We start from the raw sequence: 72,089 nt of genomic DNA on the forward strand, positions 1-72,089 counted from the left end.
TACTGTTTAAATCCATCTCCCAGACTGTTGTAATAGTACAGGAGGTTTGGGTCAATTTCTGAAACAGTTATGAGAGGCAATATCCTAATTGTTTCTCAGGCCCAGGGGTTACTGACCACCAGCCCAGCTGGTCCATAGGGATGACCTCACAGAGGTCCAGAGGTCCACCAAAGAGGGCAATGCACCCATGACCTCATAGTGTCCCTAGGATAAATAAGTTGTCCCCACCAAATAGTTGCACAGTGAAAGGGAAGGGGCGAGTCCCCATTTGCACTGAGAACTGAAGAGACCGAGCAAGTCTGGAGGAATCTGGGAGTGAATCAACACACAGGTGGTTGGTGAGTGCAGCACCAAACAAGGGTCGTTCAAGAGCTGTTTCCCATTTTTGTACTTACAGAGAGGAAATCTGTCCCAATTTTTTTTATCATATCAGAAGCGACTTGAGAACATATTGCAAGTTGCTTCTGGTGCGAGAGAATTAGCTGTCTACAGAGAAGTTGCCCAGGGGATGCTTGGATGTGTTACCATCCTGCTGGGAGGCTTCTCTCATGTCCCCACATGCTAGAGCTGACAGACAGGAGTTCATTACATCTCACGGATTCGAACCGGCAACCTTCAGGTCATCAACCCAACCTTCAGGTCAGCAGTCCAGCCAGCACAAGGGTTTAATGGGGCCGGGCTGTGGTGCAGGCTGGTGAGCAGCCTGCTGCAATAAATCACTCTGACCATGAGGTCATGAGTTTGAGGCCAGCCCATGGCGGGGTGAGCACCCATCAATTAAAAAATAAAAAATAGCCCCTGCTCGTTGCTGACCTAGCAACCTGAAAGATAATTGCATCTATCAAGTAGGAAATAAGGTACTACTTATAAAGTGGGGAGCCAAATTTTAACTAATATATGAGGTTGGAATGAGGAAGTGCCATCACAGTGGATGATGAAGCAGGTGCTCCCCCCTGTGGCCAGAATCAAGCATCCCCTCAGGAGAAGGTTAAATTGCCTCTACGTCTGTCTCGGTTCTATGTGTATATGGGCATTGAATGTTTGCCCTATATGTACATAATGTGATCCGCACTGAGTCCCCTTTGGGGTGAGAAGGGCGGAATATAAATACTGTAAATAATTAACCCATTGTGCCACTTCTACATCTGTCCCAATGAAATAATAATAATAATAATAATAATAATAATAATAATAATAATAATAAGAGGGGCACAAAAGACCAGTTATTGATTGACAAAATGATCCTGGAGAACTGTAAGAGCCGAAAAGCTAATCTTCACATGACGTGGATTGACTACAAAAAGGCCTTTGACTCACTCCCACACAGCTGGATCATCAAGTGCCTGGACACCATCGGGATTTGTAAAAACGTTGGCACCTTCATTGAAAACATGATGGAGCACTGGAAAACTGAACTGTTTGTTGGAAATGAAAGCTATGGACTTGTCAACATCAGGAGAGGAATTTTCCAGGGAGATTCATTGTCCCCTCTGCTTTTCATTATTGCCATGATCCCTCTGTCAACAATCTTACAAAAAACAAATCTCGGCTACCAAACATCTAAGAATTCTCACAAAATTTCACATTTGATGTACATGGATGACCTGAAGCTATATGGGAAAACAGAAACTGAAATTCAGTCTCTGACCAACACTGTCCGAATTTTTAGCACTGATATCAACATGGAGTTTGGTTTGGACAAATGTTCGACAGTGGCATTGAAGAAGGGAAAAATCATTGAAAGTGAGGGCATAAATATGCCCAATGGCCAAACAATAAAGTGTCACCAGCCAGAGGCCTATAAATATCTGGGCATATTAAAGCTGGACAACATCAAGCATGAACATGTGAAAACTGTGGTCAGCAAAGAATACACACAAAGGGTTAGAAAAATTCTCAAAAGCAAGCTCAATGGAGGCAACACCATCAAGGCCATAAACACCTGGGCCATACCTGTCATAAGATATACTGCTGGCATCATAAACTGGACACAGATGGAACTGGACAATTTGGACAGAAAAACAAGAAAACTCATGACCATTCATCATTCACTGCATCCTCGCAGTGATGTTGACCGGCTATATCTGCCTAGAAGATCAGGGGGCAGAGGACTCCTACAAGTAAAACAAGCAGTCAAAGAAGAAGAACATGCCCTGGCAGAATATGTAAAGCAAAGTGAAGAACCTGCTTTGATTGAAGTCAAAAATCAGAAACTCCTCAAAGCACAGCAGACAAAAAACCAGTACAAGAAAACCACACTACAAACTAGAGCTGACAACTGGCACAACAAAACATTGCATGGAAAGTTCCTTGACAAAATTGAAGGAAAAGCTGATAAGGAGAAGACCTGGCTCTGGCTCACGAATGGGACCCTGAAGAAGGAGACAGAAGGCCTGATCCTTGCAGCCCAGGAGCAAGACATCAGGACAAAGGCAATTAAGGCCAAGATCGAAAAATCAGCTGATGACCCAAAATGCAGACTGTGCAAGGAAACAGATGAAACCATTGATCATATCCTCAGCTGCTGTAAGAAAATTGCACAGACAGACTACAAACAGAGGCACAACTATGTGGCCCAAATGATTCATTGGAACTTATGCCTCAAGTACCACCTGCCAGTAGTAAAGAACTGGTGGGATCACAAACCTGCAAAAGTATTGGAAAATGAGCACGCAAAGATACTGTGGGACTTCCGAATCCAGACTGACAAAGTTCTGGAACACAATACACCAGACATCACAGTTGTGGAAAAGAACAAGGTTTGGATCATTGATGTTGCCATCCCAGGTGACAGTCGCATTGACGAAAAACAACAGGAAAAACTCAGCCGCTATCAGGACCTCAAGATTGAACTGCAAAGACTCTGGCAGAAACCAGTGCAGGTGGTCCCGGTGGTGATGGGCACACTGGGTGCCATGCCGAAAGATCTCAGCCGGCATTTGGAAACAATAGACATTGACAAAATCACGATTTGCCAACTGCAAAAAGCCACCCTGCTGGGATCTGCACGCATCATCAGAAAATACATCACACAGTCCTAGACACTTGGGAAGTGTTCGACTTGTGATTTTGTGAAACGAAACCCAGCATATCTATCTTGTTTGCTGTGTCATACAACGTCGTTGTGTCAATAATAATAATAATAATAATAATAATAATAATAATAATAATAATAATAACTTTATTTGTATTCCGCCCTATCTCCCTGAGGGGACTTAGGGCAGATTCCAACATAAAATGGCAAACATTCAATGCCTCCATAAACAAACAAATACTGAACATAAAAATCCCAGAGAAACCCCACATATAAAAATAACATTAAAACCTCACATCAATTTAAAGTCTAACATCAATAAATTAAACCTAACATCAATAAATTAAACTACGTGTAGTCAAACAAAATTATATAAAATTATATAAAAATCCAAACAAGCTTTTGAGGAATGTGTGGCCCTTTCTGGACTACATCTCCCAGCAGCCTTTGTTGACACAGCCAGCAATTTGAAATTCTTGAAATTGCAGACCAACAATCTCTGAAAGATCCAAACTCATACTAGTGATAGGAATAGGAAAATAAAGTACAATGAAGAAAGTACCAGTCCTGGATGGAGATATCTTGTTGAAAGTAGTAAATGTGAAAAATATAAGAATTTTAGTAGACCACAAGCTAAACATGAGTGAATAGTATGATGTGGCAGTCAAGAAAGCTAATACAATTCTAGGCTGCCTCAACAGAGTTTCCAGATTAAGGGATGTAGTAGTGCTACTCCATTCATCTCTGGACAGAACCTCACCTGGAATACTGTGTCCAGCTCCGGGCATCACAATTCATGAAGGATATGGACAAGATAGAACATATCCAAGGAAAGGCAAGCATGGTTAACAAGGGGCTGGGAACTGAACTGAAACTTATGTGGGATTAATTACTTAGGGAACTGGGTATGTTTAGCTTTGAGAAGAGAAAGCTGAGAGGTGAGATGATAGCCATCTTTAAATACCTTTAGGGTGGCAATGTAGAAGGTGGGTCAAGCTTGTTTTTTTGCTCCAGAACATCAAATTATAGGTTATTATTGCCTGGAAATCTGGAATCTGAAATGCTCCAAAATCTGAAATTGTCCCCACACATAGATAAGATAGTGACCCGATTTTTGTTTTCTGATGGCACAGTGTACATAAACTTTGTTTTCTGATGGAACAATCTACATAAACCTCACAACCTTTGAGGATGCCTGCCATAGATGTGGGTGAAACTTCAGGAGAGAATGCTTCTGGAACATGGCCATACAGCCCGGAAAACTCACAGCAACTCATCCATAAACTTTTGTTTCACAAAATTATGGGAAAATACTGTACATAAGATTACCTTCAGGCTATGTGTATAAGGTGTATGTATGTACCATAAGTGATTTTTGTGTTTAGACTCTCATTATTCAAGTACAATAGAGTCTCACTTATCCAACATTCGCTTATCCAATGTTCTGGATTATCCAACGCATTTTTGTAGTCAATGTTTTCAATGCATCGTGATATTTTGGTGCTAAATTCGTAAATACAGTAATTACTACATAGCATTACTGCGTATTGAACTACTTTTTCTGTCAAATGTGTTGTGTAACATGATGTTTTGGTGCTTAATTTGTAAAATCATAACCTAATTTGATGTTTAATACGCTTTTCCTTAATCTCTCCTTATTATCCAACATATTCACTTATCCAACATTCTGCCGGCCCGTTTACATTGGATAAGCAAGACTCTACTGTATTCCAAAATCCAATAAATAAATACAAAATCCAAAACACTAGTCCCAAGCATTAGACACTCGATTTGTACAAGAAAACAGGTTCTACCTAAACATTATGAAAAGCCTCTTTGTTACAAAAGTTATTCAGCAGTGGAATAGACAGCCTTGGAAGATGATGGAAGGCCATTTTTGGAGGGCATCTTTCAGGAAAACTTTATTATATATTCCTGGCAATAGACTGGATGGCCTTGTTTCATCTTATGGGTATTTTAACACAATGGCCAATTTACCGTATATATGTGAATATAAGCTGAGGCACCTAATTTTACCACAAAGTATAAGCTGAGGGTGGGAAATGAAGCAGCTACTGGTAAATTTCAAAATAAAAATAGAAACTAATAAAATTATATTAATCGAGGCATCACCAGGTTAAATAATGTACATATATGGATACAGATATATAAGTACATGGATCTATATGTATATAGGATTTTCAAATACCTGCAAACATATGAGGGGAAAATTCATATATAAAATTAATGTATATAGATAGATAGATACAGGTACATAGAGATTGCAAATGCATGCAGGGGGTTAATGCCTATCTATCTGTAGATTAACAAATATTTCAGGGGAAAATGCTTTTATAAGATTAATGGATATTTTTTCTTCTTCCTGACTTGCACGGGTGTCTCTCTCTTTTCAAAACATTCCCTTGGTTAAGGGCGAGGGAGACTTTGGAAAACACACTGATAAGGGAGGGTAAGAGAAAAATATATCATATATTGCAAGCCTTCAAGTTCTTGACTCCGAGGGAGGCTTTTTCAGCTCAAAAAAAGGGCTGATAACTCGGCTTATCTTTGAGTATATATGATAATTTTTGATCTCATATTCTATTGTGATTTGCTTTCAATGTCGTGTTGCAATTCGTCATCTATTTATGGAGACTCTATGAATGAGATCCCTCCAACAAGAAGTCTGGTGAAGTCTTATAGACTCAAGGCTGAGTTTTTACTTTGTTGGAAGCTCTCTTCAGGAGAGTTAGGATTTAAAAAAATAAAATAAATAAATACACAAGCCTATCTCAGCTATTTCTCTTGCTAGTTTTTCTGGGAATCCCATCTCTCATGTTCTGCAGAGACTTTATTCGCATTTTATTCCCAGCGAGCTGTGCCTGCCCAGTGTTTTGCATTCCTCACAAGTAAGTCCCCAAACTACAGTAATAACTCTTCGATTAGAAGTCCCTTTATGTTGGTGCAATGTCACAGGGGAAATGCAAACTGCCCTGCTAAGAGAGAGCCGTGACAAGAGAAGGGGGGAAAATACAAATAAGGACTTGTTTACGAGTTTGTCTCTCTGCTCTTCCTCCCTTGCTCTCATTCCCGTATAGACCACCATGATCAACAACAGGCTGCAGAGCTGTGTAATTATCGCTGGCTATTTTGCTTACCTTGTGCTGGGTGCTCTCGTCTTCCAGGCTTTGGAGAAAGATGCTAAGGCAAAGCAAGAAAACATCATTTTAAGGATAAAAGAAAGCTTCTTGAAGAACATCACCTCCTTCAGCCCAGCGAAGGTAGAGCTCTTTGTGGAGGTAGGTTATGACTTTGGTGAGGATGGGGCAAGGAGAGCTACCTTTCAGATGGGAATTTCTAGGAATTTAAAAAAACTTTTCCAAGTTCACAGATGCACTCTTAAGTTGCATCTGCAATGTAGAGTTAATGCAATTTGGCACCACTTTAACTACCGTGGTTCAATATTATGGAATTGTGAGAGATGTAGTTTTACAAGATAATTAGTTCTTGTCTGACAAAATGTGCTGGTGCCTCACCAAACTACAAATCCTAGGATTCAATAGGACTGAACCGTGGTAGTTCAAGTGGAGACAAATGGCATTATTTATTTTATTTATTTATTTACAGTATTTATATTCCGCCCTTCTCACCCCGAAGGGGATTCAGGGCGGATCACATTGTACACATATAAGGCAAACATTCAATGCCATATAACATAGAATAGAGACAGAGACAGACGCAGAGGCAATTTAAACCTTCTCCAGCTTCCAGCTTCCTGAGGGTATGCTTGATTCCGGCCACAGGGGGAGCAACTACTTCATCATCCACTGCGATGGCAACTTCCTCATTCCAACGGCGGCTGGGTGATTTTTATGGTGTCATAAATTAGCCTCCCCACATATAAGTGGTACCTAAATTTCCTACTTGATAGATGCAACTATCTTTTGGGTTGCTTAGGTCAACAATGAGCAGGGGCTATTTTTTATTTTAATTGTAGGGTGCTCACCCTGACATGGGCCGGCCTTGAACTCATGACCTCTTGGTCAAAGTGATTTATTGCAGCTGGCTGCTAACTAGCCTGCACCACAGCCCGGCAGTGTAGATGCCCGGTTAGGTTAGTCATATTATTTTAACAACAGTCTTAGTAAAATCTCTCAATTTCTCTCTCTCTTCAGAGCACTACATCACTATTAGTATTATTTATTTATTATTATTTACAGCATTTATATTCCGCCCTTCTCACCCCGAAGGGGACTCAGGGCGGATCACATTACACATATAGGCAAACATTCAAGGCCTTTTAACATAGAACAAAGACAAGACAAACATGGCTCCGAGCGGGCCTCGAACTCATGACCTCCTGGTCAGAGTGATTCATTGCAGTGATTCATTGCAGCTGCTCTCCAGCCTGCGCCACAGCCCGAGCCAATAATACATTGAACATCTGCTGTTTTAATGCCTTTTCCTTAGCATCTGGCTAATTTTCCCAAATCGTAGTGCCTATAAGGACTAATCCTAAGGGATAAAATGTTAACAACATTTTAAATGAGTTGAAGTAGCATCAAACTGCATTCATTCTATAGTGTAAATGTACTCTGGACCATGGCTTGTGGGAAGGGATAATGTTTGCTGTTGTGTTTCAAGTTGCAAAATGTCTTGAGTCCCTGTTTGGGTAAGGCTTGCAAGCAATGACCTAGAACTCAAGGTCCTAATTCATGTATTTCCTGCAGGGTTGGGAATTGGCTGGCTCCCCTGATGCTGATACAGTTCCCCACTGTTGGCTATGCTAGATTACATTGGTAAAAGTTGCAGCCCAACAACTTTTTTGTGGGGAGCTGCACAATTTCCCATATAATAACAGGTGAAGCTGAGTATATAATAACCAATGATTGGCTGTTTTGTTCTTGAATTGCAGAATTTGATGGACGCTGTAGGAAAGGAGCTTCGCTATAAGCAAAACAACTGGGATTTCAGCAACTCCTTTTTTTTCGTTGGATCTATGTTGGCCACAATAGGTAAGTGAGTTGTTGTTGTTGCTGATGATATTGTTGTGTACCTTCAAGTCACTTCTGACTTATGGCAACCCTAAGGCAAAATTATCACAAACTTTCTGAGACTTGTCCTATATTACCAAGTGTTTTATGGCCAACTGGGGAATCAAACTCTGGTTTCAACAGTTGTAGTCCAATGCTCAAATTACTACACCATGCTGGTTGTTTTTTTCCCCCCTTAAGATGATATTACATTTTGTGACCCTGATCAAAGAAGCTCTGGATGCATCTACACTGTAGAATTAACAAAGTTTGACACCACTTTAGCTGTCTTGGTTCAATGCTGTGGAAGCACAGGAGTTGTAGTTTTGCATAATATTTAGCCTTCTCTACCCAATAGTGCTATGGAATCCCGGAATTACAATTCCTAGGATTTCATAGCATTGAGTCTTGACAGTTACAGTAGTTTCAAACTGCATTAATTCTACAGTGTAGATGTGAGTTGTATCAACAGGTTGCATTTTTGTTCACAATTTAACTGCCTTCCTTCATGCCTCAAACCCCTGATCCTAGAAAGATACTTCAAATTGCTGGTTATGTGTGAAAGCAGATTTGATTTATCCTCTTTTTCTTCCCTAGGTCAAACAAGCTATAAATAATTCTCAAAACTCCTTTAAAAGTAATATAAAATGGGACAGAATATATGGGGGAGGAAATCTCACTAGTAGAAAGTAATTACAAGGATGTTTCTCTTACTTCTTATGTCATATGTTTCATGAAGTAGGACGTGACAAAGAGGATAAAATGGAAAGATATTGTTCATATTTACTTTCATAACAGGATTAAAACCCTAAGACATTTATTCTCATATGGCTGAAGTCTCCTGGAGTCTATCTCTGTCTGAAAATTAAAAAAAATAGTCTGGGAATCTAAATTTGTACACAGTGCAAGATTGAAGGAAGATTGGTAGATTCTTTCCCACAAAGAATGCCAGATCCTTATGTTCAGAAATCATCAGAATATATTTTACAGTGAAAATGTGATGGTTGTTTCAAGAATAATAATGAATTCAATGTAAATTAAGGATATACAGTAGAACCTCGCTGTCACCACAGAATCCATTGAATATATCCAGTTGGTACAAAGGAAAAGTACGAGGTTACAATTCTGAAAGAGAACTATTCTGTGCTCTGAGTTTGAGGAAGCATCAAAAACTGCAGTTACAAGGTCAAATAATAATAATAATTTCATTCTCATACATACTAAAACAGCCTCAGCTGATGCGTTCCAGATTGCTCCTTTTCTTGGCTCTGTCTAGTTGTGTATTTCCAACTGTAGATAACATTAATTTTTGAACTGGTCTTCTGATTATTCCGGGGCGCCAAGTATAAGTCTTCATGGGATTTCAGCCCAAAACAACAACACTACAGAGCAGTGTTGCTGAATTCAGTTGAATACTTCATGCGAAGAGAATGTATGCGAAGGCATCTTAAATCTTCCACTATGGAAATCTTCCAGGATGAGGAAACCTTATTGACATGGATATGAGAGAAGAACAGCTCTCTGTATGGATATTCAATCTGTCTAATAAATAGATGGAGACCCAGTTCAATGCAAGGAGCAGGATGGAGAGGATTTTATGCAATTATGCTCCAGGGATGCATAATTACACGAAAGGGATGGGCATCTGTTAAATGCAAACACTGCAACAAAGACAGGCAAGATAGGAAAAACACATAGATTTTAGATTTCTGGTCATGGATAGAACCTTCCTCTGCATTTCACCAGTGGATTTTAACTTGTGTTTTAATTTTGTGTATCTTGTTGAACGTCTTAGTAATATTATATCTCTTGTTTTAATGATGTTGTATCCCACCTTGAGCTGCAGGGAGAGGTGGTTAATAAATTCATCGTCATCATGATTATATTCAAAATGCTGGTTATGACTCATAAAGTCCTTTATGATTCTGGACCATGCTGTCTGAAGGACCGTATCTTCCCATAAAAGCCGGGTTGAATTCTTAAGATTTTTGGAGAATTGTTTCTCTCACAGGCATGTTTAATGGGACTGGACTTACCATGGGGCTGCTCCTAGACTCTACAGCTCCCTCCTTAGACTGCATCAATAGAATCATAGAATCATAGAATAGTAGAGTTGGAAGAGACCTCATGGGCCATCTAGTCCAACCCCCTCTAAGAAGCAGGAAATTGCATTCAAAGCACCCCCGACAGATGGCCATCCAGCCTCTGCTTAAAAGCCTCCAAAGAAGGAGCCTCCAGCACAGTCCGGGGGAGAGAGTTCCTCTGTCGAACAGCCCTCACAGTGAGGAAGTTCTTCCTGATGTTCAGGTGGAATCTCCTTTCCTGTAGTTTGAAGCCATTGTTCCGTGTCCTAGTCTCCAGGGCAGCAGAAAACAAGCTTGCTCCCTCCTCCCTAGACTTCCCTTCACGTATTTGTACATGGCTATCATGTCTCCTCTCAGCCTTCTCTTCTGCAGGCTAAACATGCCCAGCTCTTTAAGCCGCTCCTCATAGGGCTTGTTCTCCAGACCCTTAATCATTTTAGTTGCCCTCCTCTGGACGCTTTCCAGCTTGTAACATCTCCCTTCAACTGTGGTGCCCAAAATTGGACACAGTATTCCAGGTGTGGTCTGACCAAGGCAGAATAGAGGGGGAGCAGGACTTCCCTGGATCTAGACGCTATTCCTCTATTGATGCAGGCCAGAATCCCATTGGCTTTTTTAGCAGCCGCATCACATTGTAGGCTCATGTTTAACTTGTTGACCACGAGGACTCCAAGGTCTTTTTCGCACACACTGCTGTCAATACAAGCACCCCCCATTCTGTATCTTTGATTTCCATTTTTTTCTGCCGAAGTGAAGTATTTTGCATTTATCCCTGTTGAACTTCATTTTGTTAGTTTCGGCCCATCTCTCTGGTCCAGGGGTCCCCAAACTAAGGCCCGGGGGCCGGATGCGGCCCTCCAAGGTCATTTACCTGGCCCCCGACCTCAGTTTTATAATATAATATTTTTATATCAGTTTTAATAATATAATATATTGTAAATACATATAATATTGATAATAATCTTATGTTATACAATATAATACTAATAGTAATACCATATAATAATATTAATTGTATGTTATATATTACATATTATATAGTAGTATAGTGGTATAGTCCCAGTTTGGTGTCATCTGCAAACTTGATGATCGTGCTTTCTAACCCTTCGTCTAAGTCGTTAATAAAGATGTTGAACAGAACCGGGCCCAGGACGGAGCCCTGTGTCTGGTGTCTAGACTGAGGAAAGTAATATGTTCCTTCTACTCAGCATTGGTCAGAGCTCACCTGGAATAACCCTTTGTTCAGTTCTGGGCAACATTATTCAAGAAGAAGATGGACAAGTTGGAAGTTGTCCAGAGAAGGGCGACCCAAATGGTCAAATGTTTGGAAGCCAAGCCCTATCGGGAATGGCTGAGGGAGCTGTTTATCATGGAGAAGGTTGAGAGGGGACATTATAGTCATGTTTAAACAACCCCTATTTATGAAATGGGAAGTGGGGAGGGGGAATAACGGATGAAAACAGGGGGTGGGAATTGTACCTCAGCGCTGGTTCACCTTGCTCTTAACACACACTCCACCACAACAAACTTGGTTTTTACAGTTTATTGATAAAAGATAGCAAAGTCTTAATAAAAAGCAGTAAAAAAGCAGTAATCCAATTGTAAAGGCAATCTGCAGGATATAGTTCAAAGTCTTTGTAGAATATAGCAACTCAGTCCTGAAAAACAAGGCAGCGTGAACTCCAAAATACAATCCAAAACCCAGGAACTAAGCATGAACAAAAACAAAAACAAAAAACTTTTTCCATGAGCAGAGACAAGGCAGGAGTTAAGCTTCCGAAACCAATGTTGCTTCATCTGAAATCTTTCTCTGTTTCTCTCTATTTAACCATGCCTACAGGCTAAGAAAGCATTTCTTTGTCCTTGAGTTCCCACACGTTTCCCAGCTATTCTCAGAGAACACCTGGGACGATGAACCCTTAACCTTAACCTTGTATCTCGATCTAAGGAAGACTCCTCTGGCTCGCTGCCAGAGCCACCTGGACTTTGTTGATGTTCAAAATCCTGTGAAAGGTCACCCTTCTCACTAATCCACCTTCCCTGCTAGCCTGCGGAGTATGGAACCCTGCACGTTGCTTAAGTTGCATTGACCGACCGTCTGTGCAGGATTCCATACTTCACACTTTAACAACACAACTTTTCAATGCTAAGGCTTCCCGCCAAATGGAACTCTAGAGGAGAGTCTACTGAACAAGCCAGTACCTGCCGCATATCAGAACTGCCATCTGTTGAGGAGTTACGAAGGTGGACGCATTACTTTTCATTCAACCCTCGTATAAGCGGCACTGTTTTCTTATGGCATTGCATATCAAGGGACTTGAGCCTCCCTGGATTTTGTTATCCTTGGGGAAGAGGTCCTGGAACCAAATCCCAGGAGATGTAGAGAGCAGGTGGTAATTACATAGCATAGATAGTTTATTTATTTATTATTTATTCATTTACAGCATTTCTACCCTGCCTTTCTCACATGAGAGGACTCAAGGCAGCTTACAAAATCTGGCAAAATTCAATGCCAATAACACAGTACAATAAAACAGAACATAGCACATTTAAAACAATTGGGCATTAGTCAATATAATATATTTATTTAATATAAAACTAACCTTATTTTTGTATGTTTGTATGTGGTTTTACTTTAATTTCTTTTCAATCTGTAAGCAACCTTGAGTCTCACTCTTGGGGGAAAGGATTGCTATAAATAAAGTCTTTTAATGGATTGAGATGTTCCCAAAGATATTATTGGTTTGATTCTGAAGAAAGAAAAGCTAAATGGCGGTGTTTTAGAGGAAACGCAGTAAACTTTAAAGTAGGAGTGGGAATTGTTGCTTCCCTTCAGATGTTGCAGAACTACAATGCCCAGTATCCCTAGCAGTAGCCATGCTGGATGATGGGAGATGCAGTCCAACAAGAATTGGAGAGCTCTGGGAGTCCTGCCCTAGAGGATTGAATTCCAGCCTTGATCTGGCTTTGCTCCATTGAATATTTATTATTAAACCGCACATTTCTCAGTTTGATTCTCTTTCTGAAGTTGAATTGTATTTGTGATATTGTTTTGCATTGTGCAGTTGTGTCATGCACCCTTCTGTCTCCAGTTGGGCTTTTGGCACTGCTCGGTTTCTTTTGAAAACACACATTCATTTTGTGTTTCAATAATGCATGGCTCTCTTCTGATCCAATTGCCCAACATCCCTTTGGCATTGTAGCTGTGAATTAGTAATAAATATTATAAGTGATTTTTGTATATGAAATAGAGCTGAATGTTTATTTTATGCAAGCCACATGCTTTTATAAATAAGAGTGTCATTTCCCTTTGATAACTCTTGGCCTCGTGTTGCGTTGTTGCTTAAATGGTAAACTGCCTTGAGCCACTTGGAAGAAATGTAGTTCATAAATTCAGCAAATAAGATAAATATTTAGCTGAGATCCAGTATAACTGAGTGAATCCATTTGCTGGTGCGCGTGCAAAAGGGATGCGTACCAAGATATTTTATGCAAATCTTTTCTCTTTGTATAGGCTATGGAAACATTTCTCCCAAAACGGCGGGCGGCCAACTCTTCTGTGTGTTTTTTGCTCTTTTTGGGATCCCTTTGAATATTGTCTTCCTGAACCATATCGGCAACATGATCGCGATGCTCTGTGAAAGGCTGGCAAAATGGCTCTATGAGAAGGGAGTGCAGAAGGTAGTTCAATTTATTCTATGCCGAGATTTGTCTCAAAACCACTAGTAGCGAGGGAAGGGACCCTCTCTAGGTTCCTGTTATCTGAATTGCAGAACTGCTCTCTGAGATGCTGGGTGTTGTTGTTATGGGCCTCCAAGGGTTCATCTGGAATGAGAAAATCTCTGGAAGAATAACAAGTTTCTATTTCTTTTTTATTTGATTTTATTGCATATTGCCAGAAATCACATATGATACACAAATCATAGCTCTAGTCTCATGAGAGCCCCTCTTGGCCACTCCATCACTTCTCCTTCTGATTCCCAGCCAGCATCACACTAAATCCCGGTAATGCCTTCCACCATTTCTCTAATTATCCACTCACCTCGGCTTTAGGGAATCTCTTCCCTCCTGCCTTTGTACCTCAATGATCATAGTAAAAATTGAACTTTGCATCATGGAATCTGTTGTACCTCAGGGCTGGTTCACCTTGCTCCCACACACATACCACCACAGCAAGCTTGGTTTTAATAGTTTATTGATTAAAGATAACAAAGTCTGGATAAAAAGCAGTAAAGAAAGCAATAATCCAAATGTAAAGTCAGTCAGTATAAACAATAATCCAAATGCAAGGCAGTCAGTAAAAGGCAATAATCCAGTGCAAAGGCAGTCTGCAGAATAGAGTTCAAAGTCTCAAATATAACAAATCAGTCTTGGAAACAAGGCAGCATGAGCTTCAAAACACCATCCAAAATGCAAGATCCAGGCATGAACAAAAGCAAGAATACTTTTCCAAGAGCATAGACAAGACAGGAACTCTGTTTCCAAAATCAACGTTGCTTCATCTGAAATCTTTCCCTGTTTCTCCCTTATTTAACCATGCTGACAATCCAAGAAAGCATTCCTTTGTCCTTGAGTTCCCATACATTTACCAGCTATCCTAAGAGAACATCTGGGTCAATGAACTTTTAGCTTTAATCTTGTATCCCTATCTAAGGAAGACTCCTCTGACTCACTGCCAGAGACACCTGGGACTTGTTGATGTTCTAAACTCTTGATGTTCTGAATCTTGTGAAAGGTCACCCTTATCACTGGCTTCTGCTTCACTGCTAGTCTGTTTATCACAGGCTTCTGTTTCACTGTTAGTCTGTAGCCTCTCTAACAATTCAGAGCCTTCGACATTTCCCTCATCAACATTTCCACGGTCAGCCTGCATAGACCCAAATCCCCCTTCATCATCAAACTGAACCACAACAGAATCACAAAGCTGAAAGAGACTACAAGGGCCATCCAATCCAGCTTCCTGCCATGTACATTCCCAGGCAGCAGATTTCAATAATAATAATAAAGTCATGACAGTTCAAATGGTGGCAAACTGTATTAGTAAGGCTACAGTGTAGATGCTCCCACAGTCTATGAAATCTCATGCTCCCCATTTCGTTTTCTTTGTCTCTAAGGTGTAACAAAGCCCACTTTGCATACTCTAAAACACAAAGATAACAGCATGTCACACATGCAGGGGGACCTATGACACTTTCATGCTTTACGATTATAGTGTAATGATTCCACTTCAAATGTCGCAACAGCATCCTATGGAATGCTAGGATTTGCAGTTTAGAGTTGGGTACTGGGATTCTGTACTAGAAAGCTCTAGTGCCCCATAAGCCCCAGAATGCTATAGGTTGCAGCTATGGCAGTTGAAGTGGAATCACAGTACTATAATGAAGTACCGTGAAAGGGCTCATATTCATAGCAATTATTCCAAAAACCCTCAAGGTTTCCAAGCTATTTCTGTATCCTGCACATTGTTCATAAGACACTTGCTGATAACTACTTCTCCTGATAGGGTCTGATGAGTATGAAGTCAAGTTACACTAGAAATAACACATAGAACTATAGTGCAGCCCTAAAATATGAACATGTATTTGTGTGTAATACAAGGGGAGGAAAGACCCAATTTTCTGCTTTTGTGCTGTCTTACAGAAAACAACCAGGTGTTTGACTCTTCTGTTCTTCCTGGTGATGGGAATCCTTATGTTTCTTTGTCTGCCTTCAGCTGTCTTTCGGGAGATGGAGGGTTGGACCTACGGTGAAGCAATTTACTTTGCATTTATTACCCTCAGCACCATTGGCTTTGGGGATTATATTATAGGTAAGGCTTCTTATAACCATTATAACCATTTCCAAAGCATGATGTGCATCGTTTTCTGGTAGTATTTCCTTTTGAAGTCCCAGCGTCTAATGAGAAATTAAGAAACTTGCCTCTGGACTTAGAAAGGACTTCACAATGTTAATTGTAAATGCTTGGTTGTTGTTGTTGTTGTTGTGTATCTGATTATGTATCGCAGTTGGATGTATTTATATGAATTTTATATGTTGTACATGCTTTGTATCACACCCACGGGAGAAAAGCAGAATAGAAGTAAATACAGTAGAGTCTCACTTATCCAACATTCACTTATCCAACGTTCTGGATTATCCAACACATTTTTGTAGTCAATGTTTTCAATACATCGGGAGGGCCTTCGCACAACTCAAACTTGTGCGCCAACTGCGACCATACCTCGTGAAGTCTGACTTGACCACGGTGGTCCATGCCTTAATTACCTCTAGACTGGACTACTGTAATGCGCTCTACGTGGGGCTTCCCTTGAAGACGGCCTGAAAATTACAATTGGTCCAGCGCTCGGCTGCCAGATTAATAACAGGGGCGAGTTACAGGGAAAGATCTACTCCCTTGTTCAAGGAGCTCCACTGGCTGCCGTTCATTTTCCGGTCCCAATTCAAGGTGCAGACCATCACCTATAAAGCCCTAAACCGTTTGGAACCCACCTACCTTCGTGACCGTATCTCCTACCATAAACCTGCCCGATCTCGTCGATCATCCGGGGAGGCCCCTGCCTATATCTCAGGCCCACCTTGTGGGAACAAGAGAGAGGGCCTTTTCTGCTGTGGCCCCCCGATTGTGGAATTCACTGCCCATTGAGATTAGGCAAGCCCCCACTTTATTAGCTTTCAAGAAAGAATTAAAAACATGGCTCTTCCGTTGCGCTTTTGGAGAGTAACTGTCATATACTTCTTTTGTTACTCCCCTTTAACATCTATCCTCTAGACTGTTCCACTACCTTATGTCCCTGTTCCCCGTAGTTTTTATACTTATTCCTTTCTCACCCCGAGTTTTAACTTAGTGTTCATGCGGCCCGCCCTTGTTTTTATTGCTTTTTTGACTTTGTAATGTATATTATTATTTATTGTATTGTTTAATTGTGTTATGATATGTTGTTTTAATATTTTGTTATTTTGTATTGTTCTGGGCATGGCCCCATGTAAGCCGCCCCGAGTCCCCGTTGGGGAGATGGTGGCGGGGTATAAATAAAGTTTTATTATTATTATTATTGTGATATTTTGGTGCTAAATTTGTAAATACAGTAATTACAACATAACATTACTACATATTGAACTACTTTTTCTGTCTAATTTGTTGTATAACATGATGTTTTGGTGCTTAATTTGTAAAATCATAACCTAATTTGATGTTTAATAGGCTTCTCCTTAATCTCTCCTTATTATCCAACATATTCACTTATCCAACGTTCTGCCGGCCCATTTATGTTGGATAAGTGAGACTCTGCTGTAATAATAATAATAATAATAATAATAATAATACACTTGTCATTTCTGACGCCTGGCAATTCTGTGGTGAAACTATCACAGGGTTTTCTTGGCAAGATTGGTTTAGAGAGGAATTGCCCTCCTTTGTGGCTGAGAGAGTGTGACTTGCTCAAAATCACACAGTGGGTCTCAATGGCTGAATAGGGATTTGAACCCAGGTCTCCAGAGCTGAAGTCCAATGCTCAAACTTCTATGTCTTGTCTGGAAGTTGTAGTTTTCTGAGGCAAACTTTGGTCAAGACCCTGTAAAGCCATAGCTTCAATATTCTTTGCCATTGTGTCATGGCAGTTAAACCGGTGTCAAACTATATTAATTCATGGTGTATATCCTCCCCGTATAAATAGGGAAGATTTTGCCCCTTTCTTTTCTTCCTGCAGTGTTAATTGAGTACAAATTATTTTTGCACAATGAACTGAGTTTGCAGCATTTGAAGCAAATAGAGGACAAAATAGGAATAGGAGACAAACTGAGACATTTTAAAAGCAGTTGAAAAGTGGGACGATGAGGGGCTGGGCTATGGTGCAGACTGGTTAGTAGCCAGCTGCAATAAATCACTATGACGAAGAGGTCATGAGTTCGAGGTCAGTCCCTGTCAGAGTGACCACCTGAAAATCAAAATTAAAAATAGCCCTGCTCATTGTTGAACAAAGCAACCCGAAAGATAGTTGCATCTATCAAGTAGGAAATGTAGGTACCACTTATGTGGGGAGGCTAATTTAACTAATTACGACACCATAAAAAATCATCCAGCAGTGTTTGGAATGAGGAAGTATCCAAGGACTTGGCCTCACAGTGGAAAATCAAGCAGCTGCTCCGCCTGTGGCCGGAATCGAGCATAACCTCAGGAAGCTGGAAGCTGGAGACTGTCTTTGTCTCTGTCTCTATGTTCATATGGCATTGAATATTTGCCATGTATGTGTACATTGTGATCCGCTCTGAGTCTCCTTCCGGGTGAGAAGGGCAGAATATAAATACTGTAAATAAATAAATAAATTGGGACTATCCCTGCCAAATTAGGACAAGTATTGTAAGAAGGTCCCTACAGACTTAAGGACTGCATATATATAGGCAATATATAGGCAATCTTCAAACCAGCCATTGTTCAATATCAGCTCTTCCAATATTTAACTAGCACATCTTGGCCCCGTTGTGCACTGAAGAACATCAGATAAAACTGCACTTGCTATTGCGATCTCTCCTCATTTGCAAGAATCATATTTCTTTCCCCTATGTCCCCAGGTAAACAGCATGACAGAGACTATTTCCCCGGCTACCGGATTTTGGTAGCCATTTGGATTATCTTTGGACTCGCCTGGATCGCTCTCCTGTTCAATCTACTGACCACACTGTTGGAAGATTCCGATGCAAACCCTACGGAGGAATATCTTCAAGTCACTGTAGTTTCCAGAAAAAGCCGCTCAAAAAATGATTTCTTATAGCACGCTGATGAAAGTGGATAGAAAAATCAGTTATAATAGAAAGAGGACTGGTATTCTGTTCTTTATTTACAGCTGGTTTTCTCAAAATGGACCAGCTAACCTTTGCAAATAAAATATGAAGTAATCATGAATGCTGCAAAGAAATGTAATGTTGCTTGTTTTGTTGTATGTCTTTCGGGCTGTGTGGCCATGTTCCAGAAGTATTCTCTCCTGACGTTTCGTCCACATCTATGGCAGGCATCCTCAGAGGTTGTGAGGTATGGTTCCATACTTCAGAACCTCTGAGGATGCCTGCCATAGATGTGGGCGAAACGTCAGGAGAGAATACTTCTGGAACATGGCCACACAGCCCGAAAGACATACAACAACCCTGTGATCCCGGCCATGAAAGCCTTCGACAACACGTTGCTTATTTTGCAAAGCACATATTGTTCAGTCCTGCAGAGAATGAAAAACAATAAACATTGTTCAAATGTTATATTTGCAATGTTCACATTCCCTCCAGAACTCTGCCTGCCCTGTTTCTTTGGATGTACAGTAGAGTCTCACTTATCCAACATAAATGGGCCGGCAGAACGTTGGATAAGCAAAAATGTTGAATAATAAGGAGTGGTTAAGGAAAAGTCTATTAAACATCAAATTAGGTTATGATTTTCCAAATTAAGCACGAAAACATCATGTTTTACAACAAATCAACAGAAAAAGCAGTTCAATACATGGTAAAGTTATGTAGTAAATACTGTATTTATGAATTTAGCACCAAAACATCACAATGTATTGAAAACATTGACTACTAAAAGGCAGACTGGACATATACCCAGGAAACCAGTCATAATCGATCATATTGTATTGACCACAATATCTCCGGGACCCACAACTGACTATATTATCTCTGGTACTCACCAGTGAATTCGTTTCACCATTAAGGAAGAGTGATTGACTATACAATCCCTGGAATCTACCAGTTTACTCCATCAAGGAGTAAATCCATTTTGTTATCATTTATATGAGGAATTTATACTGTATTTTATTTACTCTGAATGATTTCACCTTGAACAATACTACTACAGATCTTGAGAATATTATCAAAACAACGATTGGATTGTTTCTGTAATAAACAAATATATGAGTTATACTGGATTTAAGACTAAAGACTGAATTAGCTTTAATCCGAATTCAAACCCGATGTGATGTTAACACTATTCCTTGTTACTATATTGTATATATATAGACTGAGGGTTGAATAAATCCACCTGGACACTATATATACAAGTTACCTATACTGTGTTATACTTTGCTTGTATCAATACTATAATTAAGTTTAAGATTATTACTTGGATTAACGACAGGAATGGAGTTACGGTCAATTACCGGGTTAATTTAAACCCAATTCAGACCCGAGATGGTTTAAAACAGTAGTTATTCATCTATACAGTATTTTATATATAAGTTGATGTTACAATTGCAACATACAAGTGATTACAATAGAAGTGTATAACAATAACATTACTTACTTTGTATGGTATTATATACCATACTTTCCCTTTTTTTGCTGTGTATAATAGACATCTGTGCGCTTAGCTAGCTGTATTGGATAAGCGAAGGTTGGATAAGCAAGACTCTATTGTATTGACAAATGCCCACATGATGTTTTTATGCATTGCACTGCGAGAAATTTGGGGATTAAAGGAACATTTCAAGCCAAATTCTTATTTGGAGTGCAATGTCTACATCTGGTCCTCATTCACCTACACTTCTGGTCCTTCAGCATTATGTTTGCCTTTGAGATGTTGCAAGATTTTTTCAGGTACAGTAAAACCATCATCTCCGCCGTATGTGATATTTCATGTATTAATGCCTGTCTGCGATTTTACATGGAGTTTATAGAGAATTTTGGTGTTGTACGCACAATTTTCACAGATGAGTTCATTTTCAGGGTTTTGACTGTTCCCCAGAGAAGGACACTTCAGATTTGGTTGTTTCTTAGTGTTGCCGCTAGATGACAGTATAAGCCCAGTCAACACATGGAGATTGTATGAGAGCTGGTTCATGTTTCAGAATATGCATATTAAAGGTTCGTAATAAAATCAATTGCTTTTTGTTAACATCCAAGCAGCTGCTTTTCTCCACTGTTCCATCGGTTTATCTCAGCTCAGCTTCATTGAGGGTGAATCATTCTACACTGTAGAATTAATAGTTTGACACTGTGCCTCAATGCTATGGAATTCTGGGAGTTGTAGTTTGTAGAAGCCCCAGCACTCTGGCAGAGAAAACTAAAGACCGTGGAAAACTACAACTCCCAGGATTCCCTAGTAATAAGCCAGGACGGTTCAAGTGGCATCCAAACTGCATTAATTCTTCAATGTAGATGCACCCTAATTCCTCCTGCACTATAGTACCGATGCAACTCACAATCACACACACACACACACACAATAAATATATAAAGTCCTGAAAACATGGCTATGTGCCCAGGCTTTCGAAGATTAAATAATAAAGACAACCTGGACTGATTTACGACTACAGCACGAGGATTTTGGATGAACGGATTTTTAACCATATATAAATCTATATATATAAAAGGGTAATGAAATTTCGGCCTAGGACAAAGCAACAAAACTACACATCCCAGAAACACTAAACTTGGCAGCACAACCCCTCATCTATGCCTCTACGTTCATACAACAAAAAGAAAAGAAAAATTAAGTCCTAATTAGAGGGAGGGGAATAATTGTTTTTATCCAATTGCTGCCAGTTAGAAGGCTAAGCTCCGCCCACTTGGTCTCCTATCAACCCACTCAGCCCAGGGGACAGGCAGAGTTAGGCCTCACTTAGGCTTCTTCCACACTGCCTATAAAATACAGATTATCTGATTTTAACTGGATTATATGGCAGTGTTGACTCAAGGCCCTTCCACACAGCTATATAACCCATTTATAATGGACTTAATGTCAGGGGAAAACCTTTACCCTTTACCTTAACAACCACCAATACCTCAATACTTTATTTCCCATACCACCATACTTCGCCACAGCAACGCGTGGCCGGGCACAGCTAGTGGAATATAAATACTGTAAATGAAATGAAATGAAAATATGTTTTATATTTTTATATTGTTTTAATTGGATTTTCATTGCTATGTTTTAATTATGTGTAGGCATCGAATTTTTGCCAATTGTGTACGCCACCCTGAGTTCCTTTGGGTGAGAAGGGCGGGATATAAATGTTGTGTGTGTGTGTGTGTGTGTGTGTATATATATATATATATGTGTGTTTGTGTGTGTGTGTGTGTCAAAGTATGTATGTATGTACCACTAAGGCTGTTGCTAGGTGAAGTGGCCCTCTGTGATATCACTGGGAAGAAAAGGTGACATGAGCTCGACTTATATACAAAAGATGACATTATACATGAGCTCAACTTAAACATGAATATGAGATGTATACGGCATATGTACTGTTTGATGCCAGCGCTGTGTCTCCAATCCACCCTATGGTGAAAAGCTTGAAATTATTTCCTGTTTACTCTTAATAGTTACTGTGCTGCTACTCAAAGAGGCGGTCAATAGGCCGTTGCTGGTCCATGAGCCAAACCACGGAGAGTTTGCAGGAAAGAAAGAAACCCTTGTACCCGATAGTTCCTGGCATATTAGAAAAACATGTATGCCTCCGAAAACACGAGGCAGCTCTCATAGAACCTGCATTTGTCATTATGAAATACTTACGTTAATCCATTCAAGCACTGCATAACCAAACCACAGTGAAATATAATATAGAAACTTACAAGTGACAGCAACATGACACAAGTCGAGAGCAAAATAAACATTCAGGGGGAGCTTGTTGAAACAAGCCTTAAATAAGCGTCAAAAGCACTCTATGCAGCCAAAGGGTTGGGTTCTATATAATTCATATGAGGAATTGCACAGAGAGAACCACCAGGATACTAAGCCTTTTAGACTTTACGTATCTATCACAACTAGTTTCCCAAAGAACCTCCAAAAAGAGTGGGTCTACATTGTAGAATTAATGTAGTTTTACCCTACTTTAACTGCCTTGGCTCAGTGCTATGGGATTGTGGGAGTTGTAGTTTGGTAAACCATCAGGACCCTTTGGCAGAGAATGCTAAAGACCTTGTAGAACTACAACTCCTACGATTCCATAGCATTGAGCCATGGCCGGGCTGTGGCGCAGCTGGCTAGTAACCAGCTACAATAAATCACTACTGACCGAGAGGTCATGAGTTCGAAGCCCAGGTCGGGTTAAGCCCCCGACCATTAAATAGCTCGACTTGCTGTTGACCTATGCAGCCCCGAAAGACAGTTGCATCTGTCAAGTAGGGAAATTTAGTTATGCTTTATGCGGGAGGCTAATTTAACTAATTTACAACACCATAAAACTGCCAGCAAAACACGAGAAAAGGAATGAGGAAGTACAGCCACTAGTGGACAGTGAAGCAACAGTTCCCCCTGTGGCTGGAATCGTGAAGCTGGAAAAATGTTAAATGCCTCTGTGTCTGTCTATACTGTATGTTGTTTGTCTGTTGGCATTGAATGTTTGCCATATATGTGTTCATTGTAATCCGCCCTGAGTCCCCTTCTGGGTGAGAAGGGCGGAATATAAATACTGTAAATAAAATAAATAAATGGCAGTTCAAGTGGTGACAAACTGCATTAATTCTACAGTGTAGACGCACCCTATGATTCATTCTAACTGGTTTCCTGTGCCTTTAAAGAAGGAATTTCAGCACATGTTGCCAACATTGCAGATACGGATTACATTTTGCAGGTCTGCTGTGTGATTTTTGGTGACAGCTGTAGCCGAAAGAGCTTCTGTGAAGCAAAATCTGAAATTTTTAAAACTACATTGATTGGAATGTGTTTTTTTTTTCCGGAATCACAGTGGTTTTTTGTTTCCATTTCAGATTGAATGGCTGTTGCTTTCCTAAGTTGGTTTGGATAACTCTTGGCTTCCATTAAGTAACAAAAGGACTTGGCCTTAGGGAACTGGCCATTCTGGAAAACAGATTGGCAAAAAGTATGAGATGAAAAATAAAAGGAGGGGGGGTGTCCTCTTGGGAAGGCTTTGAAAACAAAAGCTCGGATTCCAGGGCAAGGAGAAGGTCCTTCAGGCTTGGTGGTGAAAGCATCCGACTCGTATTATTCCCACCGGCAGGATATAGCCGGCATTTCACCTCCTCTTAAATGCATTAGGAAGCGTGTTGGCTTTCGCATGAAGTATTTCCACCAGTGCTTCTGTTTGCACCATTATGAAATAAGGTATATCCTTTCTGTTCATTTCCACTGCACTTGTACGTAGCCATCACTACTTCTGAATAGTGATCACTTCCATACCTCCTGGAAACAGGACTTAAAATATTACTATTTCCCTGTGGCAACCCTTTGCTGGGATGGGAAGGTATTATATGTCTAAAGAGCCTTCACAGATGCGCATATTAAGCCTTCTGAAAATTTCCAGATATAGAAAAACACCAGCAATATTCAATGCTATGGGATCAAGGAGTTTGAAGTTTCACAAAGTCTGAAGTTTTCTCTGCCAAAGAGTGCTCGTGTCTCAGCAAACTACAAATCTCAGGATTTCATAGTATTAAGCCATGGCAGTTAAAATGAAAAACATATGGAAGATGCTTTACATCTTGCAGAATCAAATATTCAGCCAAGATTTAATTCTCTGTGGAATAATAAACATCCACTTCATTAGTATGCCAAATAGCTTTCATCTTTAAGAAATTATATGTATACAAAATAATTGTTTTAATGACTTATTTTTCAACAAATGCTTGATTTGTATATCTATTTTATATATCTATATATCTAAGTTGGTGCTGATGTGTACCAATGGGGTTTTATATATATATATATATATATATATATATATATATATATATATATATGAACGATAGCTACTCTGGGAATCTAAGCTGAGCCTGGGAGAGGAATGCTTCCATATTACATCTGATGTGTGGAAATGGGTTTTAATAATAATAATAATAATAATAATAATAACAACAACAACAACAACAACAACAACACTCTGGGGAAGATCCAAATGTTTTAAAAGTTGGTGGGCTAAAAGGGGTCAAAATGCCCTCCATGTGTGGCGATTTTCCCCCTTCTAGCCCAAAAACCGAGCCTCGGAAGCCCTTCCATTGCTGCCAATGGCACGAAAATTTTCGTGTTTTTCATTAGCCAGACAAAAATTCGTATCATATAGGTGGCCCATTTTTGTTAGTGGGAACCAAATACGAAAATGAGACAACACGAATGAAACTACACAAAACGAACAGCAATTCCATACAAAAGCACAATACTATTTCAAACTGCATTCATTCTACAGTATAGATGTCCCTTTTGGCCAAAGAGGAGCTTTTCACTCTTAATTTATTCCAGACACCTGGACCATTGGAACTACTTTGCAAGGTAGATCTGGACCTTTAATTCTCTGGCAGGTGGAAGGGAGCAGTCCTTACCACAAGCCATTTACCACATGCGCAGTAATGCCATCCAAAATAATTAAAAACCAGATCTGTCAAGGTTTCTTTGCCAACATATTAATCAGACATTTTCAATTATTGTATGATTCATTGCTTCCCTTACAGCAGGTGACGGTGATCCTCATATATAGAATTCTGTATTACAATCCATAGAACCAACAAGAAGAATTTAGCACCAGGTGAGATAAATTAAAACCACAGTGACCATTGGGGAGCACGGCCCCTGAAATAGTCAAACTGCACCAGCAGATTCATTCCAAACATCTTTTAATAATACAAATGTTAACTGTTTTCTAGTCCTGGCAGCCTTAGAGAAAAACTTGGCAACAGTCAAGGGCATATTGGAATTCTTCCACTGAAAATGGGAAGTTCTAGAATTAGGTTGTTCATGGAAGACTTCCCAAGAATGGACGGATCAGATGATGAGTCCATTATTGACTAGCCTTCCAGGACAACCAATTGCAAAAGTTAGGAATCGTGTTTCAGTTGTTTTAAACAGTTTTTACTAATGTTTTAATGTGATTTTAACTTACTTGTTTTAATAACTTTATGTTTAATTCTATTATAATATTTATACTTTTTAGGCTTTAAGGTTGTATTGTTTTTAAGGTTGTGATCAGGGCTGTAGCAAGGGGGGGGGGGTTAGGGGTTGAACCTCCCCCCCCCAGCCAAAATTTTTCTTTCTTTTTTTAAAAAAAATCTGGTTTACTCATGAATTTTAACTGATTAACCATATCTCCATGGGTGTCCACTGAAGTTTATCTGTCTTGAGTGTCCACTGAAGTTTATCAATGGAGCCTAATTTCTAAATTATTTTGCATTGTGGAACTACTCTTCATGATTTGCTGGAAAAAAAAATTCAACCCCCTCCAACACCCCCCCCCCCGCCGAAAGTTTTTCTGCCTATGGTTCTGGTTGTGATCCACTTTGGTACAAACTAATAATGCTAATCTCTCTCTAAAATCACAGTATGTATGTATGTACTTAGGTTGGTTGGTTGGTTTGTACCACAAAGGCTCCAACAAGGCTTGATTGATCTGGACCAATATTGGCACACCCACCTTTCATGAAAAAATAAAGGTAAAGGTTTTCCCCTGACATTAAGTCTAGTCATGTCCGACTCTGGAGGTTGATGCTCATCTCCATTTTTAAGCCAAAGAGCCGGCATTGTCTGTAGACACCTCCAAGGTCATAGGGCTGGCATGAACGCATGGAGTGCTGATACCTGCGCTGATACCTGGGGCCGGCCTGTGGCGCAGGCTTTTTGAGCAGCTGCAATAAATCACTCTGACCATGAGGTCATGAGTTCGAGGCCAGCCCGTGGCGGGGTGAGCACCTGTCAATTAAAAATTAAAAATAGCCCCTGCTCATTGCTGATCTAGCAACCCGAAAGATAGTTGCATCTATCAAGTAGGAAATAAGGTACCACTTATAAAAAAAAATGGGGAGGCAAGTTTAACTAATTTACAACCTGGAATGAGGAAGTGCCATCAGAGTGGATGATGAAGCAGCTGCTCCCCCTTGTGGCCAGAATCGAACATCCCCTCAGAAGTTTAAATTGCCTCTGCGTCTGTCTCTGTCTTGGTCTCTGTTTGATGTGTTTATGGGCATTGATTGTTTGCCCTATGTGTGTATAATGTGATCTGCCCTGAGTCCCCTTCGGGGTGAGAAGGGCGGAATATAAATACTGTAAATAAATAAATACCTTCCCACTGGAGCAGTACCTATTGATCTACTCACATTTGCATGTTTTCCAACTGCTAGGTTGGCAGAAGCTGGGGCTATCAGTGGGCACTCATTTCACTCCCTGGGTCTGAACCGCCGAGCTTTCAGTCAGCAAGTTCAGCAACTCAGTGGTTTAACCCACTGTGCCACCGAGGACCTTTCATTATCCAACTTAAAATAATTGAGAGATTTGAATTAAAGTCCACTCCTTTCAGTCCTAGAGAGAGGAAAAGGAACAAAGTGAATTGGCTGTGGCTAGGTGAAGTGGCCTTCTATCGTGTGACTGGGAAAGAAAGGGAATGAAGCAGATTGACCATCGCTGGTGTATAATGGAAATGGAAGAAGTATGGGAAAAGCCACAGAGAGAGCCTGTCCACGGTTGCCAGAGCATTGCAGTGAAGACATTGTGAGGTAGGCATCTCAGAGCTGGAGAAGGAAGAAAGCAGGTGGGCAGTGGCCCTTCCAACACCCAAGCATCACTTGGTATATGTGTGCTTCATGCATTCTCCTTTCAGGTCATTATAGGAACACAGTCTGTGCAGTGATGATGGTGGTGATGATGATAACAACAATAACTTTTCATGTAAGATGCCAAATTTTGGCTTAACCTTTTTTGTGGAACCCATATCTGCAGTTTCACTTATGTCTGGGAGCAAAATAGTTTCTCTTGGAATTTGCAAGGTTCTCCATACAATTCTATAGTATACTAGCTGTGCCTGGCCACGCGTTGCTGTGACGAAGTGGTGGTGGTATTGGTTAAAAATTGTTGTGGAATTTTTATTTGACGTTATTTGTATTTTGAAATTATTTTTATTGTAAGTTATCTTTTTATTTATTATATTTTATTATTTTCTTGTATTATTTTTAGTTATTTTCTGTTATTATAGTATTTTATTGTATTAATTTTTTAGTGTTTTTAATTATTTTTAGTGTTTTTTATTATTTTTTTATTGGGTTGCTAGGAGACCAAGTTGGAGGAGCTTAGCCTTCTAACTGGCAGCAATTGGATAAAAGCAATCATTCCTCTCCCTCTAATTAGGACTTTATTTTTCTATTCTTTTTGTTGTATCAACCTAGAGGCGTGGATGATGGGTTGTGTTGTCAAATTTTGAGGTTGGGGGGCCTGTAGTTTTGTTGTTTTGTGGGTCGCCGTGATGCCATCACTCTTTTATATATATAGATATAACACATTCTGCATGGTTATGGGGGTCTTTTTGTTTGGTCAAAATCCACCAATTACTGGCAAATAATGAAAGAAATGCTCACACGGCTAGTTGATGCTTTGTGTATTGCTTGAATTGACTATCACCAAGCTACATGGTGTCCTTGACGTAACCATGGTTTCTTAAACAGCGTTGCCTTACCTTCCGTTTCTTCAAAGGCTTTCCTGTCATCTTTACAATCATGAGATGAGACTTATTTTGAAGAAAGGGGTTTTTTTTATTGTTATGGGATTTATAGCTATGTTGTTCATTAAACTGAATGCCCTTTTTGTCTTCACAGAACTCACAGCTGCTATATTCATTAGGCTTGAGCAAATTTTTCGTTAGTTCGTTAAATTCGTTTAAAATTCGTTTCATAATTACTTTTGAATTGATATGAACCATCTGCTCACTGCCTTACAAATATTACGAATTTGAATAATAAAAGTACCTTTTTTTCGTTTGTTTCTGATGTCTTCGGATGTAGCTGTAGCCCCTCTGAGAGGAGAAGCCATGTTGGCATGCCTCTCAGCCAATCAGAGCGGAAGAGGGAGGGAGGGAGAGGCATGGCCATCGATCTGCTAGCATTTTAAAAATGCCATTGAGACGCGCCCCTCCCCCACCACCGGCTCAGTAGAAGCCTTCCGCATTGCTCTCTCTTCCCTTCTCTCTCTCCCCTCCCTGCTTCTCTCTCTCTCTCTCTCTCTCTCTGAGGGAGAGAGAGAGAGAGAGAGAGAGAGAGAGAGAGAGAGAGAGAAGCAGGGAGGGAGGGAAGAGAAGAGAGAAGAGACATGCCTGCCTGCGCTTGGCCTTCTCCTCTGGAGCCGCGTGTTTGGTTTTGCTTCTTTCCAGACTTTCCAGCCACTGGCTTAAAGGGGAATACCAGAGCCAGGCAAGCCTTCCTAAACGGAATCCTTAGAGCCAGAGGATATCCCTTTAAGAGATATCTCCACTGAGGAGATCTCCCGGAAAGGATTATGGCACCAGCTCAATTGCAACAGATTCAGTGCCATGTAATCATGTGAGCTGTAGTTTTACAAAGTCCCTAGCCTTCCCTGCAGAAGAGAGCCAGTACCATGCCAAACTACAACTCCCAGTTTTCTGTCAAATTGTTTTGGATTTCAACTCCTACAATTCCTAACTCCAGACATGGGCAAAGTTTGCCCTTGCCTGGTATAGAAGCATTCTATTCTTCTTCTCCAGACATGCCAACAGTATTAAGTGATAAAATCTTGGGCATTTTTTCCTTTAATGCTAAAAGTTCATAGGTTGTTCAGCAACAGCCTACTGGCTGGGTTGCTATGAGTTTTCCGGGCTCTATGGCCATGTGCCAGAAGCATTCTCTCCTGACGTTTCACCCACATCTGTGGCAGACATACTCAGAGGTTTTGACGTCTGTGCGAAGCTAGGCAAGTGGGGTTTATATATCTGTGGAAGGTCCAGGGTGGGAGAAAGAACTCTTGTCTGTGGGAGGCAAGTGTGAATGTTGCAATTGGTCACCTTGATTAGCATTGAATAGCCTTGCAGCTTCAAAGCCTGGCTGTTTCCTACCTGGGGGAATCCTTTGTTGGGAGGTATTAGCTGGCCCTGATTGTTTCCTGTCTGGAATTCCCATTTTCTGGGTGTTGTTCTTTTACTGTCCTGATTTTAGCTTTTCTGTAGCTAAAAATGCATATAAAATTGATTCTATAGGGAGGATAAATGATTGGATTTCAACTCCTACAGCTTAGCTTTCTCTGCCAATAATGGTACCATACCAAACTAAAGCTCCCAAGATTCTGTAGCAGTGAGCCATCTTGGATATTGTAAGGGATTTATTATTATTATTGTTATTATTATTATTATTGTTGTTGTTGTTGTTGTTGTTGTTGTTATTATTATTATTATTATTATTATTATTATTATTATTATTATTATTAGACCTTGCTCCCAGGAAGGTGCCTTCGCTGTGGCTCCCAACTTACCTATCTACCTTTCCACATATTCTCCACATTGTGTGTATGTGTATGTATATTATATATACATGAGCCCCGATGGCGAAGTGTGTTAAAGCACTGAGCTGCTGAACTTGCAGACCGAAAGGTCCCAGGTTCAAATCCCGGGAGCAGAGTGAGTGCCAGCTGTTAGCTCCAGCTTCTGCCAACCTAGCAGCTTGAAAACATGCCAATGTGAATAGATCAATAGGGCGGGAAGGTAATGGCACTCTGGCGGGAAGGTAATGGCACTCCATGTAGTCATGCCGGCCACATGACCTTGGAGGTGTCTATGGACAACACTGGCTCTTGGGCTTAGAAATGGAGATGAGCACCAACCCCCAGAGTCAGACATGACTGAACTTAACGTCAAGGGATACCTTTACCTTTACCTATACACACACGCACACACACACACACACACACATATGCAGGGACTATATATATATATATATATATATATATATATATATATATATATATACACAGTATATATCACACACACACCAATTTAACAAAGTTTCAGCCACAAAAACAAAGTTTCTGAAGTAGAACAATGACTTTCACAGTAAAGACAACCCAATTTAACAGGAAATAAGACTTTCAAAGCAGGAACAGATTTCTGCAATTATTAAAAAATGGTTTATTATAAAAGCTATGAAAATTCACCAAAAATCAGAGGATAAGGGAAACGTTCCAAATTTTGGTGAGCTATCAGTGTTAAATGTGTTCTACCACTGTACCAAGTTTGAAGAAGATCACTCAAAAAATGAGGGCGGGAGAGTCCTGTAAAATCTCCCCTTGTGCTGTTTTTTTGGCCACTGCGCATGCGTGTCCGCCATTAACGAATTACTTTTGAAACTAACGAATTTTCGTTAATTTCGAATTTTTTGGGGGGCAAAATTCGGAAATGACATCAGAAACGAAACGCTGGTGCCCCCTACTTTTGAAACAAGTTTAGAATCAATTTTTTCATGGATCGCTCAAGCCTAATATTCATGGTTTAAGGAACTCCAGCTTTAGAAATATTTTCATTATATGGTCAGTGCTGCATTATATGGTCAGTTTGAAGCTGCATTATATGGTGGTGCAGATGGGGTCTGAGTTGCCTTTAGTCAAGTGGTAGGTTTTTAAAGGTTGAACAATAAAAGCAGAGTTGTGTTCAGCATTTAACAACCTGTTGTTCATTTTGTCATTGCTAATTTCAATTAATTGTTCTCTTAGTATTCTTATACAAACCAAGGGGATTGTTTTGTGGGTTTCTGATTTTACTGAATTTCATATTTTCCCTTGCTATCTTTTATTTGCTGCGGTGTTCTTATTAAGCTTCTAATCAGGTGATAATCTTTCATGGACATGATCCCTGGACATTCTGCAGATATATAAACCGCACTTGACTAGTTTCCAACAGACCTCACAACCTCTGAGGATGCCTGCCATAGATGTGGGCAGAACGTCAGGAAAGAATGCTTCTGGAACATGGCCATATAGCCCGGAAAACTCACAGCAACCCAGTGATCTCAGGACTTTGCAATGTGAAAGAAGAAGAAGAGAGAATCCTTTCAAAGTGTCAATCCAGAGGACAAGATCCTCAACATAATCTGAAGGATTGTTTTACTTCTAACGACTTAATTTTATTTGATTTTGTTTGTTGTATTGTAGCAGCAATGTGTCATTAGTTTGAGCACTGGACTATGACTCTAGAGACCAGGGTTCAAATCCCTGTTTGGCCATGAAAGTCTGCGTCATGAAGGCAGGTCTGCTCTGGACAGATCTTCCCAAGAAAAGAGACATGAAGAACAAGAAGCAATAGATTGTATCAATGAATTACTAAAAAGGGTTAACTGGGGTCATGGACTTAACAGTAATTGCATCATGCAATGCTAACTGTACTCTATGGCCCAAGCAGGGCTAATGGATAATTCTGTGAAAAAATTAGAGGCATCTGGATGCAACTCTTGATTTTCCTCCTTAACCATCTGAGCAAAAATCTATCACCATTTTGCTTTAAATAGCTTTCAGTGAATCTAGCCTCATTAAGAACTAACAACCTGTCACAAATTGTTTTGCATCTGTCAAATCCAGCTTTTAAAAATCAACAGAACCATCAACAGGATCTTCAAAGTCATTGGTGTTAAATCTTAAGAATAGCACTAAACACTTTTATGCAAAATTGCACTAGTTTCATCTGTTGTAACACAAAGTTTGGACTGGTTGGAAAATATTTTCAAAATAACCTATTTTCTCTTGGGAAAAAATGTGTTTGCCAATTAACGTGCCTGTTTGCTTTGAATACCAAGAAGTGCCAATGTGCCAAGAAGTGCCATTTTTCTTTTGTAAGATTTATTCATATGTTGGGTCCAACACTGAATGGTTATGTTTCATCAAACTGTATTGTTCTTCTGTGCTTTCAAGTTGATTTTAAACTATGGTCATCCCAAGTGATCCCATCCTTAGGGTGCATCTACACCACTTGAATTGCTACAGCTCAATGCTATGGATTCCTGGGAGATGTAGTTTGGTGAGGCACCAGTATTCTTTTGTATTGAACCTACAGATCTTGTGAAACTACAGCTTTCATGATTCCACAACATTCATCCATGGTAGTAAAAGTGGTGTCAAACTGAATTAATTTCATAGTGTACATGCACATAGAGTTTTCTTACCATTATTGGTTCAGGAGGGGATTAAAAAGACAGATGCCTCATTTTGTTATTTTATCCAAGACCTTAAGGTTACTAGGCCTCAATGGGTGCATCTCTATTGTAGAATGAACACACTTTGAAAATACTTTAACTGCCATGGCTCAATGCTATAGAATTCTGGTTGTTACATTTTTACAATGTCTTTAGTCTTCTCTGCCAAATAGTACTGGTGTTTCATCTAAACGACTACTCCCACAATTACATAGCATTGAGTTGTGGCAGTCAAAGAGATGTCAAACTGCATTCATTCTACAGCGTAGACACAACCTAAATTAATTTTAGCTCATTGGACTGAAGCTTGTATTTCATATGCATTGGGTCTGGTAAGAGATAATACGACATAGAACGAGAACCATGGCAATGTCATGGCAACAATGTTTTACGAATGCTTCGCAGCGAGAAATTTATAGGCCAGCTGCTCAGAGTATTCTTCCAACATTTATAAGGCACTGCAAAACAGACCAATATAAATCAGCCAAAACTGTTTTGCAAAATGTTGTTCAGCTGATGTTGGAGCCACTCCCACCCATATGTATGTGACGCCATAAAGATCATGCAGCTGGGTTGCATCAGGTCAACAAAAATACTTGTTAAAATTTGTCAGGATTGCTGAACCAATGCTTGTTGGTAGAGAGAAAAATGTTCAGAAATTGAGCTTGCTAAATATTAGAGCACAGGTGAAATTAAAATAACAATATATTACTTACTTACCATATATACTCGAAGATAAGCCAAGTTTTTTAGCCCTTTTTTTTTTTTGAGCTGAAAAAGCCTCTCTCGGCTTATAATCGGGTCAAGGCCAAGGCTGAGCAACAGAATCTGGAGGCCATTGCTTGCAATATATGATGGATTTCTCTCTTACCATCCCTTATCAATGTGTTTTCCAAAGCCTCCCTCACTCTTAACCAAGGGAATCTGAAAAGGGAAAGATGCCCTTGCAAGTCAGGAAGAAGGGGAAAAAATATCAATTAATCTTATAAAAGCATTTTCCCCTGAAATATTTGTTAAACTCTCCTACAGATATATAGGCATTAACCGGCTGCATACATTTGCAGTCCCTATGTACTTATATATCCGTATCTATATACATAAATTTTATATATGAATTTTCCCCTCACATGTTTGCAGGTCTTTGCAAATCCTATATACATATAGATCCATGTACCTGTATATCTGTATCCATATATATATATATATATATATATATATATATATATATATATATATACACATACATACATACACACATACACACACACACACACACACACACACACACACACACATTTTTTAACATACTGATGCCTCGATTAATGTAATTTTATTGGTATCTATTTTTATTTTGAAATTTACCAGTAGCTACTTCATTTTCCACCTTCGGCTTATACTCAAGTCAATAAGTTATCCCAGTTTTTTGTGGTAAAATTAGGTGTCTTGGCTTATATTCGGGTTGGCTTATACTTGAGTATATACAGTACTTACCGTGTTTCCCCGAAAATAAGACAGTGTCTTATATTAATTTTTGCTCCCAAAGATGCGCTAGGTCTTATTTTCGGGTGATGTCTTATTTTTCCATGAAGAATTCACATTTATTGTTGAACAAAAAATGAACATTTATTATATATTGTACAGTAGTTGTTATCACAAAGCAGCATAACCAGGCAAACTGAATCCTATCAAGAATTTCTTGTTACTACCAATATTTCCATGTACAACACCCTATGGTACATACATTTACCGATCCTGCATGCTCTGGTGTTCTGTTCGTTGGGCATGCTTCCAAACAAAAACTTTGCTAGGTCTTACTTTTGGGGGAGGCCTTATATTTAGCAATTCAGCAAAACCTCTACTAGGTCTTATTTTCTGGGGATGTCTTATTTTAGGGGAAATAAGGTACTTACTGAGGTGATTCCTCATTGCCTGAATATGATGGTCCTCCAAGTGTAGTGTTTTGGTGGTGGGTAGGTGACTGTAGAGCCCTCTTCTTGACCTGAATGTTTTCCTTAGTGAGGGCATCGGTTTCCAGACTGAAGATGGCCCCTGTCAGGGTTGTCTTGACATGCCTTCCTCTTGGCACATTTCTTCCTTTCACCCTCCATTCATGCCTCAGCATTTACTATAGAGGTCATCTGCAGGATTCATTGAAGACCTGGGGTGCATCATTCTGTATGGTTCAGTTAATGCCGTTTGATGGAGAAGATAAAAGAACATGTAAAACTATAACTTTCTCCAGGATTACTTTCCAGTGTTGTCGAAGGCTTTCATGGCCGGGATCACAGGGTTGTTGTATGTCTTTCGGGCTGTGTGGCCATGTTCCAGAAGTATTCTCTCCTGGCATTTCGCCCACATCTATGGCAGGCATCCTCAGAGGTTGTGAGGTATGGATAAACTAAGTACTTTCCAGTCTTTGTTATTTTCAGCTAGTCGTGTGGTTCCATTCAGGCTATGCCTATATAGTGTATTTGAAATATAAATTGATTTCGTGTTTAGACTTAGATCCTCATATACAAGATATATTGAAGAAGGCTGATATTTGAAAAGTGAATTTTACAAGAAGGAAATTTGAAGAATAGGTTAAAGAGAGAGGAGGAGGGAATGAGAAGAGTGAAGGAATTTGGAAAGAAATAATGTTGCTAAGCACCAGGGAAAGAGATGTGGGTAAAGGTGAAGAGAAATCAAAATGACCTGACAGAGATGGGAGGAAGGATTATTGTGCAGGGTATGCTTTTCAAAATAGAATTGTTTAGGAACAAGTTTAAGAACAGAGAGACACAGAGATGCTGAATTGGAGGATGGACTTGAGAGAGAAAAAATGCAGACAGGAAAGAAAAGGGAAATGAGGTTTGATTGCATGTGTGCAGGTTTGTGTCAATCATACACTATAAAAGCCATGGTGCAGGAACAGTCAAACATGGCACTTTCTTGGCTTGATTGTAACCACCCCTTAGTTATTCTGTAGACTGAACTATTGTATTCCTAATCTCCTTGTTTCTAGTTTCTGATTGGGAATAGAGACTAGAAATATTTGGGCACTGGGCCTCAACAATTTGGATAAGGGTGCCCAACCTGTATCACCAATCTGCTGAAAAACATGTCCAGAAGTCATGCAATTTGGACTGAACACTGAACTCTGTAAAGATTCGATGGAGAGATATTTGTTTCGGCTGGAAATAATATCCAGCATGGATGAGAGTGTGTTTTTTAAAAAGGATCATGCACAACATGCAATGTGATTTGACAAACCAAATTGCCACCCCCTCGAGCTATAATCTCTAATGCAAACCATTCCTTCTTGTTGAGGAATGCTGTTTGTTTCCAGCAGCATCAGATCGCTTAACTCCCCTTGTGGCCTTGTTGATGCAGCAATAGCCCTTGACCACACAGTCTGCCTTGTGTACTTAAAGATGAATTTTATTTGTATTTTTTTTCCAAAATTAATTCTTTGCATGCAGCTCTGTTCAGCATTCAGTTTGAGGCAGAATAGTCAGGATGAAAGGGATTGCCAAAGAGCAGATGTAGAAATGATCAAAATTTCCTTCTGGTCTGGGAAGAGAGACGCAGATTCCCCGGAGGTTTGGTTATACTGGCTCTCCCACATATATGCTCCAAACAACAACAACAATAATAACGACAAGGCTAGGCTGTCTCATGGGGAGCATTTTAAAGGATGGGAGCAGAAATGCAAAATATCAGAAGTGGAGAAGAGTGCAACAATCCTTTGCACAGTTTCACTGTGAAGCTACAAGGGAAGAAGTGGGAGAAACAAGATAGGACCACGTAATGTGTTTCTCCCTTCTCTCATGCCTTCTGTTTCTGCAGTACCTATGGGGGGATATTTTTTGTTGATGGCTTTGTGATATCATGGACTTTAGATGGAAAATGTTGTGCTTATGTATTATATATGGAAGTCATGTGGACCACTGTATCCATGGGAATGCATTCCCAGATGTTGCATGGATATATGAAACCATGGATTATAGCAAACACTTTTGAAATGAAGGGATTTTGGCCCAAGAGTACAATAGAGTTGTGCTGGAGGACCTAGAAAAATCCTAAAGAGAACATGAATCACTGTGGCCACCTGACTTGGTATTATTATTATTATTATTATTATTATTATTATTATTATTATTATCTTTTAACTTGGATTGCCCCACATACAAAAATGCAACTGCGGATGTTGGTCCTGCAGATACTGGGTCATATTGTAGAGCAGGACTGCACAATTTGGCAGTAGTAAGGGGCCAAAATTGAAACAGGCAGGACTTCTTTGGGCCACAAAAGTTAGTGCCTTGCTCAGGGTTTGCAAGAAGGCGCCATTCCCTTTGCAAGAAGGCGCCTGGTGGAGAGTTGCAGTTCTTTTCTGAGCATAAAAAGAAGTGCCCAAGTTCTTGCTTCCACTACTATTTCTTTCTCTTTGCCTCTGGATTGCTTCTGTCATAGCTACCCTATGAAGACTCCACAAAAACCTCACTATGTCTTGTTGAGCCATGACACTCCCCTCCCCAAACGTTTAAGAACAATAAGAGGACTTCAAGCAAGAAGTATGATTTTTTCTTGATTTTTAAAAACATATTCTGCGGTTTCAAAGTTGCAAAATGTCAAAGTTGCTAGAGGCTCTGGAAGAATCTAGCAGCAACTGCACTCCGACCTCTATCAAATCTAAACCCTTTAATGAATGTATAAAACTGATACTTTTTGTGTAAATTGCATTGCTTATATACAGTATCAATTTTTAAATGTACAAACTTGTATAAAATGTATCCTGAAGGCATCCATGGTTCCCATACCCCGTTTTCATACGTTCCTGAGAACAGAGATCACTATACAATATTAAAAAATCTTTCTAGCGATCTCCAAAGCCAGATAAAGTCAAACCCTTCATGTACAGATGTGAACCAGATGATTCTTTCTGTCACCAAGATGACCTTAATATTTTTTCCTGTTTAGACATGGTTAGACCTGTTGGTTCCACTGAAGAGAAGGCGAAACAAATGTGAATACATTAGTCTTCTGAATAGGCAACTGAGCCCCTGATTGTTTAGTATTGTTACCCTTTGTCTTTTGGGTCTTGTACCTTTGTCTTTGCAGAACTAGACACATAAGTTAATCAAGAAGATCATCTGCATACCCATGTCAACACTTCCCTTTGTTTCATGCCCTCCACATGGATGTCTCTGCAATGGACTGGGTCTTTGAACTGACCAGCCATCAGCTGCTGTTCTTCCTGCCACAGGGATCTCCTCCTCCTTCTGGCTGTGACATCAGGGGAATCCCCAGCCAATTCCTGCACAGACACGCTTTTCAGCCAATCAGGTGTCCTGTTTTGTCTTTCAAGAACAGCCTTAAAACACGATGGTAAGTAAATGAAAACTGCTTTACTTCAGCAAAACATAAAGTACAGTACACTCAGTGGAATAATACAAAATGAAGTAAGGAAGTCTTAGGGCAAGCACAGTTCTTAGTCTCTGATAGCAGTCTTACTTCAGACAAAGAAACAGCAATAAATCCTTAGGAGCAGTTTCCCAGATGCAGACTTGAAGCAGGCACAAGGGGAGCAAAGAGTCAGTTTGTTACCAGCAAGAGCTGGCTGCACCTGCTTCTGCTTTTTAGCCCTGAGTCCCCTCACAGCTGCTAGGGCAGTTCCCAATTACTCAGCTGCATTTCTGGAAGCTCTTCTAGCTGAACGACGTCTCTGCTCTGTTTCCTTTTGCCTCTCCTGAAAAGTGGGTACTTGCAAAATCTCCTCCTCAGATTCCAACTGCCCCTCTGATTCATGAACACTTTTCTGCTGTCCTTCCTCTTCTGAAGAAGAGGAATCCCAGGCCCAGTTCTTCATGGACGCTGCTGAAGCCCCCGCCTCTGGCGCAGTGCCTTCCTGGGCGCACCCGAAGCGGCGGTGGCAGGTGGCGGCAACCACTGGGTTGCTCGCCATGGAACCAGGAAGTATTTTGTATTCTCATGATATTTCTCATGATCTCGTAAGAATACAAGCTACTTCCTGGTTCCGCGGCGAGCAACCCAATGGTCGCCGCTGCCACCGCCGGTAACTTAGGGATGGGGGGTGCAATTTTGGGTGGGGGGCGCGCGGCCCTAGGTTGGCTTACCACCTGGAAAAACCTAGGGCCGCTCCTGGGAATCCCTAACATCAGGAGAGGAAGCAGGATGTCTGAATAGCTGTCAGAAATGCATAAAATGTCTTGTGTTTTACTATAAATTTATGCTTGTACTTTTTGAAGTGTGCTGCTTGTACTTGCATCCTTTTTACCAAATATTAATAAACTTCTGTAGCTTTGCTTTCGACCCTGAGTGTTTGTTCTCAATCCTTGCTGATTTGGATTAGTGGAGCCTTGCCAGGCACGGACCTCCTTGTCCACCGTCCTAGCTGATATCTCTACAAGGAGATGGCAAAGGCAACTTAGAAGCAAAGAGAAAAGAAGAGCAGCAGAAGGACGAATTGAACCCTTCTTTACTGCTTCCTTCTCTTTCCAAAACAGCCAATTTAATGATAAATTTGAACATAGCTGGGAGCCCAAGATTCCAACCCCCCTGAATAAAGGTCTGATACCCTTAAAATTTCATCCCTGCTCCACACTGCCCCAACCTAACAACCTCCTCTAAGGCTTAGGCTCAGAGCCTTTGAGAGCCACACCAAATCTTTGTGATGGACACATCCGGCCCCTGGATCGCATGTTGTGCAGGCATGTCAAGAGAGGAGTTAGAGGGAGAGGGTGAGCGAATGTTGGGAATGAGTGATGATTGCTAGAATGTTTGAAGGGATTTGAATAAATCTGGCAGATGACAGCTGAAGGATTGTTGGATGGAAGTGGGCAAGGAATTCATTAGGATTGATTTCGAGATTCAGCCAGGTTTAGGAATTAGAGAGTAGGATTTAAGAATCTGAGTTAACGAGGTGAAAATGTTTTTAACTGTATTCAATTATTAAGATGCTTTGTTCCACTTTTGTTAGTAAAGTATTGTTCTTGGATCATATGCACTTAGCTTCTGGGAATGCTATATGAAAACATATTTATGTTGTTGTATCCCTTTAAGTCATTCTTTACCTATGGCAAACCTCAGGTGAAACTATTCCGTGTTTTTCTTGGCAAGATTTGTTTAGAGAAGATTTGCTTTTGATTCTCTCTGAGTCGAAAAGAGTGTGACTCATCCAGTGTAATTCCATGACTGCGTGGAGATTGAAAACTTGGTCTCCAGAGTCATAGTTTGTTGAAACTAATACACCACGTTGGTTCCCATATCTATATCTTTATCCTTGTCTAAATCTCCACATCAAATCACACAGAGAGATTGGGTTCAGGCACAGTATCTATCAGAGTATTTGCAGCCAGCAGTAGTTGGATGGAAGCAGTGGAACGCAGAATGAAGAGACACTCAGAGACGTTGGTAAAACTATTTACAAAGTTTTACTGTATGCAGCAGTAATCAACACAAACAGACTTGCAGACGACATACGAACACAGGACTGCTCTGTTCTCCAACAGAACTTGACTCGAACTCTAGGCAGACAGAACTCAACTGAACTGAACTGAACTGATGCAATCACAATGCACAAACACTTGTGTCTAGATACTCCCCAGTTCCAGCCACACATCAAGGTCATCATAGCTTCTTGGCAATTAACTCTTTCCACATTATGGTACATTCTGGATGATGCAATCAGTTGGAATACAAGCATGGCACAAATTGCATTTAAACACTATCAATACACAAATCCCACATTAACTGTATCTGTTGGGTAGCAGTGAATTGAGAGGAACCTATATTTGGTGGGGATACCCAGGAATTTTGAGGGCATCTAGTAAGTCCCCACTGTTGGTGGTCATGGTAGTTAGATAGGAGGCGATCCTTACATTGGTGACAGAGATAGGGATAAGGGAAAGCCCTCCATCTGATTGGCAACTGAGATTTATTGTAGTTTTCACATTTAGTAGCAGCAAAGATTTAGGCAACAACTCATCCCTGTTGAAGAAAGTGGTGGAATAAAGGAGCATAAAAATTCTTACAGATCTCACCACCTTTCCCCTCCGTCTCCTCACAATCCAAAATTATCTTTTTATCTCTAAGGATGAGTCTACACATGCAAGAAAATCTGGAACGACTCCTGGCTGTCCTCACAACCTTTGAATACTTCCAGTGAAGTTGTCCTTGGTTAAGCTGGCTCTCTTCCACTTCAGGCAAAGTTGAGGGATGCTCCCGAGTTTGCTGAACACAAAATGGAGTCCTGAGTCTGAACATGCTCAGTACAATCATATGTCTATAACCCCTCCCACACCAAAGAGGTACAATTAAACTGGCAAATCTATGTACACATAGAATATAGGTTAGCAGATATATAAAAGGTAGGTAAAGGTTTCCCCTGACGTTAAGTCCAGTCGTGTCTGACTCTGGGGGTTGGTGCTCATCTCTGTTTCTAAGCCGAAGAGCCGGTGTTGTCCGTAGACACCTCCCAAGGTCATGTGGCTGGCATGACTGCATGGAGGGCCGTTACCTTCCCACCAGAGCGGTACCTCTTTATCTACTCACATTTGCATGTTTTCGAACTGCTAGGTTGGCAGAAGCTGGAGCTAACAGCGGGCGCTCACTCCACTCCCCGGATTTGAACCTGGGACCTTTCGGTCTGCAACTTCAGCAGCTCTTTAACACACTGAGCCACCGGAGGCTCCCTAGCAGATATATACAGTACATTAAAATTTAAATAATGAAAAGGTTGCCATTTCCAACAGTTTGACATCACTTTAATTGCAATGGGTCAATGCTATGGAAATTTGGGAGATGTAGTTTCACAATGGCTTTAGCATTCCCTGCCAAAGAGTGCTGGTGCCCCACCAAACTGCAAATCCAAGGATTCCGTAGCACTGAGCCATGGCAGTTAAGGTGGTATCAAACGGCATAAATTCTATGGTGCAGATGCACCCTATAAATGCATAATGTGAAATGGATCCAGAGCCACCTCCCATTCCTAGAACAAAACTTTGCTGGACTGCTGGGAGAGTGACGTCAGGATCCTCAAACCACTCTTTAAGTGAATTAAATAAATGTGCGGTAGATTAAGGAAAAGTCTGTGGGTTTGGTTTGCTGCCACAGTCCAAGTGGGTTTTCTTTTTAAAGACAATAACCTAAGCTGTAAGAGTTTAAAATCCTGGACAAAAACTGAAAAACTAGCACAAGAGGATTCTGAAAGAGAGATAATTTGCTGTCCCCGGAAGAACGAAGGCAGAGTCAGTTTCCATTCAGCAAATTTGACATTTGATTTTATCTTCCTATAGTAAACAGATCTGAGACGTTGCTGTCTCTTTCCTTTCCCGAGCAAGAATGTGGGCTCCCATTTGTCTCGCTCTGCCATCCCATGTTTTATTTTTAGCTGCGTGCGCTTGGTTGGTGAGGTCAGTAGCTGAAACATGTTTTGAGCACATGTTCTCCAAATCTGCCCAGATCTGAATTGCCTTTGGCCATGAACTGCCTGAAGTGGCAGAAATAAAGGAGAGGAGGAGAATGTTTTGTTAAGAGTTCAAACAGCAAAATATTCTAATTTATTGCAACTGTCATGTGTACATTGGAAACAAAGAAAGTAAAGCCGGGGAGGGGAAGGCGGGGAGGAGAAAAGAACACACACTTCTAGCATTTGGTCCAAAATAAACCATCAAATTAAAACGGAGGATGAAAGTGTTCTGCTGGCTGGTCTGTTACTTGTTTCCATTAATTCTCCCATGCAGGATGTTATTTTTACAGCTCAAGGATTAATTCTTCATTTCCAGTTCTAGGAAATGGATTGGATTTCAAAGCTGTTCTCCAAAACACTGAAGCACTCAAGGACTGGGATTCAAGAGGCCCGGTGATCACTTCTGTCTTTTGAGTTCTGGTTGTGTTTTGGGCAAAGACAACAAGCTGTTTGGTGGAGGAGACCCAGGCCTGGCAACGCTCCTGTTTAATCTTTCCTCCTCGCCATCATTTTCCCCCACTTTTTTTTTTTTTTTGCTTTTGTCTTGCTGTTTCATTTCCTGAGGTTCAAGACAAAACTTGGAAGTTACTTTCTCTTGGACCTCAACTTCCACAGAATGGGGATTGACTTCCTGATGCCACTTTAAAACTTTCGAGCAACTTTGCCAAAGTAAATAAATAAGTCACCATCAGACTATCTGGATTTGTAATGTTTTTGAGACTTCGAGTCACCTATACATTCGTAGTAACTCCATGTACAGTAGAGTCTCACTTATCCAACATAAATGGGCCGGCAGAACGTTGGATAAGCGAATATGTTTCACACCTTTCCGCAATTGTGTTAGCACTTGTAATGTGAATTCCCACAATTGTCCATACAATCCTGCTTTTTGTGTTTTTCCTACCCTACACATATAGCATGTTTGCATTCTTACAAATTATTCCTCTGTTTCAAAATACAGTAGAGTCTCACTTATCCAACATAAATGGGCCGGCAGAACGTTGGATAAGCGAATATGTTGGATAATAAGGAGGGATTAAGGGAAAGCCTATTAAACATCAAATTAGGTTATGATTTTACAAATTAAGCACCAAAACATCATGGTACACAACAAATTTGACAGAAAAAGTAGTTCAATAAACAGTAATGCTATGTAGTAATTGTACTATTGTGTGCATGCGTTGCTTTTTGTCATGGCCTTGGGCCCGTACAATAAACTATTTTGAATTGAAAAATTACTGTATTTACAAATTTAGCACCAAAATATCACGATGTATTGAAAACATTGCCTACAAAAATGCGTTGGATAATCCAGAATGTTGGATAAGCGAGACTCTACTGTATTTCATAGGGTTTTTTGGAAGTCAGGAAGAAGTTATTTTACTAGTTCTTTCTTCTATTACAGCACCTGGCATTCATTGGTGGTCTCCCATCCAAGTGCTAACCCGGGCTGACCCTACTTAGCTTCCAAGCCTACTCAGGTTTTAACTATTTGTTATTATTGATGTGATTTTACTATGTTTTGCATAAATCTGTTTTTACTTGGATGTTGTTTTTACTATGACTGTTATCACCTGGGCTTGGCCCCATGTAAGCCACCTTGAATCTCTTCAGGGAGATGGAGGCAGGGTATAAAATAAAGTTATTATGATTATTATTATATTAGATGGAATCTGTGACTTTAAGGTTGTGTGTGTGTGTGTGTGTTTATGTGCCTTCAAGTCATAGGGCTTTCTTAGGCAAAGCTTCTTCCTCTGAAATATAACCTTCAACCCCTGACATTCATTGGTGGTTTCTCTTCCAAGTACTAACCTGGAATGTTTCTGCAAAAAACATCCAAGAACAGATGGGATCTGGTGCCTTTAATACCATCCCCTAGAGACTCTAAAAATAACAAGAAATTGGAAGAAGACTTATTACACAATATAATATCCCTTTCTCTGACACCCTGGTTGCTACAGGTCCCATCACATGATCTGATTTTTAGATAACTTATAGGAACCCTTAGGCCAGAGGTCCCCAAACTAAGGCCCGGGGGCCGGATGCGGCCCTCCAAGGTCATTTACCTGGCCCCCGCCCTCAGTTTTATAATATAATATTTTTATATCAGTTTTAATAATATAATATATTGTAGATATATATAATATTGATAATAATCTTATGTTATACAATATAATACTAATAGTAATACCATATAATAATATTAATTATATGTTATATATTACATATTATATAATAGTATAGTGGTATAGTTCAATACAGTAATATATAATGCTAATATTGTGTTATGCGAATAATATAATATATTGTATGTACATACAGCTGCTCTGAGTCCCCTTCGGGGTGAGAAGGGTGGGATATAAATGTAGTAAATAAATGCAGTAAATAAATAAATAATTTTAGACTTAGGCTCGGCCAAAGTCTGACATGACTTGAAGGCACACAACAACAACAACAACAATCCTAATTAACTTGACTATCTCATTGGCCAGTAGCAGGCCCACACTTTCCATTGAAATCCTAATAGGTTTATGTTGGTTAAAATTGTTTTCATTTTTAAATATTGTATTGTTCTTTCATGTTGTTGTTGTTGTTGTTGTTGCACTACAAATAAGACATGTGCAGTATGCATAGGAATTTGTTTGTATTTTTTTCCCCAAATGATAATTCGGCCCCTCAACAGTCTGAAGGATTGTGGACCGGCCCTCGGCTTAAAAAGTTTGGGGACCCCTGCCTTAGGCAAAGGATGTGCAGGCAGTTTCTTATATAGGGGAGATCAACTCCACTTTAATTTCTCTGGCTGTATCAGAAGCATGGTATTTGACATTTGATGTACACCTGTCTGCAGATCGTTGGCAGCTCACCTTCTATTAACAGATAATGGGCTTCCCATTAAAAGAGATAAGCAAATTGTAGTGTTTGCATGGCCAGAAGTGGTTCAACAGATTGTGGGTTTTAAAAAAATCAGATCTGAGTTTATCCGTTTGGATGGACATTACAAACTTGCATGGTTGCGCAAGACCTATCAAACAAAATTATAATGTGAAGACACTGATGTGGGGGAACAGCACATTCTGTAATTTGATGTTTAATAGGCTTTTCCTTAATCCCTCCTTATTATCTAACATTTTCACTTATCCAACGTTCTGCTGGCCTGTTTATGTTGGACAAGTGAGACTCTACTGTATGTCTACGTGTGTGCGTGTCTGTATTTCGTGTGTGTATATAATACGTGCTCTCCATGCAGTCATGCCGGCCACATGACCTTGGAGGTGTCTACGGACAACACCGGCTCTTCGGCTTAGAAATGGAGATGAGCACCAACCCCCAGAGTCAGACATGACTGGACTTAACATCAGGGAAAAACCTTTACCTTTTTAAAATATATTTACGTGTATAATATGTAAGTTGGAACAGGTACGTTTTTGAAGTGTAATTCCAGAGATAGATAGATGATAAATATAGATATACATATACATAGACATATACATATAGATAAGCTTTGGGTGGCATAGGGAAGGGTTAACACCCCTGTGATGTATATTTTGTTGTCTGTGCCCCTATTTAGAAGATTTCTCTCCACTTTCTGTCATTGTGAGAATTGAATTTTGCAAAATTTGGCTTATTATGGAAACAAGGATTTTCCCCATGATAATCTTTTCGGGAGTGAATTCTCTTCCTAGAAGTAGATTTCTCTCCTATTTTCTCTCCCCCATTCTTAAGTTTGAGTTGGATGTAAGATGGATTCTGTAACTTGGGGAATGCCTAGATAGATAGATAGATAGATAGATAGATAGATAGATAGATAGATAGATAGATAGATAGATAGATAGATAGAGATATAAACTCAGAACATCACAGCCCCTCTGATTTGTCCCTGATTTTGGCATCGAGGTGCCCTCCTGTCCAGACGTTTTGGTCAAAATAGAGAATGCTTGGATTTATAGCCCAGAAATGCCACATGGATTCAATTTTAAAGGATAATTCCAAAATCTACCAAGAAGCCTGATAACATACTTTTCTAAATTGCCACATTAGATGCAAGCCAGTTTCATCTCCGGCTGTCAAAGGCAGAATCCAAAACATTTTGCTATATGATGGGAGACATAAAAAATAAATAAACTGAACATGTCTTTTTGTGTCAGGAGTGACTTGAGAAACTGCAAGGCGCTTCTGGTGTGAGAGAATTGTCCGTCAGCAAGGACGTTGCCCAGGGGACACCTGGATGTTTGCCATTTTATCATCCTGTGGGAGGCTTCTCTCATGTCCCTGCATGGGGAGCTGGAGCTGACAGAGGGAGCTCACCTGCTTGCCTCAGATTCAGACCACTGATGTGTGGGTCAGCAGTCTTAACCCACTGCACCACCGGGGCTCCATAACATGCCTTGAAATTGCATGACATTGTGAGTAAACACAGTATTATGTATTGCGCCAAATTGCTATGTGTGTGTGTGTAAAGAAATCCTTGCAAAGTTGCTTGCAAAAGATCTCTGCAAAAAGGGAGCTGAGCTTTTTGCAGAGGCAAGCCACGCCTCAAACAATGTATCGGTTTGCTGGCAGATGGCTGGGTTTATCAGTTGGGAATCTGAGCTTGCAGGGAGAGCACAGAAAAGACAGGCTCTCTAGCTACGGTCAAGTAGCATTTTGAATATGCTATGCTGGATATATTGATTGCTGATTGATTAGTTATTGATCCTATGCAACTACAAGGACATTGTACGATTGCTGAACTGTTTACTTAACTTCAACTCAACAAGTAAAGTTCCTTTGTTCTTTCAATTCCTCTGCCTGGTCTGAGTCTTTTGCACATGGTGTTAACTGGACGCTACTGGTTCCGCTATACACACTCGCTAACATTATGCGGCTTGTTCTATGTGTTTGGGAAAGAACGCACACAACTTACTGGCTCTAGGCTCAAAATGAACCCTTGCAACTCACTCTGAGCAGGCTAAAAATGTAATTGACAAATAAATCATGAATGTTTAGGAGTCCAACATCAGAGTCAGATGTCTGGCTGGCCGTCTGTCCTGGCTTCCCTTCAACAGAAACACATTCCTTGATGGTATTTTAAAAGGAGAGCCCAGACACAATCGTTGTGAGCTTTGCTTGCTTATTTTCCCCCCTGTTTTTAATATAATTTTAATTAGGTTTTAATTTGTATTCAACGGTAATATGATACTTCCATTGCAACAAATTTTCCCCTTCATTCTAAACAAACCCACCTCTCCCATCCATCCATTCCCAGTTCATAATACACTTTATAAAAACACAGTCCTGCCAAATCTCTTGCACCTGCATTTTCCCATATATTCCACTGCATTTCCTTACTTATGGATTGCTATATATCTACAGTCAAATTCCACTTTGAAAATATAATTAAATAATCTCTCTAGGGTCCCCGTCCAATCTCCGCAGTCACACAATGGCCTAAAATAGATAGATAGATAGAAGGCATTTAATTATAGCTTTCGAGAAGGAATTTAATTCTAAATATATACCACTTTACATAGTTCCCTCAACTAATGCACCCTTGTCGGTGACCTTCATTTCTTTCTCTTTGTCCCCACTTCAAGCTCATGCTGGCTTTTAAAAATTGTATTTCTATTTTTGCACTTTCCACTGTCTAGATGTTAAGTCTGGTTTTGTGATTAAGATTCCTTCCAAAGTCTACACAACTTTGAATATGGAAGGATGTCTTCTAGGACGGGCATGGGCAAACTTCGGCCTTCCAGGTGTTTTGGACTTCAACTCCCACAATTCCTAACAGCCTACCGGCTGTTAGGAATTGTGGGAGTTGAAGTCCAAAACACCTGGAGGGCCGAAATTTGCCCATGCCCGTCCTAGAAGATGTCCTTTTCTAAGTGAAAAGTCTAGATATGGTTCCTAGACCAGCTTTCACCCAAGTGATGATCTCCAGATATTTTGGACTTTCCTTTAAGTCAACTCTAGTTGGCAAGATCAACTGTCAGGAATGAGGAGTTGCTATGCAATATGTCTAGAAGGCATTAAGTTGAGAATGCATGCTTACAAAAAGAAATACCGAAAAAAGAGGATTGGCTAAATAAAGTTTTAGAGATTATGAACATGGATAGGCTAACTCATTGGTTATCATTGAATCAGGGCCTACCAAAGAAAGAAACTACCGTATATACTCGAGTATAAGCTGACCCGAATATAAGCCGAGGCACTTAATTTTACCACAAAAACTGGGAAAACTTATTGACTCGAATATAAGATGAGGGTGGGAAATGCAGCAGCTATGGGTCAAATTCAAAAATAAAAATAGATTTTAATAAAATTGCATTATTTGAAGCATCAGTAGGTTAAATGTTTTTGAATATTTATATAAAACTGTAATTTAAGATAATAATAAGACTTTAATAAGATAGGACTGTCCAACTCTGAATACCTATATACTCAAGTATAAGCCGACCTGAATAGAAGCAGGCCAGGACCCTCACTCGAGTATAAGCCGAGGGGAGCTTTTTCAGCCCTAAAAAAGAGCTGAAAAACTAGGCTTATACTCGAGTATATACAGTAATTGGGACCTAGTAAAAGACTATTTAAAACAGATGAAATAACATCTCATCTGCTGAAGTTACTCAATTTCAAGGAAAGAAGACAACAAAGGGCAAACAGTATTATTATAATAACATTAATTATGATTATATTCAAGAACCATCAAAAGCAAGATGGAAGCCAACAATTTTCTAAATTATTTTTTATTATTTATATATTTTTTCTTTTCATTTTTTTTCCTCTTCTTTTCCATCTCTCATTTTTCCTACTTTTCTATACAAGTCAATATTTGTTGTGACTGCGCCTTCGGGGATTATGGTTGATGGTGATGGAATTCGAAGAGGAAGAAAAAACCCTCGTGATGAGGGTTCACTGGAGGAGTTGCGCAGGAAGCGACTTAGAGAGCTATATGGGGGATCTTCTGAGGAAGATTCAGATGGGGAGATGGATGCTGAGGAACAGGTGGTGGCTGGGGAAGCAGGCACTGAATGGGCACAGCCACCGGAGATGTCTGGGGATTTGGGGTCTATGGATACTTCTGAACCTGGGGTTTCTGCAGGAGCTGATCCCAATTGGGATGCTTGGAGAAGGGAGGATGGTTCTTTAAGTGTTCATGGGGCTAAGTGTGGGCAGGATAATTGGGACTCCGACGAATTGCTAGGTACTCCAGATCCACGAGCTCTAGCTGTGTGGAGTTCAGACTCTGAGTAGATTTGGGACACCTGGTGTTTGGGTGTGAGTGTTTGGTCACCCAGGAGGAAGGGGAATAAAATGGGAATGTTTGGCCACTGCACTTTGCGTGTGGCAAGGTGTTGCTGAGGCGCCATTGGGATCTCTGTGCTTTCGTGAAAACTGGACTTGGACTGTGATTCGGATCTGCTGATACCATCTTTGTGCCTTTTTGTGGACCTGGTTTGGATGACTGCACCCTCTTCGGACTCTGGATTGGTATTTGACCTGGCTTCTGTCTTCGCCCTCTGACTGACTACTTCTCCCGGCTTCTGACTACTGGTTTGTCTTTCGGAATTTCTGCTGCCTCCTGACCTGACCTTGGATTCTTCTGACGACGGCTATTCATCATCCCTTTGAGGCTCTCGGCTTATCTGCACCGTGGAAGCAGTTTTACTGCTTTTCTAGTTTGTTTATTTTTCAGCAATTAACTCTATTTGTTTTCCAAAGCTGAATTGAAGCGTTATTTAGTTTTTGATTGAATGCCAGCATGGGAAATTAGCGTGGCTCGTTTTTGAGTTACTATTGTCCAATCTACTCTCGAAACACTGATAAGTGAAGTGTTTCAAGGACATTTCCTGTGTTTATGTTATTTTTTGGCTTATCTTCGGAATAAACTCTGTTTTGAAACTGGCGTCTGACTCTTGACAATATTCACACACTTTCGATGTATAATAAATTTCTATTTATATTTTTCCTTTAGTTATTTTATATAAAATTCATATATACAGTAGAGTCTCACTTATCATCATCATCATCATCATCATCATCATCATTTAATAACTTATTAATCGCCCTCCATCCATGATGCTCTAGGCGATTTACAAGATAAAATTGTAAAGGATAAAAATACATACATAAAAATATTAATAAAATTAACATAGATTAAAAGCTCTAGTAAAGAGCCAGGTCTTATCCAACATAAACAGGCCGGCAGAACATTGGATAAGTGAATATGTTGGATAATAAGGAGGGATTAAGGAAAAGCCTATTAAACATCAAGTTAGATTATGATTTTACAAATGAAGCACCAAAACATCATGTTAGACAACAAATTTGACAGAAAAGGTAGTTCAATACGTAGTAATGCTATGTAGTAATTACTGTATTTACAAATTTAGCACCAAAATATCATGATGTATTGAAAACATTAACTACAAAAATGCGTTGGATAATCCAGAACGTTGGATAAGTGAATGTTGGATAAGTGAGACTCTACTGTATATATATATATATACACACACACACACAGTAGAGTCTCACTTATCCAACATTCGCTTATCCAAGATTCTGGATTATCCAAGGCATTTTTGTAGTCAAAATTTTCAATATATCATGATATTTTGGTGCTAAATTCGTAAATACAGTAATTACTACATAACATTACTGTGTATTGAACTACTTTCTAACGGGAGCCGGCTATAGGGAGCACACAATGCCCCTATTCAAGCAGCTCCACTGGCTGCCGATAAACTGCCGGGCCCAATTCAAGGTGCAGGTTTTGACCTATAAAGCCCTACACGGCTCGGGCCCTACCTATCTCCGTGATCGCATCTCCTCCTGTGAGCCAGTGCGGACCTTGAGATCTTCCAGGGAGGCTCTTCTCGCACTCCCACCACCGTCTCAAGTGCGGCTGGTGGGGACGAGGGAACGAGCCTTCTCGGCAGTGGCCCCCCAGCTCTGGAATGCACTGCCAAAAGAGATCAGGCAATCCCCTACATTATCCAATTTCCGTAAGGAACTGAAGACCTGGTGGTGTCGGCAGGTTTTTGAGTAATTACATTGGAATACCGCCGATTTCTGGGCCTGAATATATTGCACAAGATTTCCCTAGCCTAAAATGATACATTTTAATATATTGGTTTTATGGTTCCCGTCCCCTTGATCTGGTCATGTAAGTGTGATTTATTGTTATAATTGTATTATTTTACTTTGTTTAATAATGTGTATTATGTTGTTATGTAATGTTTGTGTTGCTTTTATGACTGTAAACCGCCCTGAGTCCCATCCGGGAGATAGGGCGGTATATAAATAAAGTTTTATTATTATTATTATTATTATTATTATTATTATTATTATTATTACTTTTTCTGTTAAATTTGTTGTATAACATGATGTTTTGGTACTTAATTTGTATAATGATTACCTAATTTGATGTTTAATTGGCTTTTCCTGAATCCCTTCTTATTATCCAAGTTATTCGCTTATCCAAGGTTCTGCCGGCTCGTTTAGCTTGGATAAGTGAGACTCTACTGTGTGTGTGTGTGTGTTTGTGTGTGCTCTAAATAAGGGATTCTCAACTTCGAGTCCTCCAGATATTTTAGACTTCAGCTCCTAGAATTCTTGGACTGGTTGGGGATTCTTGGAGTTGAGGTACTAAACATCTGCAGGACCAACAATGGAGGAGAACTGCTCCAAATTGGTGTTTCCCAACCTTTGATCCTCCAGATGTTTTTGACTTTGGCTTTCAGAATTCCTCTTCATTGGAATGGCCAAGCTTGGACTTTTGAGACTTGAAATTTAAAACGTGTAGAGGACCAAAGTTTGGGAAAAACTTCTCTAGACTGTTACCACCTTGGTGACTGAATGCCATCTCTTATTGTTGGCACAGTATCAGCTGTGTGGATGGTGCTAAACTCACAATGTACATGTATGATAGAAGATGCAAATTCTGCTCTAGTTTTCTGTCTTTGTATGCTGAGGAAATGGGGGGTCACTTTAGGTTGGGGGGCATGACATATTCCTTGACCTAAGTCCCACAGAAACCTAGAGGGAGAGTTGTATATTTTCCCAACATTACATCAGAGGAAGAATTCCCATCCCCTCGTGACTCTAAAGAAAGTTACGCTTCCTTCCTTCTTTTAACACTTAGGAGCCCAGGGTCTGACCATTGACCTGCCAACATGTCCCCAAGGGCCACCCGTACTTGAAATGGCAATTTCCTTTTTGTTCAAAAGTAGAAACTAAGAGAAGATCTCAAAACCCATTTGAAAAGGTCCCAGTGGGTTTGTGATTAACATTTCTAACTTTTCCGTCTGGTCCTTGAAATATTTTAGTGTACTGCTGAAATAAAAAGGAAGATACAGTTATCTTTGCTGAAAATGCTTCCAAATGACACCACCTCATTCCTCTCCTTTAACCGAATGTTGTGTATTTGCAATAGTTTTTATTTTGGAGTAATGCCCAATGAGATCCCAAAACATTGCCGGGTTAGTCTGGATCAGAAATGCAAAAACAACTTGTAGCAGCTTTCAAACTGAGAGAAGTTGAGGACATGAACTGGCATTTCGTATCTAGTCTCCAATATTATAAGAGAAACCATATAAGACTGAGGGATGTGCCAGGGCTTATTGTGCATTTTGGGGAAACTCGTACCATTTCGTGTCCCAGCTTTCATTGAGACTCCCAACTGACATTATGTGAATGAAGTGATAATGATAAATACACACAAATGTCTATACTAGACAATGTCGAAGAGATAAGCAAACACTATAAAGGTTCAAAACATAAACAGATATGTGTCATGTAAAGGCCACAGAAATAGTCAGGCCTCTCAGAGTATAGAGCTATCTTCTTTCTATGTAAAAAAGATAAGCAAATACTATAAAGGTTCAAAACATAAAATACACTATGTAATTTAGAGCATCATGTACATACATCATTACCTGAGAGTTAACAACAATAATGAAAATAATAAGTACAGTCAACTGTTGTAATCCACAGTAGTATCTTCCAGACTGTAATGTTTAAAAGAAACTGTAATTATCAAGGCTTAAATGTGGACCAAAACATATCCAGTAGACTCCACTATTTAAACAGTTTCTGAAGACTCCAACTGGATTTGGCAACCAACATAATATAAACACATTCAACCTTTGCAAAATAATATTGGTTAATATATCTTTTAAGACTTCACAGGTATTGAAAAGCTTATTCTAGAAAAAACCTTGACCAAAAGTTCTTTTGATTCTTTGAGATCCTGTGTGATGTGAATGAATTCAAGCTTTCTGAGAGACTGATTGCTAAAACCTATATGGCTCAGTGGGGTTTATATATCTGTGGAATAATGTCCAGAGTGGGAAAAAGAACTCTTGTCTGTTTGAGGCAAGTGTGAATATTGCCATTGGACACCTTGATTGGTACTGAATAGCCTTGCAGCTTCAAAGCCTGGCTGCTTCCTGCCCGGGGGGAATGCTAATCAAGGTGGCCAATTGCAACATTCACACTTGCCTCAAACAGACAAAAGTTCTTTCTCTCACCCTGGACCTCCCACAGGTATATAAACTTCCCTTGCTTAGTCTCCGATAGACCTCACAACCTCTGAGAATGCCTGCCATAGATGTGGGTGAAACACCAGGAGAGAATGCTTCTGGAACATGGCCATATAGCCTGAAAACTCACAGCAACCCAATACACAAATCAGTTTTAAAGGAGTATTGCCTGCTTCCCCTTTGTCGGTTTCTCCCTAGTTTAACATTTTACTTCCACATTATATCCAACAAGTTATTTACTTCTGCTTGTTTTTACATCAAATGAATATTCCAACAGTTTATATTTCCAAACCTATACAGAAAGTCGTTTTCTCTCCCTCTAATAGATAGATAGATAGATAGAAAAATTTCCTTTCTTCTAAAAATGCGTCTGATTATTTCTTTCCACAAAGTGTTAACTTGTCCATTTTTATCAGCTTTCTTCCCATATGTTTTTAATTACCGTATATACTCAAGTATAAGCTGACCCGAATATAAGCCGAGGCACCTAATTTTACACAAAAAAACTGGTAAAACATTGACTCCAGTATAAGCCAAGATACCAATAAAATTACATTAATTGAGGCATCAGTAGTTTCAATGTTTTTGAATCTTTACATCAAACTGTAACTTAAGATATGACTGTTCAACACTGATTAAATTATTATTTAATCTGATTATTTTCATCTTCTTCAATGTAAATGTGCTTATGTATCCTTTTAATAATAATAGAGTGAAATAACAAATGTTATAATAATAATAATAAATACAGTAAAATAATAAATGTAATAATAAAAGAGTAAAATAATAAATGTATTAATAATAATAAAATAGAGTAAAATAAATGTAAAAGTAACAACAATAATAGAGTAAAATAATAAATGCAATAATAATAATTAATAGAGTAAAATAATAAATGCAATAATAATAATTAATAGAGTAAAATAATAAATGTAACAATACCAGTAATAATAGAGAAAAAATATATACCATATATACTTGAGTATAAGCCGACCTGAATATAAGCCCACCAGGACCCTCACCTGAGTATAAGCCGAGGAGGTTTTTTTCAGTCCTAAAAAAGGGCTGAAAAACTAGGCTTATACTCGAGTATATATAGTATATTGTCCTTTTAAATTATGAGATGCTTTGAGTCCCAATGTTGGGGGGAAAGCAGGAAACAAATATATTGATATGTATTAAGTGCATATATTCTTTCAAATTGATGTTTTAACTGGGTTGTGTTTTTTAACTGATGGAATATGTTGTATTTTAATATATGGTTGTTCCCCACCTCAATCCATAGGGAGAGGTGTGGAAGAAGATATAATCATTATTATTATTTCAGTTAAATCACTTTTTAATGGCAAACCCTGTGGTATTTCCCAAACTGGAGAAATGGGGATTTGGCATGGCTGCATTTCACTGGCTGCAACATATTCTCCAAGGAGTGTGATAAGCTGGGATTTCCTCACTTTGAAAATACAAATTCCTCATCTCATATGGAGACTTAAGGAGTATACTCTAATCTTGTCCATTTGAATTATAAGAGATTATGCAGCTCAGCAACTGGAAGTGCAAAGAGGTAAAAGACAATTCCTGATTAGTTTTCTTTTTACAAAAACAAACATAAAAAAGAGAGAGGATAAATGGATGTGATGAGAAGGATGTTGGGTACAATCTCTGAAGATGCTTCAACTGTAATTGTCCCTAATTTGTTATGAACAGTCCAAGGTAATCCTCTGCCATCCCACCTTTTTTGATTTTTTAAAATGTCCCAATTTCTCTCTCCTCCAACAGTTTCCACTGTTGTCCTCAGATTAATTCAGTTGCTGCACACTAAGTTCACTCAGGAAGAGAAGAGAGTCCGGCAAAAGCAAAGTCCTGCATCCTCTCTTTGTTTGTGTATTATTCTTTATTGCTAACTTTTCTGGACTACATTCTGATATTGGGTTGCTGACTTGCTGTGAGTTTTCTGGGCTATATGGCCATGTTCCAGAAGCATTATCTCCTGATGTTATATATCTGTCGATATATAAACCCCACTTGCCTAGTTTCCAACAGACCTCACAACCTCTGAGGATGCCTGCCAAAGTTGCAGGTGAAACGTCAGGAAAGAATCCTTCTGGAACATGACCATACAGTCCTAAAAACTCACAACAACCCAGTGATTCCAGCCATACATGCCCCAGTTTTTAGTGATCATATGTTAAGGGTATTTATTTATTTACAGCATTTATATTCCGCCCTTCTCACCCTGAAGGGGACTCAGGGCGGATCACATTACACATATAGGCAAACATTCAATGCCTTTTAACATAGAACAAAGACAAGACAAACATAGGCTCCGAGCGGGCCTCGAACTCATGACCTCCTGGTCAGAGTGATTCATTGCAGCTGGTTACAGCTGGCTTGCTCTCCAGCCTGCGCCACAGCCAAATTAAACTTTAATCAAATGAAAGTTTCTGAAACCTAGGAAGAGGTCCTAATATTTGGGTAGAGAAAGGGAAGGATACGTCTTAAAACTGATTCCTAGTAGTAGTAGTAGTAGTAGTAGTAATAATAATAATAATAATAATAATACTTTGTTTATACTCCGCCACCATATCCCATAGGGACTTGGGGCAGCTTACAAAATAGAACACAAAGATACCATACATAAAATACATAATACATATAATAAAATACATCAACCTGAAAACAGTAATAACATTACAAAACTAGGTATATAAATGGGATAAAACAACCTCTATTAAGACAGAATCAGTTAAAAGATCATGTGATCAATATAGCAGCCCAGCTGAAAGCACAGAATCTATATATATAAAAGAGTGATGGCATCAGGGCAGCGGACAAAACAACAAAACCACAGGCCCCCCAACCTCGAAATTTGACAACACAACCCATCATCCATGGCTCTAGGTTGATACAACAAAAAGAAAAGAAAAATAAAATCCTAATTAGAGGGAAAGAAATAATTGTTTTTATCCAATTGCTGCCAGTTAGAGGGCTAAGCTCCGCCCACTTGGTCTCCTAGCAACCCACTCAGCCCAGGGGACAGGCACAAGAGTTTGGAGAGACCCCTAAGGGCCATCCAGCCCAACCCTTTCTACTCTGCAGCAGGACACAATCCAAGCATTCCCAACACATGGACAACGTATAAATACTATACAATACTACACAGGGACATAGACCCCCTCTACCCTCACCACTTTCACAGTACACAAACAACCAAATGCATACTAAACATAAAGACAACCATACAACAGACATTCAATACCACCACTACCTCAACAAGTTCTCACCAACACCACCAGACAATGCCACAGCAACGCGTGGCCGGGCACAGCTAGTGCAGATATAAAGTACCAAGTGATTGGCAATCAGTTCTCATTAAACATTATCAAATGCCTGCAGGAAAAACCAAGTTTTTAACCCTTTCCTAAAATCTTGTAGTGTAGGGGCTTGTCTAAGTTCTCTGGGGAGGGCTAAGATGGCAGCAGTAAAAATTGTATTAGTGTCTGCAGCCTGAGGTGTAGGGACTTTATTACACACACCATAGGAAATGCCATTTAAGTAGACAACCCATGGCTTTTGAAGACTCAGTGAGGTCTTGATATACATGGGATACATACTAACTCAGTTGAATCTGCTGTTCTCTCATTTCCTAATAAAATAATCCACTTTGACTCATCATACAACAGAGGGAAGACTTCTTTCAATCCGTCAGATGTTCCTGGCAATGCAAAACCACAACATCTATTATTATTATTATTATTATTATTATTATTATTATTATTATTATTATTATTTTAATGGGAATCCCATGATCTGACACACCATTTCTGGCAAGGCGTATGAACTACAGATGAGTATGCCATTACATGTCAAAAGCTGCGCCTTTGACGGGCGTGAAGAGGAGTAAATATAATCTTTAATACATTTTACAAAAGGTACTGTCTTCCAGTCATTTGTCTATGAGTGCCTACCTATGAAATTGACTTTGTGTCATGTGATGAGACCCATAGTCACCTGTAGGCAAAGAGTGTCAGACTCAGAGTAAAAGATAAAAGTCCTGTGATTTGCACAAGGTCACCCAGTGGGTTTCATGACCGAGCGGGAATTCAAAGCCTAGTATTCAGTGTCCTATGGTGCATCTACTCTGTAGAATTAATGCAGTTTGACACCACTTGAACTGCCATGGCTCAGTGCTATGGAATTCAGGAAATGATAGTTTTACGAGACCTTTAGATTTCTCTGCCAAAGAGTGCTAATGCCTCACAAAAGTAATAATAAGAATAAAAAGAAGAATCACACTTTATTTATATTCCGCCCTTCTCCCCGAGGGTACTCAGAGCAGATTACAGCATATAAACAGACACAGGCAAAGATTCAATGCCTTGTTACAATGAAATACAATGAAGCACAAATACACAGACAAAGACAAAGACTTCTCTTTTCATTTCCGGCTTCGGAGGCAATGCTCATCTCCGGCTCTGGGGAAGGTGCTCATCTCAGTTTGCAAGCTAAGGAGCCTGCATTGTCCATAGACACCTCCTGGTTGTGTGGCCGGCATTACTGCATGGACCATCTTTTTGTCTTTCCACCGAGACGGTACCTATTGATCTACTCATATTTACATGTAGGTTAGCAGGAGCTAATAATAATAATAATAATAATAATAATAATAATAATAATAATAATAATAACTTTATTTTTATACCCCGCCCCATCTCCCCAATGGGGACTCGGAGCGGCTGACATGGGGACCAAGCCCGAAACATACAACAATAAAATGATAAAACAGTTATTCCAACAGTAAAACATTAATATCAATAAAACCATCATAGTAATCAACATACAGCATAAAATATTAAAAGCAGGAGAGTAAAACAAGGATCTGGGCCAAAGTGCAAAATATATCAAAATGGGAGAGGTAGTTTCTCAGTAAAGTGAAAAATAGTAGTGGCAGAAAAACCTGTAGTTGGATGGGCAGATAGCTAGGGCTAACAGCAGGAGCTCACCCCATCCCACTGATTCAAACTGCCAATCTTCAGGTCAGCAGTTCAGCAGCTCAAGGGTTTAACCCATTTCACCACTGTGGCACATGGTTCCATAGCATTAAAGTGGGATTAATTCCACAGTGTAAATGCACTCTTGGTCAATGGTAGGGCCAGCCCTGGAACTTAATGTTGGTCCCATGAGTGACATCACCAGTGCTATGATGAGGTCCTGATATGAAATGGGGACAAAATTATTTGGCTTTTCAAAATGAGATTCTTTTAATCAGATCCATTGCAAATCAAACGGAAAGGCGGAGAGGTTTTTCTGCCATTCTGCAACCTCTTGCCCATTTCGGACGTGTCCCCCTCCACATACGCAAACACACACTCTTTTGCCCTCTTTTTTCTCAACAGTTTCCCACTCTCCATCTCCCTTGATGAAAGACAAAACTGTTGCCATGGCAGGAACTGAGATTTTTGACATTTTTGTCTTCAGGCTCCATTTTATTCCCCAAGCATCTCTTCTTCCTCTCCAGGAAATCCATTTGAAAACACAATCCAGCTGAGAATAAAACATCAAACCGACACACACATCTCCATCTCAAGTTTCTGTCAGGGTGTTCTTAGTGAATGCCAGAAGTAAAAGGGACTCTTTTCAAGGTGGGGTGTTGTTATGCTCCTATCTGAAATATTTTCAGACCCGGGTAGCATAAAAACACAATGAAGAAAATGATACTTGAACTGCTGTGTTTGGAATTCCTCTTCGTCTTTTCCCCGTTATTTGCTGTTAGTATTCTTTTAAATTGTTTTTTTATGTGCCGATGAGGTTAGAGAAGACCTTGGCTGGTGATAAGAAATAACCAAATAAAACTGAGTAAATTATGGATGAAGCTGCAATGTTGTTGGTAAAAAGAGGTAAATAATTCCCTTTGTTTCTTAACCAAAATGGTATATTTTCCACATAAACGTTTCTCCAGGATTATGTTATTAGCTGCATAAAAGACAATAATAAAGAATCAGCCAAATGTATGTTATCAAGCTAGTTCACTAACCAAAGCCTAGTTGCATTCCAGTCTAGGCAGGGAAAACCTAAACCTTGTAAAACTACAACTCCCATATTTCCATAGCATTGAAAGATGGCAATTAAAGTGGTATGAAACTGCATTAATTCTACAATTCGATGGTCTCTTGCACCTCTATTCCCATGTAAGCCTTAACCTAAGCAACAAGGATACAAATTTCTACTCTTTGCAAAATAGAGTTGGAATGACAGACATTTCTCTAATTTAGGGTTGTAATGCTGATTTATTCTGAAAAATATCACTCATCGTGACATATGTTTTTATTTCAAAGATTATTATCTCTTTAACAGCTTAGCCTTCTGGACATCTCCCAATTTTTTCTTTTAAAAAAATCCTGGACTCGTAAATTTCTATGGATGGATGTAATTTCTGCTGCCTGTTCAAGAATGCTGAAGACCATCAAGGTTTTACAGAAAGGTGTAATTACCTTCCAACACAATAGATAGCAATTGCTTCCATCATGGAAATATTGCGTAATTATTATAACTTGGGATAATAATTGTATTTGCTCTTCGACAAGCCATATATAATAGAGTGCATTAGGTCTCTTAAAGCTTTTAGTCAACTGTGCCAGCTCATAAATATGAATTATTTTATTAGACAATTGCACGGCAGGCTTGAATCCTGAACAGCTGATGAAATATCATTTGGGAAAGGAAAATGCCCAGTTGTTAGCAGAGAACAAGGAGATGGAGAATCGGTGTGTCAGTGTGGCCATAAGTGTTTACACAAAAGGCCTTTTGGTTGGGCTTCCAAGGCTCAAAGATTGTGATATTTAATGGTCAGGGATATTTTGATTGAAAGGTAGTGTCTTGTTCTGAAACGAGACATAGTTTCAGGCGTCTTCAAGATATGCTTCCATGTTGAACATCAGCACACATTACAAGAATAGCTTTTTTGGTGTTAAATGAGGGCAGGGCTGTGGCACAGCTTGTCAGTAGCCAGCTGCAATAAATCACTACTGATCAAGAGGTCATGAGTTCGAAGCCATCCCGGGTAGGATTGAGCGCCCGATCATTTAAATAGCCTTTTTAAATTGTTGACCTAAGCAACCCGAAAGACAATTGCATCTGTCGAGTAGGAAATTTAGGTACCGCTTTAAGCAGAGGGGCTAATTTAACTCATTTACGACACCATAAAAATGTCCAGCAGTGTAGGGAAAAATGAGGAAGTACTCCATCAAGGACTCGGTGTCACAAGTGGATGATGAAGCAGCAGCTCCTCCCCATGGCTGGAATCAAGCATACCCTCATGAAGCCAGAAGCTGGAAAATGTTAAATTGCCTCTGTGCCTGTCTATATATGTCGTATGTGTAATGGCATTGAATGTTTAACATGTATATGTACATTGTGATCCACCCTGAGTCCCCTCTGGGGGTGAGAAGGGCGGAATATAAATACTGCAAATAAATAAATAAATAAATAAATAAATAAATAAATAAATAAATAAATAAATGATACAGCAGATAGTCTATGGCAGAGATACTTTCCATCCATTTCACTGACGGAGTCCAAAATCCCTCCACAGCCAACAATAGAAATAAGTCCTGAAACAAATTCTACTGGCCAATTACTGGCTTGTATTAAAATCCAGTTCCTATCACAGAAGCCAACAAGCGAAATCCTTTAGTGCAGTTCAAAGCTAGCTTCAAACTGCAGCAGTCAGATAACCAATTCCCACAAAAGTAAGTGAAAGAAAGCCCTTGACGTGCATCACTTGCTCTGTGGTTTGCAATGTCTGCAGCTGTCAAGCTATGGATATTGCATAGCTTGGATCTGGTTTGAGGCCTGCCTATGCATATGTGCAATCACTAGATTCCTAAACTGTGGGTCCTGAGCCCATATAAGGTCCCCTTATCTCAATGTTGGAGTCACAAAAAGGCAACATTAAAAGAAGTCTGATGCCACCAATTTGCACAATCTGTGTGCAGATGATGCTTTAGCTGTATTATACAAAAAGGAAAATTAGCCTGTTTAAGTAAGTTTTTGGGCTCAGGCTGTGGCACAGACTGGAGAGCAGCTGCAATGAATCACTCTGACCAGGAGGTCATGAGTTCGAGGCCCGCTCGGAGCCTATGTTTGTCTTGTCTGTGTTCTATGTTAAAAGGCATTGAATGTTTGCCTATATGTGTAATGTGATCCGCCCTGAGTCCCCTTCGGGGTGAGAAGGGCGGAATATAAATGCTGTAAATAAATAAATAAATAAATAAATAAGTTTTGCAAATGGTGATTTGTTATCAGTATAGGTTTGGTTTTTATACATATGTTATATACCAATATACCTAGGATCAAGTCTTGGGCAGAAAGGGGTCGCAAATGGCATAATGATCAAGAAGCCCCGATCTAGACCACAAACTGATCTTGGTTTACAATCCAATAGTCTAAAGTGAGGAGGAGATGAGGAGCCTTATCACCAAGGTGAAAGAAGAAAGTGCAAAAGCTAGGCAGCAGTTAAACATCAAGAAAACCAAGGTGATGCCAACTACACCTATTGATAACTGACAAATAGAAGGAGAAAACGTGGAGGCAGTGACAGACTTTATATTTCTAGGTGCAAAGATCATTGCAGATGCAGACTGCAGCCAGGAAATCAGAAGACATTTACTTCTTGGGAGGAGAGCAATGACAAAATAGTGAAGAGCAGAGACATCACACTGGCAACAAAGGTCCACATAGTGAAAGCAATAGTATTCCCCATAGTAACCTATGGATTCAAGAGCTGGACCATAAGGAAGGCTGAACGAACTGAGAGAGATGCTTTTGAACTCTGGTGCTGGAGGAAAATCCTGAGAGTGCCTTGGACCACGAGAAGATCCAACCAGTCCATCCTCCAGGAAATAATGCCCAATGGCTGCTCACTGGAGGGGAGGAGATTAGAGGCAAAGATGAAGTACTTTGGCCATATCATGAGAAGAGAGCAAAGCTTGGAAAAGATCACGATGCTGGGGAAAATTGAAGAAAAAAGGAAGAGAGGCTGACCAAGGACAAGGTGGATGGACGGTATCCTTGAAGTGATTGGCTTGACCTTGAAGGAACTGGGGACTGACAGGGAGCTTTGACATGGACTGGTCCGTGAGGTCACAAAGAGTCAGAAACGACTGAGTGAATGAAGAAGAAGAAAATCTACACCAGTGTTTCTCAAACTGTGCTCCTCCAGGTGTTTTGGACTTCAGCTCTCAAAAATCCCAGCCAGTTTACCAGCTGTTAGGAATTATGGGAGCTGAAGTCCAAAACATCTGGGGGAACACCGTTTGAGAAACGGTGTAGATTATTGGATTGTAAACGCAATGGAACCACTTTCTTCAGTACCAGTTTCAAACTAACCTAAATGTTCAGTGTTGTAGTTAGTTTGGTGATCCCTCGTTGTCGGAGTATGATGGCCTTCCAAGTTCTTGGAAAATGCCTGGGCATGAGTTTTTTTAAATGTGTGGAGGTCAATGCACAGCCATTCAACACACAGTCTTCACAGAGTGAGGGTGCCAACCACTGGCGTGGTTAACACAACAATGGTGGTTTCTCAATTTATTGCATGACTCCAGTAGTTATGCCCACAGGTTCATTGGAACACGCAATCCAGTGTCGATGTGCCATAACTGAATTGTGTTTGAATCATTATTGGATTGACTGTTTGCACTGATGGGGAAAGCCAAGTATCTAATATTGCTGTTGTTCCACCACTATTTCTTGTGCAAAAATTTTCCTTCCACTGCAATTGCAATACAGTAGAGTCTCACTTATCCAACATTCACTTATCCAACATTCTGGATTATCCAACACATTTTTGTAGTCAATGTTTTCAATACATCGTGATATTTTGGTGCTAAATTCGTAAATACAGTAATTACTACATAGCATTACTGTGTATTGAACTACTTTTTCTGTCAAATTTGTTGTACAACATGATGGTTTGGTGCTTAATTTGTAAAATCATAACCTAATTTGGTGTTTAATAGGCTTCTCCTTAATCTCTCCTAATTATTCAACATATTCGCTTATCCAACGTTGTGCCGGCCCGTTTATGTTGGATAAGTGAGACTCTACTGTATCTAATATTCCTGTTGTTCCACCACTATTTTTTGTGCAAAAGTTTGCTATTATGAAGCAGAGGAAGATCTTGCAAGAATACAAACACAGCATACACTAGGGTAGGGAAAACACAGGAAGCAGGATTGTGCGAAAAGCTGTGGGAATTCACATTACAAAGTATAACACAATTGTAGACAGGTGTGAAAGTGAACAAAGGCAAATATGAGGAACTAGCTGTGCACGGCCACGCGTTGCTGTGGCGAAGTATGGTGGTATATATTACAGTAGAATCTCACTTATCCAACATTCACTTATCCAATGTTCTGGATTATCCAACACAGTCTGCCTTTTAGTAGTAAATGTTTTTGTAGTCAGTGTTTTAAATTCATTGTGATATTTTGGTGGTAAATTTGTAAATACAGTAATTACTACATAGTATTACTGTGCATGGAACTACTTTTTCTGTCAAATTTGTTGTATAACATGATGTTTCGGTGCTTAATTTGTGTAATGATTACTTAATTTGATGTTTAATCCCTTCTTATTATCCAACATATTCACTTATCCAACGTTCTGCCAGGGTGTTTATGTTGGATAAGTGAGACTGTACTGTATATTTATAATCTTATATTATCTGCTTAGAACTGGATTATATGAGGCTCCTTCTACACAGCTGTATAAAATGCACACTGAAGTAGATTATAAGGCAGTGTGGACTCAAGATAATCCAGTTCAAAGCAGATAATATAAGATTCTAAATGGGTTATATAGCTGTGTGGAAGGGCCTTGAGTCTACACTGCCATATAATCCAGTTAAAATCTGATAATCTGTTTTTATAGGCAGTGTGGAAGAGGCCTAGTGAGGCCTAACTCTGCCTGTCCCCTGGGCTGGGTTGCTAGGAGACCAAGTGGGTGGAGCTTAGCCTTCTAACTGACAGCAATTGAATAAAAACAATTATTCCTCTCCCTCTAATTAGGACTTTATTTTTCTTTTCTTTTTGTTGTATGAACGTAGAGGCATGGATGAGGGGTTGTGCTGCCAAGTTTAGTGTTTCTGGGATGTGTAGTTTTGTTGTTTTGTCCTAGGCCGAAATTTCATTACCCTTTTATATATATAGATAGAGAGAAACTGGTACATTATGAACACATCTGAAAAAGTGGGATGACAGAGGATTAATCCAGACTATCCTCCCCAAACTGGGATATCCAGAGGTATGGTTTTGCAAAGAGTGGTGTTCAATACCCTGTAGGAAAACAATTCATGCAAATATTTGCAAGCCGTGGGTTGAATTGAAATGTTTGCCAAAAGAAACATATTATCCAGTTCAGTTAAGCAAGCCGGTTCGGCTTTAATTCTTCCTTGGCTGATAATGCTACAAGGCTGAGTTAAAGGCAATGCTTTGCAGTTCGTATATCGCCAGAAGAAACAAGATTTGGCTGGGAGAGAAAAAAAGAAATTCGCCCCGTTTGAAATACAGCACCCTTAGTAATGCAACATGGCTGGAGATTCAATCAGAGATTGGAATTTCCATCTTGGTTACAGGGCCCAGAGGACTGTTTAAGGGAAGGGGCTGGGATAGATATGAAAATTGTAAATCAATTTGTGACTGCGTGTTGGAACAAAGCCAGGGGGACTTCAAAGAGGAATGCCACAAAGAACCGATCTTTAATGTGTGTGTTCTTTTATTGGGATCTTTATTCCTTGCCCTTCTAACAGTGAAAGTAATATTCCATCGGCAGAAAGTACAAGAGAAGCAATGTGTCGTGGATAATGGATGGAAGTAATTTAATGCGAGCGGACTTTAATTTCATTGATCTCTTATGGTCAAAAGAAAAAAAGGGGGGGATTCTCTGTAACAATATGAGTTAATGTGCATGCATGCTGAGAATATTATTATTATTTTTTAAGCCCAACTCTCCAAATCCAGCTGCAGAAGTCCTTTCTTCCAGATGGTTTGGGGAAAAAAGACAAAGTGCGCTGGCGGTGGCTTTAATGATTATTGAAGCATTTTAAATCTGCTCCAAAACAATGTAAAAGAATTGTAGTAAAAGGGACCCTATCCACTTTGGTAATCAGTTTGCAATACGGTCAGTTTCTTTCCCTATTTCATTAAAACAGAGGTAGAGAACAGTACCAAGTCCAGGGACCCAATTTCTGTCTCCGAAACCCTGAAAGGAATGAGGACTGTCCAAAAGAACTCAAAAATTTAAATAAATTAAAATAAGACTAAAAGCAGCCCAAATCCATTTCCAGTTTTGAAGGAAAAGTAGATTATTTTTTTTTTAAAAAAAGGAAGAAGTTAAACTGTTTTTGGCCTCCCAGAGATTGGTCTTCTCAGAATTGTTCACACTACATAATTATACCACTATGGTTTTGCTTTAACTGCCATGTGGAACCATAGTGGTATAATGATGTAGTAGTATAATTATGTAGGAGCCCTCGATAGCACAATGGGTTAAACCCTTGTGCCGGCAGTACTGCTGACCTGAAGGCTGGGTTGCTGATCTGAAGGTTGCCGGTTTGAATCCGGGGAGAGTGCAAATGAGCTCCCTCTGTCAGCTCCAGCTCTCCATGTGGGGACATCAGAAAAGCCTCCCACATGGATGGTAAAACATCAAAACATCTGGGCGTCCCCTGGGCAACATGCTTGCAGACGGCCAATTCTCTCGCACCAGAAGAGAGTTCTCAAGTCGTTCCTGACACGAAAAAAACTGCAATGGCTTCGTCTTACAGAATCCTGGGATTTCTAGCACTAGAGCTCTCTGGCAGAGAATTCTAAATATTTTTTTCCCTTCACTGCAGTCTCAAGATCCCATAAGATGCAGCCATGGTAGCTTTAAAAAAGTCCCAGAGCAAATCAAGCCCTTCCCCTAGAAACCAAGATGGTTCACCTGAAGCTGTAGTCCTTTGGCCACCAAGAAAAGAGACGACTCAGGCCCCTTCTACACTGCCATATAAAATCCAGATTATCTGCTTTGAACTGGAGTATATGGCAGTGTAGATTCAGATAATCCAGTTCAAAGCAGATAATGTGGATTACCTGCTTTGATAATCTGGATTATATGGCTGCGTAGAAGGAGCCTCACTAAAAAATATGATAATACTTGGTAAAATCAAAGACATCCAGAAAAGAGGAAGATGGATGGACTCAATCAAAGCAACCATGGCTGCCCAGAATCAGGATCATCCATGCCAGTGATTCTCAACCTGGGTCCCCAGATGTTTTGGGGGGTTTTTTTGCCTACAACTCCCAGAAATCCCAGACAATTTACCAGCTGTTAGGATTTCTGGGAGTTGAAGGCCAAAACATCTGGGGACCCCAGGTTGAGAAGCACTGATCCATGCCATAACTATGCCAAGTTCTTGGAGTGAATGTGAATTCCAGACAGAGAAGAAATGTGAGCCAGAGGAAAGTTCTATAAATGCCATGAATAGCCAAAGAAAAATAAAAAGCTCATAAAATAAAAAATACATGTACACTTTGTGTATGTGGCCTATTTCCTGACTCCAGTGGGGGGAAAATAACTTGTCAGTTAAGCCAACCTGTTGACAACTGAAGTGTATCACTTCTCCTTTGTTACATGAAGGCTGAGTGGAAAATGGCACAGGGCTTAGGAATGAATCTTTATGATGCCATGGAAGTGTGATACACTATTTATTTATTCAGAGGAGGCTTGTCATTGCCTTCCAATAAGGCTGAGGAATGTGACTTGGCCAAGGTAACTCAGGGCACATCTACACTGACATTGTAATATAGGTTGGAACCGGTTATGAATTCTATAAAGTGCATCACCAAAGAGAGGCGGCTACAATGCGTTCAATTCTGCAGAGCCAATTTTGCCATGGAATCTGAGTCTGGCTTATCCAACATAAACGAGCCGACAGAACATTGGATAAGTGATAATGCTGGATAATAAGGAGGGCTTAAGGAACAGCCTATTAAACGTCAAATTACTTATGATTTTGACAAGTTAAGCATCAAAACATCATGTTTTACAACAAATCGACAGAAAAAGCAGTTCAATACATGGTAACGTTATGTAGTAATTACTGTATTTACGAATTTAGCACCAAAACATCACAATGTATTGAAAACATTGACTACAAAAACACAGACAGACTGCGTTAGATAATCCAGAACGTTGGATAAGCGAAGGTTGGATAAGCGAGACTCTATTGTAGTACGTTCTGCTGTAAGTGCATTGAAGGGCTTAACTTGGACATCCCTGTAACTTTCTTTAATGCACTGCACATCCTTTCATCCACAATGCAGCTTGCATTTGCAATGTGTATTTTGTGGCCACTGGAGTTTCGAGTCGGCTTGGAGCGACATTAGATAGTCAGTTGATGAGACATGGCCAAACTTGGGCCCTCCAGATGTTTTGGACTTCAACTCCCACAATTCCTAACAGCCCAAGTTTGCCCATGTCTGGTTCAGATGATCTCTCATTGATTTTCCATGGCTCAGCAAGGTTCTGAACTTTGGTCATCTGGAGTCCTTGTCCAACTCTCAAACCCCTCCACCTGGATTTACCTTATTAATAAAGGCCTCTTGGGTTAGCTAGCACTCATGCAACATAGACCAGTCAAGCATATTTCCGGAAATAATGGCTGGAAAGGCGAATCTTTTAATTAACCATATGTATTTGCCGAAGGAAGTCAATCCGTTGGAGGGGAACGTGTGCCGGGGGACCTGTCTGCAGCCGGCTCAAAGCTGCTCTCGCCTTTAACGATCAGGTGTCAAACGGAGCGTGCCGGAAAATAGCATCAGTCTGCCAATTCTTATTCCATTTTTTATTATTATTTAATAGGTGTGTGAGGATTAAGCACTGCAGAAGTGGATTTTCTAAGGTAGGCAGCTGTAACTCTGGCAGCGCCTCTAAGCTGGTTTCTTTTTCCAAAATCACCCTGTGAATGTTTCTTTGCTGGCTTTGCTTGCTCCTCTTTTTGCTAGCCACCTGTGTGAACGGCGGCTCCAGCATTTTCGCGGAAAGCACAGGTCTGCTTTCCATTCAGTGCCGGGCATTTTGGCAAAAGGCGGCACCTTCGCTGGGTATCAATACCGCTTTTGTTCACCCAGGAGCCTTAAATATACAGAGCGCATTTGTGACAGTTGCACGTTTTGAGAAATCCTAAAGTTTCCAGCTTCCGGCTTGAGGCCATGTTATATTTCATGTGACATTCCAGAAGCTTTTGGCTGGCTCGTTCTGAATGCAGCTACTTTCTGGAGGAACCGTTTAGCCACAAGCGGGAGTTTGCAGCCAGCCCCAGCATCTTAGGACTGGACCAATAAAATTAGGAATTCTTCCAAGAGCGGTCGGTCGCAAACAAGGGTCCCCTTTGAGCAAGAAGGGTGTTGATATGAGAAGCGGGGGAGATAGGGGTTATAAATGGGGAAAGCAGCCAAGACATACAAGTGGGGCAGTCACACTGATCGGAAGTCTACCAAGGCAGCCTTGCTCTAAAAGCAATGTATGAAGAGCCAGAGTAGGTCACATCAATGTTGCCGCTATCTAGTCTAGTCTATCTCAAGTCTAGCATTCTAATCCCAGAGTCAGATGCTTATGTGATGATAGCAAGCAAGGCGTAAGCTAAAGAAGTAAATGGCATTGGTTTTCTTGTACTGATTCTTTGTCTGTTGTGCTTTGAGGAGTTTCTGATTTTTTACTTCAATCAAAGCAGGTTCTTCACTTTGCTTTACATATTCTTCCAGGGCATGTTCTTCTTCATTACTACTACTACTACTACTACTACTGCAGGTTGGAAAACAAGCTTGCCTCCTTCTCAGTGCATCAATAGGGTTTTTTTTTAATCATGTCAGAAGAAACTTGAGAACATACTGCAAGTTGTTTCTGGTGTGAGAGAGTTGGCCATCTACAGAGACGTTGCCCAGGGAATGCCTGTATGCCCCCACAAGCTTGTGCTGACAGATGGGAGCTCACCCCGCTTCACAGATTCAAACCAGTGATGCTAAAAAATGACACAGTTCTGTCATAGGATCATAGAATCCTACAGTTGGAAGAGACCCTAAAGGTAATTCAGTCCAATCCAAGCTCTCCCGACGGATGGCCATCCTGCCTCTACTTAAAAACCTCCAGAAGAGAAGACTCTACCATGTTCTCAGGCAAAGCATAGTCCACTACTGAACAGCTCTAATCATCAGGAAATTCTTCCTAATGTTTGGTGGATCTTTCTCCCTTAAATTTGCTCCGTATCCTGGACTCTGGAGTAGCAAAAAACAAGCTCGCTCCATTCTCAATGCAACCTCCTTTCAAATATTTAAACATGGCTATTATGTCCCTTCTCAGGCTTCTTTTCTACAAGCCAAACACACCCAGCTCCTTCAGCCGCTCCTCATAGGGCTTGGCTTTCAAATCTTTGATCATTTTGGTCGCCCTTTTCTGGACATATTCAAGCTTGCAGATATCCTTCTTGAATTATAGCATGCAGAACTGGACACAAGATGATGCCAGGTGAGGTCTGGCCAAATCAGAACAGAGTGAGACAAATATGACTTCCCTCGATCTAATTCTAGACACTGTACTCCTGTTGATAAATTAAACCCTTGTGCCGGCTGAATTGCTGATCTGAAGGTTGGGTTGCTGACCTGAAGGTCACTGGTTTGAATCTGTGAAGCGGAGAGAGCTCCCATCTGTCAGCACTAGCTTGTGGGGGCATACAGGCATTCCCTGGGCAACGTCTCTGTAGATGGCCAACTCTCTCACACCAGAAACAACTTGCAATATGTTCTCAAGTTGCTTCTGACATGATTAAAAAAACCCTATTGATAAACTGAGGAGGAGGCAATCTTGTTTTCCGACCAGCAGCAGTAGTAGTAGTAGTAGTAGTAGTAGTAGTAGTAGTAATGAAGAAGAAGAACATGTGTTGGCCATGGGGAGCCCTCTCAGCCCAGTAGTAGCAAATTTCTATATGGAATACTTTGAAAAACAGGCCCTAGAAACAGCACCAAAAAAGCCAACTGTTTGGTTCAGATACGTAGATGACACCTTCACAATTTGGAGCCATGGAGAGGAAGAACTCAGCAAGTTCCTGGACCATCTTAACAGCATCCACCCAAACATCCAATTCACCATGGAAAAAGAAAAGGAAGGAAAACTGCCATTTCTAGATGTTCTGGTCATCCGCAAACCCAATCAACAATTGGGCCACACAGTTTACAGAAAACCTACACACACAGATAGATACCTTCATAAAAACTCCAACCATCACCCAAGTCAAAAAAGGAGCACAATCAAAGCCCTGACAGACCGTGCACAAAGAATCTGCGAACCTCACCTCCTCCAAGGTGAACTCAACCACCTAAACTGGGCTCTACAGGCCAATGGATACTCCACCACAGACATCAGAAGAGCTGCAAGGGCAAGAACAAGCCATGAGAGTCAAGACAAAGATCCACCCAGAGGAAAGGTGTTCTTACCATACATCAAGGGAACTACTGACCGCATAGGGAAGCTGATGAAGAAGCACAACCTACAAACTATCTACAGACCCACGAAGAAAATCCAACAAATGCTACGGTCAGCGAAGGACAAGAGGGATCCTCTCTCTTCTGCAGGAGTCTACCGGATACCATGCAGCTGTGGACAAGTCTACATAGGGACCACCAAACGCAGCGCCCAAACAAGAGTCAAAGAACATGAAAGGCACTGCAGACTAATTCAACCAGAGAAATCAGCCATAGCAGAGCATTTGATGAACCAGCCTGGACACAGGATACTATTTGAGAACACAAAAATGCTGGACCATTCCAACAACTATCATGTCAGACTACACAGAGAAGCCATTGAAATCCACAAGCATGTGGACAACTTTAACAGAAAGGAAGAAACCATGAAAATGAACAAAATCTGGCTACCAGTATTACAAAACTCCAAAATCAAAACAGTAGATGGGAACCAACACAATGAAGGCTTGACTGAACAAAGGATGCCCCCAGGCAAGGGACAAAACATCTCCAATGCTAATTA

The 72,089-nt window shown here is 40.1% G+C and overlaps 1 protein-coding gene across 1 annotated transcript; it reads left to right on the top strand.

The window, feature by feature from the left end:
- The first annotated feature begins 210 nt into the window (after positions 1-210).
- LOC100556850 (potassium channel subfamily K member 16) lies at positions 211-19,148 on the top strand. The gene is made up of 6 exons (XM_016995899.2): positions 211-338; positions 6,133-6,333; positions 7,950-8,049; positions 13,666-13,832; positions 15,792-15,960; positions 18,720-19,148. Exons 2-6 carry the CDS (start codon positions 6,139-6,141, stop codon positions 18,917-18,919), a joined length of 831 nt encoding a protein of 276 aa, XP_016851388.1. The 5' UTR covers positions 211-338; positions 6,133-6,138; the 3' UTR covers positions 18,920-19,148.
- Positions 19,149-72,089: the final 52,941 nt, after the last annotated feature.

This window comes from Anolis carolinensis, chromosome 1, assembly GCF_035594765.1.
Source record: "Anolis carolinensis isolate JA03-04 chromosome 1, rAnoCar3.1.pri, whole genome shotgun sequence".
NCBI lineage: Eukaryota > Metazoa > Chordata > Lepidosauria > Squamata > Dactyloidae > Anolis > Anolis carolinensis.

What these genes read in the sequence shown, in the direction of transcription:
- LOC100556850 (XM_016995899.2), top strand. Translation starts at nt 6,139, where the DNA reads ATGATCAACAACAGGCTGCAGAGCTGTGTAATTATCGCTGGCTATTTT. An exon ending in ATGAGAAGGGAGTGCAGAAG is followed by an intron (nt 13,833 to 15,791) that starts GTAGTTCAATTT and finishes GCTGTCTTACAG; the next exon opens with AAAACAACCAGGTGTTTGAC. An exon ending in CTTTGGGGATTATATTATAG is followed by an intron (nt 15,961 to 18,719) that starts GTAAGGCTTCTT and finishes CTATGTCCCCAG; the next exon opens with GTAAACAGCATGACAGAGAC.